Raw genomic sequence first — 60,948 nt, 5'->3', positions numbered from 1 at the left:
CCCCCAGTCGTTTCACATGACTTAAGCAAGAACAGATTATGAAATGGTTTGTGCAAAATTTGAGAACTTAAGGATTTTGACTCCAACACAGGAAACAAAGAGGGAGGGGCTGGGCAGGGGACATAATTACTATTCGTGCAAGAATGAATCATCTGACCTGAAATGTTTTGTACGATACATTGCCCAGAATAAGAACGCACTGAAGGTCTTACAGTAGCTATTCACACAGTAGGCTAGAGACAGGTTTGTGTGTAATGTGTAGAGAGGGGCCCAAGTGAAACATGGTTCATGTGTTACATTTTCATTTTAAAACACTATGAGTTTGAGCTTTAATTTCTGTAGCTTCTCTGAGTAGAGGAGCTTGAAAACTTCACACTTGAGCCACTGCCACCTCCACGGCTCACTCCACTGCCAAGGGTTCTTCCACTCCCAGAACTGAATCCGCCTCCAACGCTACGTCCGCTTCCAAGGCCAACGCCACAGACTCCGACGCCAAGACCGCTGCCTCCTCCCAGGCTGAGACTGCTTCCGCCTCCATAGCCAAGACCGCTTCCGCTGCCATAGCAAAGGCTGCTACCAGCAGATCCTCCCCGTGTGACGGTGGAAGAGACGACCGCTATGAATAGAAAACAGCACACGCTCAAGACTGGTGGAGGATTTGCGCACTAGTCGGCCCAAGTAAGTGAAGTGTGACGTATTCCTTGGCCTACTGAGCCAGCCAAAAGAGGCTCCGCTGCAAGAGCCTTTCAGCCAGTGCAGCTTCATCAGCCACGGCACTGTATGGGTGCAGGAAACCACCCAGGATGTTGAATCAGTGCGGAACCTGTGCAGCTGCATTGCCGCAAATGCAGCACATGTGGTTTTACCTTAGAAAAATACAGGCAAAGAAGGGAGCAGCCTTCATATACAGAAGCTCAAAGAACCCCTCCAGTACCAGTGCAAAGCTCTGGTCCCCAAACATGAAGAAATGTTCTTCCACAGATACTTACAGACATTCACTGGACCCACTCCATCGCCAGACAGCCTGTCAGGAAACAAACCAGGAGAGGTGAGAATTCAAGAACTGTCTGAGCATCCGGAGCTAGTTGAAAAGGGGCAGATTTCTTTACAAACAACCTAAGGGCAGGTATTTGCGTGCAGCCCTGGCTTCTGGTAAGACCGGTGACTTCCCCTTCGATATGATGCTATGCTGCACACTCTTTGCTGGGACCTTTTAGGAAATTTTGTCTCTGCACAGTAGACTCATGAAGAATTCAGGAGAATATAAAGCATCCAAAATAACCTGAGGTGAGCCACTTGCTGGAGCAGCACACCCAAGTGTCAAGGAGGGACAGTGTTTTCTCTCCTTTGGGAATTTTCCCCAAAAAGATTGTAAGGGGGCCCAGGTCTTGAGAGTCAGCCAACACTGGCTACCTGGAACTGCTGAATGCAAGAAGAGAGGCATGACCTCAAGATGACGGATAGCTAAGGGGGGAAAAACTCAAAAGAGCCTGATCCTGGCATACCAGTCTTGGGGGAAAGCATGCAAGAGTTCTGCACCCAGGTGGCCCGGTAATGGCCAATTGTGGCATTAGGCATCACAGACTCAGACAGTTGCAGATCTCTTGCAGTTGGCCAAAGCAACAATCGATTGTTCTCCTGCCAGTCTGGACAAATGAACCGCTGGAGGTCTTTGACTGCATATCAAGTCCAAGAAGCACCAAGGAGGAGGAAGGAAGAGAAGGAGAAATGCTTTCTCCATCTTTTCACCCCTGCAAACCAGAATATGTGCTATAATGCCATTTCCTGCATGGTGTGGAGACGCCGTCTCAGTGCTTCATTGTTGATCATGGACAGACCCTCCCCGATTTAGGTTCAGTGGGCAAATTACACAAGGCTCCCCTTAACACTGTGTACAGAAGACAAAGCTAATAGTTATTCTAGGTTAATAAACAAGGAGCATAAGGACATGAGTTTGGACTAAATGCTGGGATTGTCTCTCACTGACCAGTATTCCTCTCCTTCCAGAAGCTTACTGAAGGTGGCAATCTCAATATCTAGGGCTATCGTGACAATCATTAGGTCCTGGTACTCCTTCAGCTGCCGGGCCATGTCTTGCTTGGCTTTCTGCAGAGCATCCTCCAGCTCAGCCAGTTTCTGCCTGGCGTCTTTCAGAGCCAGCTCACCACGTTCTTCTGCCTCAGCAATAGCTGCCTGCAGATTGGCACACTAAGGGAAAAAAAGAGAAGGATTAATGTAGGTTGTAAGTTCCTTTGAATGGCGCAGGACACCATGTACATTGATAGAAATATATATGCATAGCAATAACCAGAGGTTCCACATGTACCTATAGTGAGAGAACACTGGACAACCTTTCTCCCTCCCCCATCATGCTACTGTACTGTATCATACAGCGGAATAGGAAAAAAAGTCCTTCTTGATTATCACATCAGTAATACTGGTGGTGAGTGTCATTGGACTATGGCAGTTAAAATGACATTGATATGGAAACTCATGCTCATGTTGATGGTGATAACAAAGTACTACTGAGATAAGTGAAGAAATGGGCACATGGAGGGAAACCAAAATACAGGTAACAGGATGGCTGATAAAGAGTGGAATTGGAACATTAGACCATAACGGATGTTCCTTACTCCTTCCAGCCAGGACAGACACTCTGTGAGACCTGGTGATAATATTGGGCAAGTAATCTATCCTCTTGCCTGCCCTTCCCTGAGAAGCAACAGCTGGTTGTTGGGCATTTGTTTTCAGAAGTTGTTTCCATTTCTAAGAGTGCAGCATCCAGTGAGATATCGCAGGGCAAAGAACCCAGTCTTATCTTGTGGGAATCCTTGCTCTCCATGGTTCCTGACTGAGCAATGTTGGCGGAAGGCAAGTCTCTCTGAAAGAACCCCAGATGCATTTTGCAGCTGCCTGTTCAACAATAACCTACCTGCTTTTTCACATTGTCAATTTCAGCCCTCAGTCTCTGGATTTGTCGGGTGAGATCTGAAATCTCTTGCTTGGTGTTGCGGAGGTCATCCCCATGTCTTCCAGCTGTTGCTTGGAGTTCTTCATACTACAGCACAAAGAAAGAAAGCACGCACGGCAACATAGTGTTTAGTCTGAAGCAATAACCTATTTTGACCATATCATCTCTTTGTGTGGATATTCTATCAATTTAAAACAATCTTGGTCTTGGTTTACTGACCAAGCTAGAGCTTGGTTTACTGCAGATGGAAAACAAAAACGCCACATCATTCCACAACATAGCATGTATATTTGGTATATTTTAACAGCAGAATGAACTATAAAAAGTTCATAGCATTTACAATTACTGTATTTGAAATAAGTGGATCTCATTTGATTTCTAAACACAAGACCTCATTAGCAGTGGCTTATTAGTAAGAGTGCTGCACATGCTAATTATGTGCTCTGCACAGATGGCCCAAATGTGAAACAGTCAAGAAATGGGACTTGTGGGGTAATGAGGGCCAGTAGGTAGGGATGGAGATTTGGGACTGGGCTCCGCTGAGCAGACCTGCACAGACAGTGACTCACTAAGCCAAACAGTCTGATAAAAATAGGTGATGGGCCACTAAGCTCTTTGATATACCTCCTGGTTTTGCTGCCTGCATTTGGTTTGGTGGGTGCTGAGTTGTGGTAGCCTGCGATAAGGACAGACATTGAACCATTTCATATTCTGGCCACTGAAAGCATCTCTTAGATTCCGTCCAGCCTCAGATCCTTTCCGAGGTAGTACCTCTTCAGATAATACCTTTACTTCCATTCAGTGGAGCTTTGCATTTTTGAGGTTTCCAAAAAGTGATGTTGCTTTCATCTTTTTAAATTTGACTTTTGTGATTCTCAGGAAAAGTGATTTTTTTTTTTTTTTTTGCTGGACCATACCAAAGCAATGCTATAGGATTCAAGCTCGGATCAATTGTTCTAACTTGAGTTTCCTTCATTGGACAGAAAGGTGGGATATAAATTTCTAAAATTTCTAAAATAAAATAAGTGTCTCTTGCTGTATCTCTTTAGAACTGAGCTGTAGCATTCCTTTGTGGTTTTGTTATCATGATTTACCTTGCTTTGGCACCAAGATTCAGCCTCAGTCCTGCTCCTGTTTGCAATGTCTTCATACTGAGCTTTGACTTCAGCAATGATGCTGTCCAGGTCCAGGCTGCGATTGTTGTCCATAGAGAGAACCACGGACATGTCAGATATTTGAGTATGCATCTGTGACAGCTCCTGCAAACGATACAACCATATCCTATTCAGAAAACAAGCATTACATACAGAACTCAGGAAATTCCCAAATCAATTATTTTCCATGCAAATCCAGTTTCTCCAGTCATAAACAATTGTGCCAGTTTGCATACAATATACATAATTTAAACCACAATCCTAGGCATGTCAGCAGTAAGTCCTATTGTATTCAGGTGGCTTACTCCTAGGAAAGTGTAAATAGTACTACAGCCTTAATCTGCTTTTAGGTTCCTGTTTCAAAAAATGTGGGATTTGGAAAGTCCCAGAGCAATAAATGAAGATATGTGGGAAGCAGATATTAGACTTCTGGGTAGTGCCGGCTTGCTACCAATTTGTTGGCCGCGTCACACCCCAGAATGCCTTGTGGCACTACAGCCAGTGCTTGCCTGTGACCCACCAAAAATCGGCTTGTGATTCGCTTTCTCACCCATGGAAATCCAGCTTAGTCAGCTGCTGACATTTCATGATATCCTGCCAATATATTTCCAGGTTTACTGATTCTATCAGTAAGAGCTAAGAACTTGAATAATTAGATCCTCAGGACACTCCCCAACCAGATACTTCTGGCTCTGCCACAAAATAGGCAAAATCTGATGACATTTCTAATTGGGAGACAACAACCACCAATGGATCACTTTGTACCTACTCTGTAGCTTTTGGTATCTTTGGCAGTCCATGTATGTGAATGAAGAAGCACAGAACATTTCGGTTTCAGAGAACAGGAAGAATACTTACTTCATTGTACAGGCCTTTTATGAATTCAATTTCATCCCTCAGGGAATCTACCTTAGCATCAAGCTCCACTTTCTTAATGTAGGCAGCATCCACGTCCTAAAAGAAAGGTAAGATATTGTTGAAGTAGCTGGTCAGAAGCAGAGGCAGTATGGTAGGACAATGCAATCCAGCTCGTGCATTGGGTATTCATTATGTACTAATCCTATGTCGAATCTGGTTGCATAAATGTCATGGGCACTTATTGTTTAGTGCAGGGGTGTCAAACCAAGGCCTGGGGACCAGATGAAGGCTGCAGAAGTTCTTTATTCAGCCCCCAGGCTCCCTCAGCACCACCATCAGCTGCTCTCAGCTGCTGAGCTGAGCTCAGGAGTCACTGCTGACAGGGTGGCCCACATGATAATTGGGCTGTCCCTTATCTTGAAAATATGGTCAAGATGTGCATGTTTTCTCTTCTGTCATTTGCAGTTGATGAGTTCCTAAGTGAAGAAAATGCTTTTTTCTGGTCATGACTTGCTTAATGATGTCTTTTCTTGCTTAATGACATCACTTCCAGCCCTCAGCAGGCATCATGAATGCTGTTTCGGCCCTCTAGTTGAAATGAGTTTGCACCCCTAAGCTAGTGCACCCCTAAGCACCCCTAAGCTAGTGCTTTTGACAGCAGTACTGACAAGTGCCACCCCCTCCATTTTGTGAACATTTTGAAACGATATTGACCAGGAATGTCAAACATAAGGCCTGCAGACCGAATGTTACCCCTGGAAGCAATTTATGGGGCCTCTGTTATAACTGGGCTTTCTCCACTTGGTAATTGGGCTCTCTCATATCTTGAAAACACGGTCAAGATTTACACATTTTCTCTCCTGTCATTTGCCCTTAATGAGTTTCTAAGTGAGAGCAAAGTGCTTATTTCTGGTCATCATCTGATTAATGATGTCACTTCCTGCTTAATGATGTCACTTCCAGCCTTCAGTAGGCACTGAGAATGCTAACCGGCCCTCTGTATGAAACAAGTCTGACGTCCCTGATGTAGGCTCCCACAGTTCCTTAAAAAACAGAGCAGGCTGGTATGGCTACCTGCTTCTGACAACAGAATTCCCAATGTGTTGAGAATGTTTAGCTTTCTTTATAGAGAGATATGTTAAATTTAGTTGTTTACAAGGTATGTGCTCCCACCCTCCAACACTCTTGCAAAAGGCTATGACCCACAATAGTAAACTGAGAGGCCAATCTTATCCACATTTTCTTGGGAGTAAGCCCCATTGACTCTAGTGGGACTTACTTCTGAGAAGACATGCATAGGGTTGGGTTCTGATTCTCTTCTGCAATATGATTGGGCTGTCCAGAGACACTCACCTTCTTGAGAGTGACAAATTCATTCTCTGCACTTGCGCGCTTGTTGATCTCGTCTTTGTATCTGTTAAGGCAGGGCAGAGAGAGAGAGAGAGAGAGAGAGAGAGAGAGAGAGAGAGAGAGAGAGAGAGAGAGAGAGAGATGTTGTTTTGTTAGCCAAATAAGTGAGAGGTGGCTGCAACACTCCAAGGATTTGTGAATGGTCTTGATGATGCCCAAGATCATTTTAACTCATAAGTGGCCAACCTGCAGCACAAGTGGGGCTGGTGGTATTCTAGTCAAGGAGTTGGAACTTGAAGCCCCATAGACTTGGCTACCTCATGCAACTAGGCCTACATTCCAGCTAGTGCTGAAACAAAATTTCTCAGAAGTGTTGATAAAATTGGATTTTAGTTTGACATTTATGGAGGCCACTAGTGTGTTGAGAAGTCCAGTGTGACAGATCCACAGGGCAAGAATACTCAAAAATATATAAGGGCTCAATCCTAACTGGCAGTTTTGCCAGTATAGGTGGCCCTGGAGGGTCGAAACATACCATAAAGCACTTTTGTGCCTCCTTAGGCAGGAGCTGTGTCAGCGCATTCAGCTGCGCTGACGTGCGGATGGAGGCAGAAGCCTCTGCTGCAACTCCCGTGCCGCCACTTGTGTCGGCGCACGTAAGCGGCAAAGGTAGGCGTGGGGAGGGGGCGTTACTGGGTGGGGGAAGGCCGGGCCCAGGGGCAGGCGCCTGGGGAGCCGGGGGCGGGGCTGGGACCCAGCGGTTATGCCAGATCCCAACCCCCGTCCCCCGGGCGAGTACAGCGACTCCGAAGGTGGCGCAGGTTCGAGGAGACCCATAGGGGCATGCAGCCCTTACCCACAGGTAAGGGGAAGAGCTTTCCCTTGCCCTTGGTTGAGCTGCTGCTCGCTGCAATCCCACGTTGGATGCAGCGCAAGCCTCCTGGCTTGCCTGCTCCCGCATGGGTTAGGATTGCACCCTAAATAAAATAAATGGCCACAATTTTCCCTGCAGTTGTATTTAAAGCAATACTTGTTTTTGTGATTCCGACTTTGGGAACAGGATAGAAAAGGGGAAAGAGGTGTAGAGAAGAAAATAGAAACAGAGATTTTTACAAGTGAGAGATTTGTACTTGTCCTTGAAGTCCTCGACAAGGTTTTGCGTGTTGTTCAGTTCTCCAGACAGCCGCATTTTTTCGTTCTCCAGGTTGTTCAGCTGTTTCCTCAGATTACTGATGAAATTGTCAAAAACAGGTTCCAAGTTATTTCTCGTGGTTTTCAGGCCTTGTTCCTGAAGCAGAGTCCACTTAGTTTCCAACACCTTATTCTGTTGCTCCAGGAAGCGCACCTGGAAGCAAAAAGATCCAAAACATCAGTTCAAGCATGTTCAAGCAGTTCAAGCATCCAAAACATCATGTTTTAAAGACAAAAGCTCAGTGGAAACCTGACATTGGAAACCTAATTACTGGCTGATATTGCAGTTGATATAAAGAACATATAGATGTCATAGGTAAGTTTCCAGACAATGACCCCTCACACTAATAATACGTAGTGTGAGGTAACAGAAAACATTGAGGGAACAAGATTTCTGTTCCATTGACTCCTCTTCGTACTATTGAGTCATTTCTTTTAAGTGGTGAGGTGGGATATGAAGGCAGTACTTATAATAAATAGTATATTCAATTAGCAGGAATGATATTTGCAGAAATGCATAATCCCACTTCATTGTACCCCTGCTTTAACAATGCCCAGCGCTTTGGGAAACTGCAGGTGGAGTCCATCCAATCTAAAGGCTCTGCGCTTGAGGACCTGGACTGACAAAGACCTTAAGCACTTCTAGATAGATAGGTAGAATGGCATATACGTTGCTCATTACAAAATATCAAACTTCTGTGCTAAAATAACTTGCTCCAACTTATATGCACCTTTGCAGGTTGTAGACCTCTGCTTCTTTATTCTGTTTCTGGGGTGGGGTTAAGGGCTACCGGGGCCCTGAAGGTGTGCCCTTTCTGCCATAGGAGCAACTCCATCTTCAGCTCTCTGCATGGTCCTTAAGCCAATTCCTTATCTTCCCCTGAAGACCCACTTCTTCAATAATATTTTTCTCCATTTTCAATTGGGCTCAACCTAAGAATTGCACTACACATGGCAGACCCCATATGGAGGCGAGCAAAACATTTGAGCAGTGGCTTCATGCTTGGATGTCACGTGCACCATCACTTATCCTCCACATTGCATGGAGAGTCATGATGCCAGCTCCAGTCACTGCCAGGAACCAGTGGCAATGGCATGGAGTTTCTGCCGGTCGCCCAATTCCAGAAGGGTGATCAAGGTTGTTTAGCTGGGTCCCCTCCCCTGTGGGGGGATTGGATGGGGGCTGGAGCTGGGCGGATGCAGAGGTCTCTTAAGGACGCCGCACCAGCCCTCTTCCTCCTTTGCGTGTGGGCACTGTATGGACACCTGCCCGCCCGTATAGAAGTCTGAGCTTTACTGGTCACCATTTGGAGCTGGGTAGGAATTTTTTGCTACCTGCCAAGATTGGCCAATGGCAGGTAGTTTTTTCACTACCCCAGACTGTCATGGGTCCAGGGGTTTGTTCCCCCCTTATAACTATCATTGGTCACTTTATGAGGGCAGGTGGTGCGGGTGGAAGGCGTGAGATGGAGCTGCTTCGCCTACAAATGGGGCGCGGCTTGGAGTCGGGTGCACGTCCAACCTGGGGGACAGATGTGATTCTGGCGACACCCCAGGGGTCCTGCCTCTGCACCACAAGGGGCTTCGCTGCCTCTGCGACTGCAGGTCTCAGCCCGCCTTCTGTACTGAATAAAATGGCCCTTTCTCCCATGTTCGTTGTCTCAAGTGTTCATTGGACAGTGTGCAAACAAAAAGTGAATAATTCATGTGCTGAACAGCTCTATACATTACTATTCTCTCACAGAGAAGCTGAACAATTGGGAACATAAGAACATAAGAACAGCCCCACTGGATCAGGCCATAGGCCCATCTAGTCCAGCTTCCTGTATCTCACAGTGGCCCACCAAATACCCCAGGGAGCACACCAGATAACAAGAGACCTCATCCTGGTGCCCTCCCTTGCATCTGGCCTTCCGACATAACCCTTTTCTAAAATCAGGAGGTGGCACATACACATCATGGCTTGTACCCCATAATGGATTTTTCCTCCAGAAATTGGTCCAATCCCCTTTTAAAGGCGTCCAGGCCAGATGTCGTCACCACATCCTGTGGCAAGGAGTTCCACAGACCAACCACATGCTGAGTAAATAAATATTTTCTCTTGTCTGTTCTAACCCTCCCAACACTCAATTTTAGTGGATGTCTCCTGGTTCTGGTGTTATGTGAGAGTGTAAAGAGCATCTCCCTATCCAATATGTCCATTCCCTGCATAATTTTGTATGTCTCAATCATGTCCCCCCTCAGGCATCTCTTTTCTATGCTCAATAGGCCCAAACGCCGTAGCCTTTCCTCGTAAAGAAAGTGCCCCAGCCCAGTAATCATCTTAGTCACTCTCTTTTGCACCTTTTCCATTTCCACTATGTCTTTTTTGAAATGCGGCGACCAGAACTGGACACAATACTCCAGGTGTGGCCATAGATTTGTACAACGGCATCATAATATTAGCTGTTTTTTTCTCAATACCTTTTCTAATGATCCCAAGAATAGAATTGGCCTTCTTCACTGCCGCCGCACGTTGAGTCGACACTTTCATCGACCTGTCCACCACCACCCCAAGATCTCTCTCCTGATCTGTCACAGACAGCTCAGAACCCATCAGCCTATATCTAAAGTTTTGATTTTTTGCCCCAATGTGCATGACCTTACACTTACTGACATTGAAGCGCATCTGCCATTTTGTTGCCCATTCTGCCAGTCTGGAGAGATCCTTCTCGAGCTCCTCACAATTACTTCTGGTCTTCACCACTTGGAAAAGTTTGGTGTTGTCTGCAAACTTAGCCACCTCACAGCTCACCCCTGTCTCCAGGTCATTTATGAAGAGGTTGAAAAGCACCGGTCCCAGGACAGATCCTTGGGGCACACCGCTTTTCACCTCTCTCCATTGTGAAAATTGCCCATTGACACCCACTCTCTGCTTCCTGGCCATTTTCCAGCAGCTGTTTTTTTTTTCCTGAACATGTCCTGAACATTTTTCAGCAGCTGTTTCATTGGAGGATGTTAGATAGAATGGCCCTAAGAGATTCCTTCCAAGAGCATCTTCTTAAATATTTGTATCAGAAGGTCATACTGTACTTATAGAAGGTATTCCTGAAGTGGATGAAATAAAGATATGGAGCTTCTTGGCAATAAATCATTGAACACTTTACAAATCATTTAGCTTGGCTTTTGGGATTGGGGCAAGCCAATACAGCACCAGAGTTTGTTTTCCTATTTTTTTTAGGCTCTTTTAATTTATTTATCTTTTAATCAGGCTTCCCAGACTGCAACCCGAGGCACATTTGTCTAGCTTCTTGACGTGGAGATTCCTTATTCTGAGTCACTTCCTTGGGATTCAGTCCTCAACCTACTTACCTGGGAGTTAGCCCCACTGAACTCAATGAGACGTGCATCTGCATGGACATGCAATAAGGTTATGGTGTCCAGTCTAGTAATGTCTATGTGAACTGGCTCTCCAGGGTTTCAGATGCAGAGGTCTGTCTCAGTTCTTCCTGGAGAAGCCAGTCATTGCCACTGAACACTACAGGCTTTACTTCTAAGTTTCTATGGACAGAATTGGGCTGTTACTTTGAGACGGTTACAAAGCCTTGAGACTTTGGAGTGAAACAAATTATTTTTTTCAATGAATGAATGAATGAACCACTCAAGTCTCATCTTGTGTGCAAAATTAACAGTACAACTTGATTATTCCCTGTCCATCACTATTACGAGTAATCATGACTCACCCCTCTTTACAGCCCTGTCCTGTCTATCAAATATAAAGACCTCTGAGCTGGAGCCACATCATTTTTTGAGTTCCTGACATTCCTGGATCAGCGCTGCCAATTCTTTTCTAGCTGACCCTAGATATACATCTTTAGCAGCAGCATAACACACAATATTAACCAAATGAAGGAGTGTGGGGAAGCCCCTTGAAAAATATTATGCTTTGCAACATCTTTTTTTTTTAATGCCTCTCAGACTGTTCAGTTGCACTGCCTTGGAATTCATTTGAAGCTAACTAGAGACTATTCAATCATTTTATTTCCCTGCAACATTTCTTCATGGCAGGGCTGCTGCTGTAAAAGGCACAGGAGGAGCAGATCCAATCAAAGTTGGCAACCTTGCCCAGAACTTGAGGCAGCAGTTAGAACTGGAGGAGTTTCAGCGAGTGCAATTGCCACTGAAATAACAGGAGCGTATGAAATTTCATTTCTCACCTTATCGATGAAAGAGGCAAACTTGTTGTTGAGCGTCTTGATCTGCTCTCCTTCCTCTTTACGGACTCTCTGTATATTGGGGTCAATCTCCAGGTTGAGAGGGGTCAGCAGGTTCTGATTGATGGTCACTTCTTGGAAGCCACCAGGTGGGCAAACCGGGAAGCCACCCCCAACTAATCCAAAGCCACCACCTGCCCCACTGCCAAGCCCATACCCGCCGCCGACACCACCACCAAGCCCGTATCCACCACCAAAGCCGCTTCCGTAACCGCCTCCATAGGCACCACCAACAGCCGAGATCCTCTTAGATCCAAGATTGTAAAGGCTTTGGCTGCCAAAACCACCACCACTAACCCTACCAAAACTGACGCCACCGCTGCCACAAGCTCCCCCTCTGGATACGGTGTGGGAGCTGAAGCTCGTGCGGCAAGTACTTGGCACAATGGCAGAGGAGTTACTGAAGCCTCTCCTCTGGATCTTTACCCTGGCTTGGTGAGACATTTTAGCTGGAGAGGAGCAAAAGAATGAAGATGCAGACGGAGAGAGAGAGCACACACAGCAGATCAAAGGCAGGCGGACGAACTTGTGTTCTCTAAGACTTCAGGGCTCTTCTTTTTATTTATAATGTCAAGGAAGTGGGATTGGTTGTGACATCACTCTGCCATACACACCCATCCCAAAGCTGAATGGAAGCACCGCAATCTAAGCAGGTACGCTTGTCATTTGGGCATAATGATTACCTTTCCTACGAACAATGGAGATAGGCAGTGTTAATGAGTTCAATTTGTACTCCAGCAGGAGAACATAGTGGCAGGGACCAGAGAAGGTGATATGCCTTTCTCCAAAACCAGTTGCTCAAGCCCATGAAGAATACTGCCTGTTCTTCATTCCCCCCACCCTCGCCTTCTTGTCTCAGAAATAAATGCAGGGATTGCCATTCCTCATGCTCAATTATTCACATAATCTAAAGTGAATGAATCTTCAGGACATAAGCATGAAAAATCCCCAAGGACAAGTCTTTTGCCCGGGCAACATGCATTGTGCTGACCTTGAACCATCAGACCATTGTAAGCTCTGTAGCTGGAGGGGCTGAGGCTGGCAGGAGGCCCATAACTACCAGCATGTTCTTAGCAAGACTCCCAGGGGCAGTTCCACTGCTGCTTCTGCTGGGAAAATTCTGGGCACTGGGAGTCTGGGTGGTGAGTGGGCTTCCAAGACGACCAAAGGGAGAGCTTCTGTTTGAAGTTAGTGTCCTGCTGCAAAGACAGACACACAGTGCCAAGGGGGATGCTGGGTGCAGAGGCAGAATCTGCTCCAGATAGAATCTGCTCCATTCTCCAGATGTCCACAGTGAAAATTTTCATTTCTTTGTTTAACCCCATTTCTGCCCAGCCCACAGGTGCACACATTTGATCCCTGTTGCGTAAATGCAACATTGGGCAGAAGCGGTTTAAAGACCGGCAAAAAGAGCCAGTTTCAGGCACTTAAGCAAACTCGCATATAATATTTAGAGGATGAAACTACTTTGTCCCTCAGAAATCTTCTATATGATTTTTTTAATATAACATCTCCGTATATTTGGCAAATTTTGCCCTTCAACACCAGCATGTGCCAGTTAGTAATTTCTCAGTAACAATCAATATTTGACAGCTTCTGACAGCTGGCACATAGCAGAAGTCAGCATTCCACAGCTGCCTTTCAATCACATTTTGATATACTTCATTACTACGTTCAGGATGCAATCCTAAGAGTGCCCTAGGCTGGCGCAAGTCCCCTGTGCGGCCTCCCGGTGTGGCAAAAGTACCATAAGGCACTTCTGCATCACTGGGTGAGTTGGGTGGCCAGTGCAAGGGACTTAAGCCAGCTCTAGAGACCAAATATGGCCCTAGCAGCACAGGTGGAGGGTAAGTATGTGCCGGCAGCGGGCCACCTGTGCGGGCGTCTGGGGAGGGCAGGGGGAGGTGTTCTGAGGTGGAGGGAGGGCAGGTAGTGGGTGGTGCTGTGGACGGACCGAGCCTGGAAGGGGGATGGAGCAAGGATCCATCACTTAGAACGAATCCTAACCCCCTTCCTGGCAGCCCAGTCTAGAGCTGGCCTGCTTGGATCTGTGCCACCTCTAACCCCTTTCAGGCTGCTGGCGTGTTACCCAGGAGAAGGGGAGTCCATTCCCCTTGCCCCGGGATGTGCTGCAGCCAACCCCAACCCTGCTCTGGATGTAGAGCAAGTCAGCCAGCCTCCTTGTTCCAGCACAGGATAGGATTGGGCGGTTATTCATTCAGCCAGGACATGGCTCCTGAAATTGGTGAAATACCCCCAAAGTAACATTTCAAACTGTTATGTCAGAATTTCGTTCTGAAATTTGAGGACTTGCTTTGAAATTTTCTTTCACATCTATATTGTATCAATTTGCAGTGCAGATTTGGGATTTTGCTGCTGGGATCTGTGTGTATATATACAGACTATGAGCAGTAACTCACCACCTCTGTACACACCTATAAGCTGATGGGAGGTGAAGGATGCTTGTTCTACCATGTGTCAACTGTAATTTAAAGAAATTCAAGAACAGTCCCTTCCTGTCAGACACTCAACCTTCTGGAGAGGCATTTTGTGTGCTTATGTAATACAACCAATCATTGCTGCCTACTCACACAAATCTCACATTCACTGTTGTCTCAGCCCAGTGGCTAGCAGCAGTGAATGAGACCTATTTCTGGAGAAGAAAGGTTCTAAGCGTGTGAGGAGGGAGCCTCCAACCACCAGGTGTTCTTTTCCTTTCTGAGGTGCCATCCTACCAGCTATGCAGAGTTTTAATGTACCAAGTTGTTTGAATGCCCCATTATGTGCCTTTTGTAGGGCTTTCACCTCAACTCTTACTTGTTGACTCATATGAGTCTTAAGAGATAAATCATTCAATTAAACGCATGCAATTTACTCAGAAGTACATCTCATTGCATTCAATGCTGTTTACTCCCAGGATGTGAACAGCTTACATCTGCCTAATGCAGAAAAATAGAAGTTAAAGGGAAGAAAAAGAATATCTTGTTTATGGACAATGCACAGATAGGTGACAATGGTTACAATTTTGGAAAAGCATCCCAGCTTCTCTAAAATAGATGGGGAAATGCCTCTTCTGAAATGATGCTTACCACTTGTAGTTTGGAGAGATTTTTTTAAAATTTATTATCCCCAGTTAAACAGTGAGGCCATATTTTTAATCAATCAAATATTCTTAATCAATTAGTCTAGCCAAATGATGAACCCCAAAGTGCAAATACTCAAAGAGGTCCTTTGTTTCTGAGCACAATCAATATAAGCAGTGTAACCAGGGATCACCCAAGGTGATTGCCACTTGTCTAAAGCTCCTGACCTGCCCTCACTGTGCACCCTCCCCCCAAAAACTGCACGATTCAGCCCTCCCCACCTCCTCATGGGGTCTGTTGCAACAAAACAGAAAGCGTTGGACATACTGGCAGCTCCCAGCTGATTGGTAGTGAGGCAAGAGGGTAGGGAAGTGGATCAGAGAGGCTCTGTCTATGGTGGACTGAAGGGAAGGGGTGTCAGATGGGGAGAAGGGCATCTCTGTCTGTTTGCCACTCCCTGCAACCCACTGCTATACACAAGCTGTATCATCTGCTTCATGGATGGGCCAGCCATGGGCATAGACTTGGATTGCTCTCAGCCTTGAGTGCTGCCTCCTTTACATTTGGATTCTTGGCTGTGTGGAAGCTGAAATAACTAAGGAATAACTAATCCAGCATATGCTGAGTTTATGAGCAGGAGGTATGGTCTAGAGGGTAGAGCCTCCGTTTGCCTGAAGATAACATCCACAGGTCGGCAGTTCGAGGCCACTGGCACCATGAATGGTGAGACCTTGAAGCAGCTGACAGGCCGAGCCCAGTTATTCCACCTGCTCTTTGGTGTGAGCGAAGAAGCGTCTTGGCTGCCCTCCATGTGAGAGATGAAGGAGCTGTTTGTCAGCTTGCATGGGAGGAAACCAGAGGCCAGAATGTGATATCAGATCAGAAAGATCCATCTGAAATGTTGTGGTTCTTGAAAGATAGATCCTTTTTTCAATTGTAAAAGCCTTACGGGGATTTAAAATAGCCTGGCTTTGTAAACTGCCTTGAATAAAGTCTGAGGAGAAATCTGACGACCAAGAAAGGCGGTATAGAAATACCTGTAATATTATTATTATTATTATTATTATTATTATTATTATTATTATTATTATTATTATTATGTTGTCTGTAAAGGGTTGGGAGTCATTTTTAATTTTCGTTTGCTCACAAAGCTCCCCATGTTCCCAGCTTATTCAGAGAAGAGGCGATTCATGCCAGATCTGTTTATACAGGCAGTCTCCTAGGCACCTACTACAGGCCAGCCCATTGTCTGTCTGCAAGTTGCAAGAACGGAATGCCGTGAGAACTTTCTTGTGCTTGGTTGGTGCCATGTAAGTTTGCCATGTGTAGTTCGGTTCTGAGAAGACCTGAGACTGGCTGTCTGTCTAGAATCCCGTTGTGTACCTGCACGTCTTTGTGGTCAAGGGAGCCTGGGCCTTCCCCAGCTAACCAGGGTTTTGGTTTCTGCTTTCCGCCCTCCTGCTAGCCTCTCTCCCACCACACACTTGCCTTTTTGCAAATGCTTTGACAGGCATTGCATAATTACATGTTCTTGAAGTGGGTTCCTTTCTTTGGCTTTTGTGTTTTTTCTCCCATGTGGAGAAACGTAGCCGAAACAACTGCATGCTGGGACTTGTGTGTTCAAAATGACAGATTTTGTGTTTGGTAAAACTGCTTACAGTGTTGACGCTTGTGGTTGAAAGGTGGGTATTTGTGCAAGGAGGGCTATGAATTGGCAGAGGTGGGATTGGCAGTGGTGATAAAATGGGGTGTGTGGAAGCTTTACAAGAGTAGTTGTGCTACATATTAGTTCCTTTTTCTGTTCCCTGCTGGCAACTGTCAGGATCACCATCTGCTCTCCTGTGCTGTTATTCCGCAGCATCCTGGCCTGACGCAAGTCTGTGTACAGGTTACCCCTTGCAGGAGCAATGGTTTTTTTCACATATAACTTGATCCCATCGCTGTTAACTAGCAAAATACCCAACAGATGTGACTGTAGAAAGAGGACTTATGTGTTGCTTTGCAAACCATAGAATCATACAGTTGGAAGGGACCTTGGAGATCATCTAGTGTCACCCTCATCCCTGTCCAGGGCAGGCAACTACAGTATCATAAGAACATAAGCACAGCCCCACTGGATCAGGCCATAGGCTAGTGGTTCTTGAACTTTTCTGGCTCAAGCCTCCCCTGGTCCTTGTAGCCACGACTCCCCATTACAACACCTCACCTCAGTTACCCCCAAAATGGGGATGAAAGTGTTATAATTATACACCAGAAACAAACAAAAAAAGCTGCTAGCACTCTGAGGCTGCAATCCTAAACACACTTACCTGAGAGTAAGCCCCATTTAACAAAATAGGACTTACTTCTGAGTAGACCTGGTTAGGATTGTGCCCTGAGTTTGTTAGCAGCACACCTGGAAGGTTTTGGAAAGGGGAGGGGGAGAGAAGTGATGAATTTGCTGGGGGAGGGGACGACTTTGTTTTGTGTTTATCTGCTAATTGCAGACTGAGACCTAGAGACTGTTTGGCTGGAATCCTAACCCCTCCTTTCCTAGGAGTAAGTCCCATTGAACACCATAGGACTTACTTCTGAGTAGACCTAGCTAGGATTGTGCCTTTTGTCTTACAATAGCTGCCAATAGAGTACCCCCCCCCCCCAAAAGGAGGCAGGAGGAAAAAGGGATGGCTGAAAAGGAATGGGGATTTTTTTATTTTAATCAATTTTTGGAGACAAAGCCATCAAGAGTGGCTTTTTTTTCTTTTTTTGAAGGGGGAGGAAAAAGAGAAAGGTGAGGATCCTGGGTTAAGCTGATACAGACCCCATGCCTATGTAGGTCTAGTCAGAAGTAAGCCCCATTTGATTCAATGGGGCTTACTCCCAGGAAAGTGTGGAAAGGATTGCAGCCACACCCAGCAAGATTACAACTCACCCCAAAGTAGATGGGGGCAACTCATACACATACATCCAACATGCAGATGCCACCCCTGTTCCCCCCAGGCAAGACAGAGGGATGCAGGCTGGGGCATTTGGACACCCCCCCCCCCCACTAGGAGCAGGCTGGCTCCTTCCTTCCCAAGCAGAGGAATGCTCTGCACTGCCTGTACTTCAAAGCCTTCCAGGAGTGCCCCTGTGCTGATGAGATGCAGCACCTCTGCACTCTTCTCTCCTCCAGCCTTGACCAATCCCAGGAGGCCCAGGGTGAGGGGCACACTGGGAAATGTAGTCCTTGGGGCGAGGTTGCACATGGAGAGAGCTCCATGATGAGATGCAGTACCTCTGCCTGCCTGCCTGCCCAGCCAGCCTTCTCTCCCACCTCCCCGCACCATGTTTCACATGCCTTCCCAGCCTCGCACCACAGCTGCAGAAAAGCAGCAAGTCAGCAGGCAGCACATGGAGCAGAGCAGAGCAGCCTCTCCCCCGGAGATGCCTGGCGACGCCCCTGGAGGCTAGCCACTGCTCCCTAGAGAGGCACAGATTGAATGCCTCAGCTATAGGGGAAGGAGCAGGCCAAGAGAGGGAGACACTGCCAAGGGTACGGAAGAGTGGGCCCCATCCAAGTCACGCTGGGGAGAGCCGTGGGGGGCAGCGAGAGAGGGAGGTCAGCTGGGGTGGGTGGGAAGGCGGCCATGGCGGCTCACGCAGCACCACCTTCCCTCGCGCTGCCTCGTCGGGTGGCGTCCCCCTCTCGCCACTGCGGTGTGGAGGGGGCTTCAAAGGCTTTACTGTGCAGCACACGCCACGGGCGGGACACAACTCTGAGGGGCAACGATGCTGAGCAGCGTGTCCCGTCCCTCTCGGCACCCGCGGGGAGCGACCCCGGGACAGGTTGGCCCCTCACGGAGCCGCAGCAGCTGGCTGAAAGAGCCACCTTTGCCGACCCCTGCCCTAGGGGTAGAACTCTGTGCAAGGTCTGTTCACCCAAAGAGCACAGCCACACACACACACACACACACACACACACACACGGTGGGTGGCAGAGTTGCCATGCCCCTTACTTTTCTAGTGACAAGTCTGGGGGGTGGAGTTAACCAGACTCTTTCATCTCCACTCATGATAGCTTCCTCTTTTTCTTATTTATAAGTGTCAGGCAGTATCAAATAAATACCATTGGGGGAAAAATATCTGTTAATTACTTCATATTATCTTTCCAATTTTTATTACCACTAATAAGTGTTAAAGCCACTGTTGAGAACAAGCCCATTATTCATATGAGTTCCTAATTTAAAAGTCTGGAATTTTATTTTGGATTCAGTTTACCCAAGTGAGTGAAGAAGTGAATGGTTCACTTCTAGATGAAGTTAGTTTCCGTTTCTCCCATTAAATAATCTGACACTATCTTATTTCAAGGAAAACAAGGCTACCCATATCCCCAGTAGGGACTACTTTTGGCTTGGTCTAGTTAGTGTGAGCAGCCCAGAGGAGCATTTGATATATGCAGAGCCTCCAGCTGGGACTAGTGCTCCAGGACCAGAGTGACTAGGAATCATCACCACAAATGAGGACAAGGCACCCCAAAATGTAGGATATCCAAGAAAAATGCAGGACATGACAACACCAAAGCTAAAACCACTCATATTTTGATTTCATGTGATTAATTTAAACACTATGTTAATTATTAAATTTAAAACAATGTTACATATAATTTATCAATTATAAGAAGGCGATGCACTGCCTGCGGGGGCCCACTCACAGAGGAAAGGAGGACATTTAAATCCTTTTCCAGGAGGCTAAAAAAAGAGGACATGTCCTGGAAAAAGACGATTTTGGGTCACTCTGTCCAGGACTCATTTACGAGACAACATAGAATAAGCTTGACTTCAAAAATACAAGCTAGACACAGGAAACAGCTTGCCCTTGTGGCTTTTACTGCTGTTCTCCAGACCTCAATTCCTGGGTTAAACCAACAGAACTACTTGCTCCCTAAAGTGCTAAGCTTGTGTTCAACCCACAGGTAGGGCCTACACACTAGAATTCCGATGGCACGTGAATTAACATGCCACTGGTGTTTGCCCTGCCCCCGCACGAGGCACAGGAGGGGCCAGCCTCGCAGCAGATTAGCTGGAGACTAATTGGTGTGAGGCCACGTGCAGGCTGCTCGGAGAAGCCCGCGCAGTTGGGACCAGGCAGCGATCAGGGAAGGACCTCCTTCACGCTCCTCCCCAACTCAGGCCACGTTGCTGTGGCCCCAAGCCCAGCAGACTTGGCTGTGGGCGCCCGCCTGCCCGCCTGCCTTCTTGGTTACCTGTTGGTGGTAGTGCCTGGGTTGGGCTTCTTGGCTGGGTTGCAGGGGGCTGCCTTGCAGGGGGCTGGGTTGCAGGGGGCTGAGCGCCGACCTCCCCACCACCTTCCTCGGGCGGTTTGGGCAGCCAGTGCTTGGGCGCCTGGCGGCTCTGCTTAGGCAGGTCCGTGCCTGAGCCTGCCCTCCGCCCTGCCGGTTGTGTGGGGTGCCTGTGAGGAATGGGTCGCCTGCTTGGTTTGCAGGCGCCCCGTGAGAGTGCTGTTGGGCGTATGCCTGGCTGCGGCTGTTGCCTGCTGTCATTGGGGTCGCTGGAACGCCCCGCCTGGGGCCCCTTGCCGGCTGCTTGTTGAGCCTGCCGGCAGGGGTACCTGGCACTTTCCTCCCCGCGCGCCCTCCTGCCTGTGTTTGGGGCTTGCGGGCAGCGCTGGGCATTCCTCCTCCCCAGCGCACAGCGCGAACGCGTGTTTTCTGTAGTTTGCTTCCTTCGCTTGGCTGAGTGGTGTTGCTGCTCAACCTTGAATGAAGCTAAGCAGAGGTGGCTGTGGTCCTGATTTGGATGGGACACCTCAAATTGAATAGCAGTTTTGCTGTGTCCTTTGCATAATAAAGTTTTTAAATAAAAGGGAAAGATAGCAAGAAGTTGAATGAATAAATGCATAGAAAGGTGGGATAAAAAAATTAAAAAAATTTTTTCTCAATAATTAGTGAAGTTGTAATTAAAATATAAATAAAAAATTTAAATTAAAATTAAATAAAATAGGAGCAAGGGAGGGGGAACGTTAGAGTATTTTAGTGGCAAGTATTGTAGGGGTGATAGGTTAGTTAACAGTGCTCCCCCCCACAGTTGTTCAGCGTCAGAATGCCTAGTGAAACAAGAAATCTGGGGGGGGGAAGGCCCCGAAGCTTGTCCCCCCCAGTCCCGCACCAGCTTCTTCCTCCGATGAGGAGAATGATACAGCTGAGCTGCAGGCCTTGGTTGCAGGCGTGGAGGCGCTTGGGAAGGAGAAAGCAATGCGTGATGCTGGTTTGGGAGATGGTGGTAGCACATCAGGTGCTCCCCCCCCAGTAGGAGGTCTACCAGAAAGGGGCGTGGTGCAAAGCTCATGCAAATCCTCTCCTCCAGGTTAACCGCGTTGGAGAAACCCATTGAGCGGCAGGCTCCACCTGGACCTCCAGTTGTTCAGGTGCGAGCATCAGACCCGGATGAGCAGCAGCATTTGCAAGGGGCATCTTCCCGGGCAGTACCCATGCCTCCAATGGGTCAGAGCGGGCAGATGGATAGTTCAGCCTGGGCTGGTGTACGGGATGAGCATGAAGGTGTGAATTTCCCAGTGTTGGCACCTTCGGCTCCGTTGCCCTATTGGCCGGCTTGGGGTTATTCTCAGGTGCCGCAAGCCTCCCCCCCTTTCCATATTCACCAGGAATATGGCAGCAACCTGGGATCTCCCCAGGGGCGCCGGCATCCCTGGTGGGGCAGACCGTGGCTGCCGCTCTTCCATTTGCGGGGGTTTCCCCGGTCTCCGGTGTCCCTTATGGCCTCGCCCCTTATGCCAATGTTCCATATGGGGTTTTCTCTCAGGGAGCCACGGAAGGGTCATGTGAGCGTCCACGAGTGGCTTATGGGGATGTGGCCCTACCTTTGTGTGGTCACCTTTCCTTGGCAGTTAAAGGAAAAATTTGGTGGGGTGAGATTTCGATGTGTTTAGTTTATTGCATAAGGATCCTGAGCCAGTCTGAAGGCAGGTGACACAGCGCCTGACACCCAAGGGACACGAGGGCGGAAAATTGATAACAATTGGAATACTTGGTTGAGTGGATACATTATTTATGCTGCAGTAGTTATCCAAATGCAGCCAGCACGGGCAACTGCGCTTTTTAAGTACCTGGATATTATCCGCCAATATGCGGGCATGACCTGGCTTGCGTATTTTTGTTTACGTGCTTCGCACGACCCCGCCTTTGACTGGTGGGTTCCACAGTGGGAATTGCGGGTCCAAATTATCCTGCCAGACCGGTCCAATTTAGGTGATTGATCCGATAGCGGGCATTTGATGGCTCAGAGTACAACTGGGCCTGTGGCAGGGATGTCAGGAGTGCGTGGGGTTCACCCCTCCTCCCCGCTCCTCCTATGAGTTTAACTCCACGGGGCGGGGCGGTAAGGTAGGCTGCATTTTTGCATGTCTGCGAGCTGTGCAATGGCCAGCACTCGGTGTCCGTGTGCCCCAAGTTGGCAGGATTTAGGAGGGTTCCCAGGCCCCAAATGGGACAGGCCAGGAGAGGGGGGCGGTCAGCCCCCTCAAGCTGGAAAGGGGGCCCACCCCAATGAGAGTAGAGGTGTGGGTTGCATTGTGAAAGGGTATCTGGAGTTTCAGGATTCTCAACTGTTATTTGAAGGTTTTGACAAGGGATTTCGGGTTTCTGCGCCCCTCCCTCCGGGTCTACCTGGGCCAGGAATCTACCGTCGGTCAGGGGTATGGAGGAGATAGTTCAATCTAAGATAGATAAGGAGTTGGGAGCTGGCCGTCTGGCGGGCCCCCCTTTTAAGTTTCCTCCGTTTCCCAATGTTCAAGTGTCCCCTTTAGGTGTAGTTCCCAAGAAGGTCCCTCGGACCTTCCGTCTCAGTTACCATCTGTCCTATCCTTACGGGGGCTCAGTTTATCATAGGATCCCTGCACACCTTTGTTTAGTAAGATACACTTCTTTGGACCAAGCTATCGGGGTGGTATGGGGCTGTGGCCGTGGCTCTCATGGCCAAAGCGGATATTGAGTCCACATTCAGACTCCTGCCCGTCCACCCCAATGATTTTTGTTTGCTTGGTTTTCAGTTTAATGGTTCCTTATATTGGCATAAAGCGCTACCAATGGGATGCGCAATTTTCTGTGCCCTTTCTGAGGAGTTTTGCTTCTTTTTGGAGTGGGTAGTAGTGAGCAGGGCGCAACTCGCCTCAGTGGTCCATTATCGGACAATTAACTTTTCGTGGGCCCGGGTGGATCTGATAGGTGCCTGCACCTGCTACATAGCTTTGTGGCTGTGTGCAAGGAGCTGGGTGGTCCCCTTATCCACGACAAGACTGAGGGCCCTGCAGCTACCCTTACATTTTTGGGCACTGAATTTTTGGGCATTGAATTGGGCATTGCTATACAGCCCCTGTATAGCAGTGCCGCAGGCTGCCTGGCGATAAGTTGGTTAGGCTGCAGCAGCTATTTCGTGCTGGCCTCCAGGCTCGGACTTTGTCCTTAAGACATTTGCATGTTTTGGTGGGGCATTTTGAACTTTGCCTGTGGGGTAGCTGTCCCCGGCCGAGACTTTTGAGGAGGCTGTGTGATTGCATGGCGGGTATTAAGAAGCCTCGCCACTGCCTGCGGATCACCCAGGACATGAAGGCAGATTTGGTAATCTGGTTACAGTTTTAGGTGTTTTATAATGGTGTATCTTTCTGGCGGCAGGAGTGTTTACTTAAGGCGGAGCAGCAAGTTCACTCTGATGCTGCAGGTGGTTTTGGGTTTGGAGTTTATTTTAGAGGGGCTGGTGTTCTGCCCCTTGGCCGGATGCAAGGGTTTTGGGAGGGGTTATCGCAGACCTGACTTTTCTAGAGCTGTTCCCCCTTGTGGTGGCTGTTCATTTATGGGCAGAGGAATTTGCCAATTCTACCGTGCATTTCTGGTGCGACAACCAAGCTGTTTTGTTTGTCGTTAACCAACAGACGTCCAACCCGATGCCCCTTTGGCTTTGGACCCTTGGCTGTGTAGAGCGCAACATGTAATTTGGTCTGCGCTCGCGCCTTTTACCCATCACAGCCATCACAGTAAGGCAAGGGAATCTGAGGCCTTTCGGGCAGCCCTGGCCTTACCCCAAGTCTGGCCTATTCCTCCGGAGCACCTTGATGTGGTTCCTTTTATATTTGCATGGCATTCATGTATGTTGTAGGTCTTTATCAGTGTATTTGGCAGCATTGGCATTCTGGGCCAAGGCCTCAGGTTTGTTGATGCTATTACGGACGTTAGGGTATGCAAGTTGGTCGAGGGTTTGAAGCGGATATGTCCCCCTAAGCCTGACCGGCTCAAACCCATTACCCCCGGGATTTTGGTCAGGTTGATTGATCGTTTTGAGGTGCTGTGTTTGACTCCTTACGAGTCCTTACTGTTTAGAACCGTCAGCATTGTTGTTTTTTGGTGCCTTCCGCCCCAGTGAGGTTTTATGTGCCTCAGCGGGCGACAAATCTGGAAGGAGCTTACAGCTGCAGGACATAGTTATTAAGGCTGCACGGTCACTATCACCCTCCGTCATTTGAAAACCGACCAGCGGGGGGTGGGTTTTAAAGTGCAACTGGGCCTGGCACAGAACCTAGCCTTATGCCCAGTAAGGACACTTTGGTCTGATTTGGCTGTGCGTCCTACGGTCCGGGGTGCCTTGTTCTGCCATGTGATGCCTCACCTGTGACGTTTTTTCCAGTTTAGGGTCCTTTTTCGCAGGGCAGTGGCGGACCTTGGGTTCCGGGCGGAAGATTACGGCCTGCAGTCTTTCAGGATTGGGGCTGCATCGGCTGCAGCTGATATCGGCCTCCCAGCCCGGGACGTTCGGAGGATTGGCCGTTAGCGCTCCTGCGCATTTAAATATTACGTCAGAGAGCCGAGGAGCACTGAGCAGGCTTGGCTCGGCCATTTCCCCCTCCCCTGGTGGTAGGGGCGAGGGGTGATGCAGATACCACAAAAAATTTCTGGGTGACAGCGGTTCGGCGCTCTTTGTACTGGCATTGCCAGGTGCTATGTAGTTAAGTGATGCATGTTTCTGGAATTGTGATTCCTGTTTCTTCCTGTCCACAGGTTCAGGGCGGGAGCAGTTCGGGTCCTTATATGTGGCCACGCCATCGTTTTCTGGGCAAGGAAGAGGGCAGCCTCCAGTAGCTTTGGCACGCAGTTGCAGCTCGGTTCCTTGGCTACCATGCAATGGCTTGCACGGCGGGGAATGCTGTGGGATCAGCTTCTTCCTGCATTTTATGAGTTTGTGCATGTCCATTCCCCACCTCACATCGGCGTTATACACTTGGGAGAGAACGACTTGGGCCAGAGGACGACTCTGTCCTTGAGGCTTCAGGCCTGCAGCGATATTCTCCACATTAGTCAGCGTTTTCGCGGGACGGTCATCTTATGGTCTGACCTCTTGTCTCGCGGAGTTTGGCGTTATGCCTCTGATGTTAAAAAGATCGAACTGGCTAGGAAGAAGGCAAATTCGTATGTGAGGCGGGCGGTGCTCCTTCACGGAGGCGGTGTCCTTTCTCATCCAGGCATCAGCTATGATGCGCCCCGATTGTTCAGAAGCGATGGAGTACACCTTTTGCTGTTGGGCAATGATGTTTTTCTTCTTGAATTGCAACAGGGCCTGCGGAAATTTATTTCCGTGTGGGGCGGTGGGGCCAAGCGCTAGGCTGACCCCCCGGGTGGCAGGTGTCGTGCGGGGTTTGGGTAGGTAAGGTCATATCGGTGTACACCGCAGGGTGGCAAGGGCCAGGTGGACTCCACGCTTGGTCATGCTGACATTCCCGGCTGGGTGGCGCAGGCTGGATGAACCTTGGCCTGGCCTGGTGGTAAAGGTTCGCTCGGGTGGCCACCCTGCCCCTTCGGGGTGACAATGAAGGGGGCGGCAGGCTTGCACTGACGCTGCCCAGAGTCTGGTGTGGTCGCCCAAATCACTATAGGGGGAAGTAGACGGGCAGCTCCGTTTCCCCCATGTCGAACCCGCATGACTTATTTGTTAGGCCCTGTTGCAATCTGAAGTATATTTAAATAGTTAATAAAGTGGCCCTTTGTACCATATGCCCATGCCTGTGTCTTTATTGAGGGGTGCTGGGTAATACTCTCCTATAGAAGGGGAAAGGAAAAAGGGGGGGGAAAAATCCCTGCACCCAGGAAGCCAGCCTCTCAAAGAGGTGGGTAGGCTAGAACCACTATGCTATCTAGTTCTCTCTGTGGAGGAAATTTCTCTGTATGGAACATTCTGCCTTAAGCAAGTGGGCATCCTGTGGTCTGACATAGCCAAGACACGAGTTTATCCCCTTCATTGGAACGGCGCTTTATCTAGCCTCTGGCAGAGAGGAGGGCGCTCTTAAGCAGGGACTGCCTGATGCGGCCAGGCAGCGTTAACAAGCAGGGCCAGCCCCGCTATGAGGCTGACTAAAGCAGCCGCTTCAAGCAAGAGCAGAGGAGGTGGCAAATGGAAGAGGGGCACCCCTGTTCAGCGTCTGCCCTTTCCTGCTGTTTCAATCAACATGCCAATCTTTTCATTAGCTGTGAGTGACAGCAGTGGGGCAATAGCCACCTTTTCCTCCAGCCACTGTGGCAGCAGTGCAGTAAGAAGCAGCAGCAAGGCAACCTGAGGAATGGAGCACTCCGCCTTCTTGTCCATCCAGCAAGGTGGCCAGGCAAGTGAAGAGGTAGACCACCACTGGTCATCAAGTCTTCCTCTGGACATCCACTGCTTGTCCCATGGGGGGCATAACCAGAAATATGTGCTGGCAGGAACTGCACCAATTCAGGCAGCACGCCCACTTGGACAGCAAAGAGGGCCAATTCGGTTTTTGACTTTTGAGGGGATTTTTGATTTGTGAAATTGGGGCTTTCCAGTACTTCCCTCCCCCATCCTTCATTATTATCTCTGACGCTGTGGGAGCCACAATCTCATCTCTCGAGCTTGGGATCCTTGCAACCTCTCTCTTCACCAACCCATGCTTGGTTCCAACAATAGGGGAAGTTACAGTTTGAGTATAAACCTGAAAAAATACACTCACACCAGTACAAACTAAAATCTAAGACCGCTGCCTACAAACCACGACAAGGTTCCTGCAGGCCAGCTGGCCTTCCCTAGGGTGTTTGGGTCCTCCATGTCCCTGACAGGGACTGTCAGCTTTTGTTTAAATAATCAGAAGGCATACATAGGGCTCACCAGGCCTCTAGGATCATGCTATAGGCTTCTATCAGTTGCTTAGCTCCACTTAGCTACTAAGAGAACTTCTGACATCTCCTTTACCCAGAGACACTAAACATAAGATCCATGGGCCACTCTTTATCCAGTCCATGGCATAATTGGTTTCGCCTACCAACACACCACTTCTGCCAAGGCGCTGTGAGGGACAGAAGGAAGGAGGCTCTGAAGACATGAAACCCTGTAGGGGAGTGGTTCTCGAACTTTTCCAGCTCGCACCTCCCTGATCCTTGAGGCCATTGGCTAAGCCATTGGGAACTTGCACAGAGTTCTACCCCTAGGGCAACCAAAAACTAGTAGGCTTTCACCACGTCTCCAATCCTGTAGCACAGGGTTTCACCCATAGGTCCTACCAAGCTGCAAGTTTTAATATGTAAGGGTTGCCAAACCTACTTCAAACCAAAGTGAACTATCAGCGTAGACTGGAGCACTCCAGTTTAACTGCACAGTTGATGGGAATATGTGCCAACAGAACCAATTTATGGAACATCCCTGCTCTGAAAACCAAGACTATGGTATGTCTTAAGGAACATTGTGTTTGTTATCAAGCCATGTTCAATAAAATACTGGTGCAATGCACCTAGATTCCTGTTTGAGTGTGTTAACCCCTCTGCGTTTCTATGCTTTTTGCACTATGCTATGAGGAGTCATTGGACTAAAACATGCAGGTTAAAGGGTGGCAACTATATAAGTGGTGTAGCATGTTGGCCATGAGTGTGAACTGATAAGTGTTGGGTTCAAATGTCACTCATATTCCTTAGCCATGACATTTTGAACAAATTGCTGGTAATATGAATGTTATAGTGTTCCGTCTTACAGAGTTGTTGCAAAGAGCATGGCCAGGCAAGATGCCTGCCACAGTTCAAATATCCAAAGCAAGTGCTAAGTGTATCTTAAAAACCGCTTCCCACCTCTGTTTTGAGGAGTTATTGAAAAGAACAAAACGAGACAACATTGTAAATTACAAGATGCATTTATTAGACACAACAACAACGCCCAAAGTGAAGGAAGGTTTACATAAGAACATAAGAACAGCCCCACTGGGTCAGGCCATAGGCCCATCTAGTCCAGCTTCCTGTATCTCACAGCGGCCCACCAAATGCCCCAGGGAGCACACCAGATAACAAGAGACCTCATCCTGGTGCCCTCCCTTGCATCTGCCATTCTGACATAACCCATTTCTAAAATCAGGAGGTTGCGCATACACATCATGGCTTGTACCCCATAATGGATTTTTCCTCCAGAAACTTGTCCATTCCACTTTTAAAGGCGTCTAGGGTAGACGCCAGCACCACATCCTGTGGCAAGGAGTTCCACAGACCAACCACACGCTGAGTAAAGAAATATTTTCTTTTGTTTGTCCTAACCGCCCAACACTCAATTTTAGTGGATGTCCCCTGGTTCTGGTGTTATGTGAGAGTGTAAAGAGCATCTCCCTATCCACTCTGTCCGTCCCCTGCATAATTTTGTATGTCTCAATCAGGTCCCCCCTCAGGCGTCTGTTTTCTAGGCTGAAGAGGCCCAAACGCCATAGCCTTTCCTCATAAGGAAGGTGCCCCAGCCCCGTAATCATTTTAGTCACTCTCTTTTGCACCTTTTCCATTTCCACTATGTCTTTTTTGAGATGCGGCAACCAGAACTGGACACAATACTCCAGGTGTGGCCTTACCATAGATTTGTACAATGGCATTATAATATTAGCCGTTTTGTTCTCAATACCTTTCCTAATGATCCCAAGCATAGAATTGGCCTTCTTCACTGCCCCCACACATTGGGTCGACACTTTCATCGACCTGTCCACCACCACCCCAAGATCTCTCTCCTGATCTGTCACAGACAGCTCAGAACCCATCAGCCTATATGTAAAGTTTTGATTTTTTGCCCCAATGTGCATGACTTACTGACATTGAAGCGCATCTGCCATTTTGCTGCCCATTCTGCCAGTCTGGAGAGATCCTTCTGGAGCTCCTCACAATCACTTCTGGTCTTCACCACTCGGAAAAGTTTGGTGTTGTCTGCAAACTTAGCCACCTCACTGCTCAACCCTGTCTCCAGGTCATTTATGAAGAGGTTGAAAAGCACCGGTCCCAGGACAGATCCTTGGGGCACACTGCTTTTCAACTCTCTCCATTGTGAAAATTGTCCATTGACATCCACTCTCTGCTTCCTGGCCTCCAACCAGTTCTCAATCCATGAGAGGACCTGATTTAATTTCTCTGCCATCTCTAAGTCTCCTTTTATCTCCCCTTTCCCTCCCTCACCATCCAGAGGGCCAACCGCTTCTCTGGCGGGTTTCCTGCTTCTAACATATTTGAAGAACCTTTTATTATTCCCCTTAATGTTGCTGGCCATGTGTTCCTCATAGTCTCGCTTAGCCTCCTGTATCACCTTCTTACATTTCTTTTGCCACAGTTTAAGTTCCTTTTTATGTTCCTTTTTATGTTCCTGCACAGTTTAAGTTCCTGCATTCCACCAGGTTTCCGTTATGCCCACTATGTCAGTGTTTTCCCTTGTCACCAGCCATTCCAGTTCTCCCATCTTTGCTCGGAGACTTCGGGCATTCGCATAAAAGCATTTGTACACAGAATGCCCCAGAATGGGCTGCATATTATCTCCTTTGTCCCCGCATCCTCTCACTGTGCCAAACCATCTATCACATCCCATCATGCTACCATTCCCAATTTCTTCTCCTACTCTGCCTTTGTTTTGTTGTTCTCTAACCTCCCCATCCTCATCCCATAGGGATGAGGATTCCCAAACCGGATGTCCCTCGGCTCCTGTCAGCTTTCCCCCAGTCGTTTCACATGACTTAAGCAAGGACAGATTATGAAATGGTTTGTACAAAATTTGAGAACTTAAGGATTTTGACTCCAACACAGGAAACAAAGAGGGAGGGGCTGGGCAGGGGACATAATTACTATTCGTGCAAGAATGAATCATCTGACCTGAAATGTTTTGTACGATACATTGCCCAGAATAAGAACGCACTGAAGGTCTTACAGTAGCTATTCACACAGTAGGCTAGAGACAGGTTTGTGTGTAATGTGTAGAGAGGGGCCCAAGTGAAACATGGTTCATGCGTTACATTTTCATTTTAAAACACTGTGAGTTTGAGCTTTAATTTCTGTAGCTTCTCTGAGTAGAGGAGCTTGAAAACTTCACACTTGAGCCACTACCACCTCCAAGGCTCACTCCACCGCCAAGGGTTCTTCCACTCCCAGAACTGAATCTGCCTCCAACGCTACGTCCGCTTCCAAGGCCAACACCACAGACTCCGACACCAAGACCGCTGCCTCCTCCCAGGCTGAGACTGCTTCCGCCTCCATAGCCAAGACCGCTTCCGCTGCCATAGCAAAGGCTGCTACCAGCAGATCCTCCCCGTGTGACGGTGGAAGAGACGACCGCTATGAATAGAAAACAGCACACGCTCAAGACTGGTGGAGGATTTGCGCACTAGTCGGCCCAAGTAAGCGAAGTGTGACGTATTCCTTGGCCTACTGAGCCAGCCAAAAGAGGCTCCGCTGCAAGAGCCTTTCAGCCAGTGCAGCTTCATCAGCCACGGCACTGTATGGGTGCAGGAAACCACCCAGGATGTTGAATCAGTGCGGAACCTGTGCAGCTGCATTGCCGCAAATGCAGCACATGTGGTTTTACCTTAGAAAAATACAGGCAAAGAAGGGAGCAGCCTTCATATACAGAAGCTCAAAGAACCCCTCCAGTACCAGTGCAAAGCTCTGGTCCCCAAACATGAAGAAATGTTCTTCCACAGATACTTACAGACATTCACTGGACCCACTCCATCGCCAGACAGCCTGTCAGGAAACAAACCAGGAGAGGTGAGAATTCAAGAACTGTCTGAGCATCCGGAGCTAGTTGAAAAGGGGCAGATTTCTTTACAAACAACCTAAGGGCAGGTATTTGCGTGCAGCCCTGGCTTCTGGTAAGACCGGTGACTTCCCCTTCGATATGATGCTATGCTGCACACTCTTTGCTGGGACCTTTTAGGAAATTTTGTCTCTGCACAGTAGACTCATGAAGAATTCAGGAGAATATAAAGCATCCAAAATAACCTGAGGTGAGCCACTTGCTGGAGCAGCACACCCAAGTGTCAAGGAGGGACAGTGTTTTCTCTCCTTTGGGAATTTTCCCCAAAAAGATTGTAAGGGGGCCCAGGTCTTGAGAGTCAGCCAACACTGGCTACCTGGAACTGCTGAATGCAAGAAGAGAGGCATGACCTCAAGATGACGGATAGCTAAGGGGGGAAAAACTCAAAAGAGCCTGATCCTGGCATACCAGTCTTGGGGGAAAGCATGCAAGAGTTCTGCACCCAGGTGGCCCGGTAATGGCCAATTGTGGCATTAGGCATCACAGACTCAGACAGTTGCAGATCTCTTGCAGTTGGCCAAAGCAACAATCGATTGTTCTCCTGCCAGTCTGGACAAATGAACCGCTGGAGGTCTTTGACTGCATATCAAGTCCAAGAAGCACCAAGGAGGAGGAAGGAAGAGAAGGAGAAATGCTTTCTCCATCTTTTCACCCCTGCAAACCAGAGTATGTGCTATAATGCCATTTCCTGCATGGTGTGGAGACGCCGTCTCAGTGCTTCATTGTTGATCATGGACAGACCCTCCCCGATTTAGGTTCAGTGGGCAAATTACACAAGGCTCCCCTTAACACTGTGTACAGAAGACAAAGCTAATCGTTATTCTAGGTTAATAAACAAGGAGCATAAGGACATGAGTTTGGACTAAACGCTGGGATTGTCTCTCACTGACCGCCATTCCTCTCCTTCCAGTAGCTTCCTGTAGGTGGCAATCTCAATATCTAGGGCTAGCTTGACATTCCTCAGGTCCTGGTACTCCTTCAGCTGCCGGGCCATGTCTTGCTTGGCTTTCTGCAGAGCATCCTCCAGCTCAGCCAGTTTCTGCCTGGCGTCTTTCAGAGCCAGCTCACCACGTTCTTCTGCCTCAGCAATAGCTGCCTGCAGATTGGCACACTAAGGGAAAAAAAGAGAAGGATTAATGTAGGTTGTAAGTTCCTTTGAATGGCGCAGGACACCATGTACATTGATAGAAATATATATGCATAGCAATAACCAGAGGTTCCACATGTACCTATAGTGAGAAAACACTGGACAACCTTTCTCCCCCCCCCCATCATGCTACTGTACTGTATCATACAGCGGAATAGGAAAAAAAGTCCTTCTTGATTATCACATCAGTAATACTGGTGGTGAGTGTCATTGGACTATGGCAGTTAAAATGACATTGATATGGAAACTCATGCTCATGTTGATGGTGATAACAAAGTACTACTGAGATAAGTGAAGAAATGGGCACATGGAGGGAAACCAAAATACAGGTAACAGGATGGCTGATAAAGAGTGGAATTGGAACATTAGACCATAACGGATGTTCCTTACTCCTTCCAGCCAGGACAGACACTCTGTGAGACCTGGTGATAATATTGGGCAAGTAATCTATCCTCTTGCCTGCCCTTCCCTGAGAAGCAACAGCCGGTTGTTGGGCATTTGTTTTCAGAAGTCGTTTCCATTTCTAAGAGTGCAGCATCCAGTGAGATATCGCAGGGCAAAGAACCCAGTCTTATCTTGTGGGAATCCTTGCTCTCCATGGTTCCTGACTGAGCAATGTTGGCGGAAGGCAAGTCTCTCTGAAAGGACCCCAGATGCATTTTGCAGCTGCCTGTTCAACAATAACCTACCTGCTTTTTCACATTGTCAATTTCAGCCCTCAGTCTCTGGATTTGTCGGGTAAGATCTGAAATCTCTTGCTTGGTGTTGCGGAGGTCATCCCCATGTCTTCCAGCTGTTGCTTGGAGTTCTTCATACTACAGCACAAAGAAAGCACGCACGGCAACATAGTGTTTAGTCTGAAGCAATAACCTATTTTGACCATATCATCTCTTTGTGTGGATATTCTATCAATTTAAAACAATCTTGGTCTTGGTTTACTGACCAAGCTAGAGCTTGGTTTACGGCAGATGGAAAACAAAAACGCCACATCATTCCACAACATAGCATGTATATTTGGTATATTTTAACAGCAGAATGAACTATAAAAAATTCATAGCATTTACAATTACTGTATTTGAAATAGTGGATCTCATTTGATTTCTAAACACAAGACCTCATTAGCAGTGGCTTATTAGTAAGAGTGCTGCACATGCTAATTATGTGTTCTGTACAGATGGCCCAAATGTGAAACAGTCAAGAAATGGGACTTGTGGGGTAATGAGGGCCAGTAGGTAGGGATGGAGATTTGGGACTGGGCTCCACTGAGCAGACCTGCACAGACAGTGACTCACTAAGCCAAACAGTCTGATAAAAATAGGTGATGGGCCACTAAGCTCTTTGATATACCTCCTGGTTTTGCTGCCTGCATTTGGTTTGGTGGGTGCTGAGTTGTGGTAGCCTGCAATAAGGACAGACATTGAACCATTTCATATTCTGGCCACTGAAAGCATCTCTTAGATTCCGTCCAGCCTCAGATCCTTTCCGAGGTAGTACCTCTTCAGATAATACCTTTACTTCCATTCAGTGGAGCTTTTCATTTTTGAGGTTTCCAAAAAGTGATGTTGCTTTCATCTTTTTAAATTTGACTTTTGTGATTCTCAGGAAAAGTGATTTTTTTTTTTTTTTTTTTGCTGGACCATACCAAAGCAATGCTATAGGATTCAAGCTCGGATCAATTGTTCTAACTTGAGTTTCCTTCATTGGACAGAAAGGTGGGATATAAATTTCTAAAATTTCTAAAATAAAATAAGTGTCTCTTGCTGTATTTCTTTAGAACTGAGCTGTAGCATTCCTTTGTGGTTTTGTTATCATGATTTACCTTGCTTTGGTACCAAGATTCAGCCTCAGTCCTGCTCCTGTTTGCAATGTCTTCATACTGAGCTTTGACTTCAGCAATGATGCTGTCCAGGTCCAGGCTGCGATTGTTGTCCATAGAGAGAACCACGGACATGTCAGATATTTGAGTATGCATCTGTGACAGCTCCTGCAAACGATACAACCATATCCTATTCAGAAAACAAGCATTACATACAGAACTCAGGAAATTCCCAAATCAATTATTTTCCATGCAAATCCAGTTTCTCCAGTCATAAACAATTGTGCCTGTTTGCATACAATATACATAATTTAAACCACAGTCCTAGGCATGTCAGCAGTAAGTCCTATTGTAGTCAGGTGGCTTACTCCTAGGAAAGTGTAAATAGTACTGCAGCCTTAATCTACTTTTAGGTTCCTGTTTCAAAAAATGTGGGATTTGGAAAGTCCCAGAGCAATAAATGAAGATATGTGGGAAGCTGATATTAGACTTCTGGGTAGTGCCGGCTTGCTACCAATTTGTTGGCCGTGTCACACCCCAGAATGCCTTGTGGCACTACAGCCAGTGCTTGCTTGTGACCCACCAAAAATCAGGTTGTGATTCGCTTTCTCACCCATGGAAATCCAGCTTAGTCAGCTGCTGACATTTCATGATATCCTGCCAATATATTTCCAGGTTTACTGGTTCTATCAGTAAGAGCTAAGAACTTGAATAATTAGATCCTCAGGACACTCCCCAACCAGATACTTCTGGCTCTGCCACAAAATAGGCAAAATCTGATGACCTTTCTAATTGGGAGACAAAAAACACCAATGGATCACTTTGTACCTACTCTGTAGCTTTTGGTATCTTTGGCGGTCCATGTATGTGAATGAAGAAACACAGAACATTTCCGTTTCAGAGAACAGGAAGAATACTTACTTCATTGTACAGGGCTTTTAAGAATTCAATTTCATCCCTCAGGGAATCTGCCTTAGCATCAAGCTCCACTTTCTTAATGTAGGCAGCATCCACGTCCTAAAAGAAAGGTAAGATATTGTTGAAGTAGATGGTCAGAAGCAGAGGCAGTATTGTAGGACAAAGCAATCCAGCTCATTGGGTATTCATTGGGTATTCATTATGTGCTAATCCTATGTCGAATCTGGTTGCATAAATGTCATGGGCACTTATTGTTTAGTGCAGGGGTGTCAAACCAAGGCCTGGGGACCAGATGAAGGCTGCAGAAGTTCTTTATTCAGCCCCCAGGCTCCCTCAGCACCACCATCAGCTGCTCTCAGCTGCTGAGCTGAGCTCAGGAGTCACTGCTGACAGGGTGGCCCACATGATAATTGGGCTGTCCCTTATCTTGAAAATATGGTCAAGATGTGCATGTTTTCTCTTCTGTCATTTGCAGTTGATGAGTTCCTAAGTGAAGAAAATGCTTTTTTCTGGTCATGACTTGCTTAATGATGTCTTTTCTTGCTTAATGACATCACTTCCAGCCCTCAGCAGGCATCATGAATGCTGTTTCGGCCCTCTAGTTGAAATGAGTTTGCACCCCTAAGCTAGTGCACCCCTAAGCACCCCTAAGCTAGTGCTTTTGACAGCACTACTGACAAGTGCCACCCCTTCCATTTTGTGAACATTTTGAAACGATATTGACCAGGAATGTCAAACATAAGGCCTGCAGACTGAATGTTACCCCTGGAAGCAATTTATTGGGCCTCTGTTATAACTGGGCTTTCTCCACTTGATAATTGGGCTCTCTCATATCTTGAAAACATGGTCAAGATTTACACATTTTCTCTCCTGTCATTTGCCTTTAATGAGTTTCTAAGTGAGAGCAAAGTGCTTATTTCTGGTCATCATCTGATTAATGATGTCACTTCCTGCTTAATGATGTCACTTCCAGCCTTCAGCAGGCACTGAGAATGCTAACCGGCCCTCTGTATGAAACAAGTCTGACGTCCCTGATGTAGGCTCCCACAGTTCCTTAAAAAACAGAGCAGGCTGGTATGGCTACCTGCTTCTGACAACAGAATTCCCAATGTGTTGAGAATGTTTAGCTTTCTTTATAGAGAGATATGTTAAATTTAGTTGTTTGCAAGGTATGTGCTCCCACCCTCCAACACTCTTGCAAAAGGCTATGACCCACAATAGTAAACTGAGAGGCCAATCTTATCCACATTTTCTTGGGAGTAAGCCCCATTGACTCTAGTGGGACTTACTTCTGAGAAGACATGCATAGGGTTGGGTTCTGATTCTCTTCTGCAATATGATTGGGCTGTCCAGAGACACTCACCTTCTTGAGAGTGACAAATTCATTCTCTGCACTTGCGCGCTTGTTGATCTCGTCTTCGTATCTGTTAGGGCAGGGCAGAGAGAGAGAGAGAGAGAGATGGTGTTTTGTTAGCCAAATAAGTGAGAGGTGGCTGCAACACTCCAAGGATTTGTGAATGGTCTTGATGATGCCCAAGATCATTTTAAATCATAAGTGGCCAACCTGCAGCACAAGTGGGGCTGGTGGTATTCTAGTCAAGGAGTTGGAACTTGAAGCCCCATAGACTTGGCTACCTCATGCAACTAGGCCTACATTCCAGCTAGTGCTGAAACAAAATTTCTCAGAAGTGTTGATAAAATTGGATTTTAGTTTGACATTTATGGAGGCCACTAGTGTGTTGAACAGCCCAATGTGACAGATCCACAGGGCAAGAATATTCAAAAATATATAAGGGCTCAATCCTAACTGGCAGTTATGCCAGTATAGGTGGCCTGGAGGGTCGAAACATACCATAAAGCACTTTTGTGCCTCCTTAGGCAGGAGCTGTGTTGGCGCATTCAGCTGCGCTGACGTGCGGATGGAGGCAGAAACTTCTGCTGCAGCTCCCGTGCCGCCACTTGTGTCGGTGCACGTAAGGTTCGAGGAGACCCATAGGGGCATGCAGCCCTTACCCACAGGTAAGGGGAAGAGCTTTCCCTTGCCCTTGGTTGAGCTCCTGCTCGCTGCAATCCCACGTTGGATGCAGCGCAAGCCTCCTGGCTTGCCTGCTCCAGCACGGGTTAGGATTGCACCCTAAATAAAATAAATGGCCACAATTTTCCCTGCAGTTGTATTTAAAGCAATACTTGTTTTTGTGATTCCGACTTTGGGAGCAAGATAGAAAAGGGGAAAGAGGTGTAGAGAAGAAAATAGAAACGGAGATTTTTACAAGTGAGAGATTTTTACTTGTTCTTGAAGTCCTCGACAAGGTTTTGCATGTTGTTCAGTTCTCCAGACAGCCTCATTTTGAGATTCAGCACGCTGTTCAGCTGTTTCCTCAATATATTGATGAAATTGTCAAAAACAGGTTCCAAGTTATTTCTCGTGGTTTTCAGGCCTTGTTCCTGAAGCAGAGTCCACTTAGTTTCCAACACCTTATTCTGTTGTTCCAGGAAGCGCACCTGGAAGCAAAAAGATCCAAAACATAATATTTTAAAGTCAAAAGCTCAGTGGAAACCTGACTTTGGAAGCCTAATTACTGGCTGATATTGCAGTTGCTATAAAGAACATATAGATGTCATAGGTAAGTTTCCAGACAATGACCCCTCACACTAAAAATACGTAGTGTGAGGTAACAGAAAACATTGAGGAAACAAGACTTCTGTTCCATTGACTCCTCTTCGTACTATTGAGTCATTTCTTTTAAGTGGTAAGGTGGGATATGAAGGCAGTACTTATAATAAATAGTATATTCAATTAGCGGGAATGATATTTTCAGAAATGCATAATCCCACTTCATTGTAGCCCTGCTTTAACAATGCCCAGCGCTTTGGGAAACTCCAGGTGGAGTCCATCCAATCTAAAGGCTCTGCACTTGAGGACCTGGACTGACAAAGACCTTAAGCACTTCTAGATAGATAGGTAGAATGGCATATATGTCGCTCATTACAAAATATCAAACTTCTGTGCTAAAATAACTTGCTCCAACTTATATGCACCTTTGCAGGTTGTAGACCTCTGCTTCTTTATTCTGTTTCTGGGGTGGGGTTAAGGGCTATCGGGGCCCTGAAGGTGTGCCCTTTCTGCCATAGGAGCAACTCCATCTTCAGCTCTCTGCATGGTCCTTTAGCCAATTCCTTACCTTCCCCTGAAGACCCACTTCTTCAATAATATTTTTCTCCATTTTCAATTGGGCTCAACCTAAGAATTGCACTACACATGGCAGACCCTATATGGAGGCGAGCAAAACATTTGAGCAGTGGCTTCATGCTTGGATGTCAAGTGCACCATCACTTATCCTCCACATTGCATGGAGAGTCATGATGCCAGCTCCAGTAACTGCCAGGAACCAGTGGCAATGGCATGGAGTTTCTGTCGGTCACCCAATTCCAGCAGGGTGATCGAGGTTGTTAAGCTGGGTCCCCTCCTCTGTGGGGCGATTGGATGAGGGCTGGAGCTGGGCGGATGCAGAGGTCTCTTAAGGTTGCAGCACCAGCCCTCTTTGCATGTGGGCACTGTATGGACACCCACCTGCCCATATAGCAGTCTGAGCTTTACTGGTTGCCGTTTGGGGCCGGGTAGGAATTTTTTGCTACCTGCCAAGATTGGCCAATGGCAGGTAGTTTTTTCACTACCCCAGACTGTCATGGGTCCAGGGGTTTGTTCTCCCCTTATAACTATCATCGGTCACTTTATGAGGGCAGGTGGTGCGGGTGGAAGGCGTGAGACGGAGCTGCGTCGCCTACAAATGGGGCGCGGCTTGGAGTCGAGTGCACGTCCAACCTGGGGGACAGATGTGATTCTGGCGACGCCCCAGGGGTCCTGCCTCTGCACCACAAGGGGCTTCGCTGCCTCTGCGATTGCAGGTCTCGGCCCCCCTTCTGTACTGAATAAAATGGCCCTTTCTCCCATGTTCGTTGTCTCAAGTGTTCATTGGACAGTGTGCAAACAAAAAGTGAATAATTCATGTGCTGAACAGCTCTATACATTACTATTCTCTCACAGAGAAGCTGAACAATTGGGAACATAAGAACAGCCCCACTGGATCAGGCCTTAGGCCCATCTAGTCCAGCTTCCTGTATCTCACAGCGGCCCACCAAATGCTCCAGGGAGCACACCAGATAACAAGAGACCTCATTCTGGTGCCCTCCCTTGCATCTGGCTTTCAGTCATAGCTCATTTCTAAAATCAGGAGGTTGCGCATACACATCATGGCTTGTACGCCGTAATGGATTTTTCATCCAGAAACTTGTCCAAATCCCTTTAAAAGGCGTCCAGGCCAGATGCCGTCACCACATTCTGTGGCAAGGAGTTCCACAGACGAACCACACGCTGATTACAGAAATATTTTCTCTTGTCTGTTCTAACCCTCTCAACACTCAATTTTAGTCGATGTCCCCTGGTTCTGGTGTTCTGTGAGAGTGTAAAGAGCATCTCCCTATCCACTCTGTCCATCCCCTGCATAATTTTGTAGGTCTCAATCATGTCCCCCCTCAGGCATCTCTTTTCTAGACTGAAGAGGCCCAAACGCCATAGCCTTTCCTCGTAAAGAAGGTGCCCCAGCACAGTAATCATCTTAGTCGCTTTCTTTTGCACCTTTTCCATTTCCACTATGTCTTTTTTGAAATGCGGCGACCAGAACTGGACACAATACTCCAGGTGTGGCCATAGATTTGTACAACGGCATCATAATATTAGCTGTTTTTTTCTCAATACCTTTTCTAATGATCCCAAGAATAGAATTGGCCTTCTTCACTGCCGCCGCACGTTGAGTCGACACTTTCATCGACCTGTCCACCACCACCCCAAGATCTCTCTCCTGATCTGTCACAGACAGCTCAGAACCCATCAGCCTATATCTAAAGTTTTGATTTTTTGCCCCAATGTGCATGACCTTACACTTACTGACATTGAAGCGCATCTGCCATTTTGTTGCCCATTCTGCCAGTCTGGAGAGATCCTTCTCGAGCTCCTCACAATTACTTCTGGTCTTCACCACTTGGAAAAGTTTGGTGTTGTCTGCAAACTTAGCCACCTCACAGCTCACCCCTGTCTCCAGGTCATTTATGAAGAGGTTGAAAAGCACCGGTCCCAGGACAGATCCTTGGGGCACACCGCTTTTCACCTCTCTCCATTGTGAAAATTGCCCATTGACACCCACTCTCTGCTTCCTGGCCATTTTTCAGCAGCTGTTTTTTTGTCCTGAACATGTCCTGAAAATTTTTCAGCAGCTGTTTCATTGGAGGATGTTAGATAGAATGGCCCTAAGAGATTCCTTCCAAGAGCCTCTTCTTAAATATTTGTATCAGAAGGTCATACTGTATTTATAGAAGGTATTCCCGAAGTGGATGAAATAAAGATATGGAGCTTCTTCGCAATAAATCACTGAACACTTTTTACAAATCATTTAGCCTGGCTTTTGGGGTTGGGGCAAGCCAATACAGCACCAGAGTTTGTTTTCCTATTTTTTTTTTAGGCTCTTTTAATTTATTTATCTTTTAATCAGGCTTCCCAGACTGCAGCCCGAGGCACATTTGTCTAGCTTCTTGACATCAATCAATCAATCAATCAACAGTATTTATATACCGCTTTTCAACTAAAAGTTCACAAAGCGGTTTACAGAGAAAAATCAAATAACGTAAATGGCTCCCTGTCCCAAAAGGGCTCACAATCTAAAAAGATGCAAATGAATACCAGCAGACAGCCACTAGAACAGACAGTGCTGGGGTGAGGTGGGCCAATTACTCTCCCCCTGCTAAAAAAAGGAGCACCCACTTGAAAGAGTGCCTCTTACCCAATTAGCAGGGGTAAATGTGGAGATTCCTTATTCTGAGTCCCATCCTTGGGATTCAGTCCTGAACCTACTTACCTGGGAGTTAGCCCCACTGAACTCAATGGGACGTGCATCTGCATGGACATGCAATAAGGTTATGGTGTCCAGTCTAGTAATGTCTACGTGAACTGGCTCTCCAGGGTTTCAGATGCAGGGGTCTGTCTCAGTTCTTCCTGGAGAAGCCAGTCATTGCCACTGAACACTACAGGCTTTACTTCTAAGTTTCTATGGACAGAATTGGGCTGTTACTTTGAGACTGTTTCAAAGCCTTGAGACTTTGGAGTGAAACAAACTATTTTTTTCAATGAATGAATGAATGAACCACTCAAGTCTCATCTTGCGTGCAAAATTAACAGTACAACTTGATTATTCCCTGTCCATCACTATTACGAGTAATCATGACTCACCCCTCTTTACAGCCCCGTCCTGTCTATCAAATATAAAGACCTCTGAGCTGGAGCCACATCATTTTTTGAGTTCCTGACATTCCTGGATCAGCGCTGCCAATTCTTTTCTAGCTGACCCTGGATATACATCTTTAGCAGCAGCATAACACACAATATTAACCAAATGAAGGAGTGTGGGGAAGCCCCTTGAAAAATATTATGCTTTGCAACATCTTTTTTTTTAATGCCTCTCAGACTGTTCAGGTGCACTGCCTTGGAATTCATTTGAAGCTATTCCAATCATTTTATTTCCCTGCAACATTTCTTCATGGCAGGGCTGCTTCTGTAAAAGGCACAGGAGGAGCAGATCCAATCAAAGTTGGCAACCTTGCCCAGAACCAGCGCAAGACCAGCTAACTTGAGGCAGCAGTTAGAACTGGAGGAGTTTCAGCGAGTGCAATTGCCACTGAAATAACAGGAGCGTATGAAATTTCATTTCTCACCTTATCGATGAAAGAGGCAAACTTGTTGTTGAGCGTCTTGATCTGCTCTCCTTCCTCTTTACGGACTCTCTGTATATTGGGGTCAATCTCCAGGTTGAGAGGGGTCAGCAGGTTCTGATTGATGGTCACTTCTTGGAAGCCACCAGGTGGGCAAACCGGGAAGCCACCCCCAACTAATCCAAAGCCACCACCTGCCCCACTGCCAAGCCCATACCCGCCGCCGACACCACCACCAAGCCCGTATCCACCGCCAAAGCCGCTTCCGTAACCGCCTCCATAGGCACCACCAACAGCCGAGATCCTCTTAGATCCAAGATTGTAAAGGCTTCGGCTGCCAAAGCCGCCACCACTACCACCACCACTAACCCTACCAAAACTGACGCCACCGCTGCCACAGGCTCCCCCTCTGGATACGGTGTGGGAGCTGAAGCTCGTGCGGCAAGTACTCGGCACAATGGCAGAGGAGTTACTGAAGCCTCTCCTCTGGATCTTTACCCTGGCTTGGTGAGACATTTTAGCTGGAGAGGAGCAAAAGAATGAAGATGCAGACGGAGAGAGAGAGCGCACACAGCGGATCAAAGGGAGGCGGACGAACTTGTTTTCTCTAAGACTTCAGCGCTCTTCTTTTTATTTATAATGTCAAGGAAGTGGGATTGGTTGTGACATCACTCTGCCATACACACCCATCCCAAAGCTGAATGGAAGCACCGCAATCTAAGCAGGTACGCTTGTCATTTGGGCATGATGATTACCTTTCCTACGAACAATGGAGATAGGCAGTGTTAATGAGTTCAATTTGTACTCCAGCAGGAGAACATAGTGGCAGGGACCAGAGAAGGTGATATGCCTTTCTCCAAAACCAGTTGCTCAAGCCCATGAAGAATACTGCCTGTTCTTCATTCCCCCCACCCTCGCCTTCTTGTCTCAGAAATAAATGCAGGGATTGCCATTCCTCATGCTCAATTATTCACATAATCTAAAGTGAATGAATCTTCAGGACATAAGCATGAAAAATCCCCAAGGACAAGTCTTTTGCCCGGGCAACATGCATTGTGCTGACCTTGAACCATCAGACCATTGTAAGCTCTGTAGCTGGAGGGGCTGAGGCTGGCAGGAGGCCCATAACTACCAGCATGTTCTTAGCAAGACTCCCAGGGGCAGTTCCACTGCTGCTTCTGCTGGGAAAATTCTGGGCACTGGGAGTCTGGGTGGTGAGTGGGCTTCCAAGACGACCAAAGGGAGAGCTTCTGTTTGAAGTTAGTGTCCTGCTGCAAAGACACACACACAGTGCCAAGGGGGATGCTGGGTGCAGAGGCAGAATCTGCTCCAGATAGAATCTGCTCCATTCTCCAGATGTCCACAGTGAAAATTTTCATTTCTTTGTTTAACCCCATTTCTGCCCAGCCCACAGGTGCACACATTTGATCCCTGTTGCGTAAATGCAACATTGGGCAGAAGCGGTTTAAAGACCGGCAAAAAGAGCCAGTTTCAGGCACTTAAGCAAACTCGCATATAATATTTAGAGGATGAAACTACTTTGTTCCTCAGAAATCTTCTATATGATTTTTTTAATATAACATCTCCGTATATTTGGCAAATTTTGCCCTTCAACACCAGCATGTGCCAGTTAGTAATTTCTCAGTAACAATCAATATTTGACAGCTTCTGACAGCTGGCACATAGCAGAAGTCAGCATTCCACAGCTGCCTTTCAATCACATTTTGATATACTTCATTACTACGTTCAGGATGCAATCCAAAGAGTGCCCTAGGCTGGCACAAGTCCCCTGTGCGGCCTCCCGGTGTGGCAAGAGTGCCATAAGGCACTTCTGCATCACTGGGTGAGTTGGGTGGCCAGTGCAAGGGTCTTAAGCCAGCTCTAGAGACCAAATATGGCCCTTGCAGCACAGGTGGAGGGTAAGTATGTGCCGGCAGCGGGCCACCTGTGCGGGCGTCTGGGGAGGGCAGGGGGAGGTGTTCTGAGGTGGAGGGAGGGCAGGTAGTGGGTGGTGCTGTGGACGGACCGAGCCTGGAAGGGGGATGGAGCAAGGATCCATCACTTAGAACGAATCCTAACCCCCTTCCTGGCAGCCCAGTCTAGAGCTGGCCTGCTTGGATCTGTGCCACCTCTAACCCCTTTCAGGCTGCTGGCGTGTTACCCAGGAGAAGGGGAGTCCATTCCCCTTGCCCCGGGATGTGCTGCAGCCAACCCCAACCCTGCTCTGGATGTAGAGCAAGTCAGCCAGCCTCCTTGTTCCAGCACAGGATAGGATTGGGCGGTTATTCATTCAGCCAGGACATGGCTCCTGAAATTGGTGAAATACCCCCAAAGTAACATTTCAAACTGTTATGTCAGAATTTCGTTCTGAAATTTGAGGACTTGCTTTGAAATTTTCTTTCACATCTATATTGTATCAATTTGCAGTGCAGATTTGGGTTTTTGCTGCTGGGATCTGTGTGTATATATACAGACTATGAGCAGTAACTCACCACCTCTGTACACACCTATAAGCTGATGGGAGGTGAAGGATGCTTGTTCTACCATGTGTCAACTGTAATTTAAAGAAATTCAAGAACAGTCCCTTCCTGTCAGACACTCAACCTTCTGGAGAGGCATTTTGTGTGCTTATGTAATACAACCAATCATTGCTGCCTACTCACACAAATCTCACATTCACTGTTGTCTCAGCCCAGTGGCTAGCAGCAGTGAATGAGACCTATTTCTGGAGAAGAAAGGTTCTAAGCGTGTGAGGAGGGAGCCTCCAACCACCAGGTGTTCTTTTCCTTTCTGAGGTGCCATCCTACCAGCTATGCAGAGTTTTAATGTACCAAGTTGTTTGAATGCCCCATTATGTGCCTTTTGTAGGGCTTTCACCTCAACTCTTACTTGTTGACTCATATGAGTCTTAAGAGATAAATCATTCAATTAAACGCATGCAATTTACTCAGAAGTACATCTCATTGCATTCAATGCTGTTTACTCCCAGGATGTGAACAGCTTACATCTGCCTAATGCAGAAAAATAGAAGTTAAAGGGAAGAAAAAGAATATCTTGTTTATGGACAATGCACAGATAGGTGACAATGGTTACAATTTTGGAAAAGCATCCCAGCTTCTCTAAAATAGATGGGGAAATGCCTCTTCTGAAATGATGCTTACCACTTGTAGTTTGGAGAGATTTTTTTAAAATTTATTATCCCCAGTTAAACAGTGAGGCCATATTTTTAATCAATCAAATATTCTTAATCAATTAGTCTAGCCAAATGATGAACCCCAAAGTGCAAATACTCAAAGAGGTCCTTTGTTTCTGAGCACAATCAATATAAGCAGTGTAACCAGGGATCACCCAAGGTGATTGCCACTTGTCTAAAGCTCCTGACCTGCCCTCACTGTGCACCCTCCCCCCAAAAACTGCACGATTCAGCCCTCCCCACCTCCTCATGGGGTCTGTTGCAACAAAACAGAAAGCGTTGGACATACTGGCAGCTCCCAGCTGATTGGTAGTGAGGCAAGAGGGTAGGGAAGTGGATCAGAGAGGCTCTGTCTATGGTGGACTGAAGGGAAGGGGTGTCAGATGGGGAGAAGGGCATCTCTGTCTGTTTGCCACTCCCTGCAACCCACTGCTATACACAAGCTGTATCATCTGCTTCATGGATGGGCCAGCCATGGGCATAGACTTGGATTGCTCTCAGCCTTGAGTGCTGCCTCCTTTACATTTGGATTCTTGGCTGTGTGGAAGCTGAAATAACTAAGGAATAACTAATCCAGCATATGCTGAGTTTATGAGCAGGAGGTATGGTCTAGAGGGTAGAGCCTCCGTTTGCCTGAAGATAACATCCACAGGTCGGCAGTTCGAGGCCACTGGCACCATGAATGGTGAGACCTTGAAGCAGCTGACAGGCCGAGCCCAGTTATTCCACCTGCTCTTTGGTGTGAGCGAAGAAGCGTCTTGGCTGCCCTCCATGTGAGAGATGAAGGAGCTGTTTGTCAGCTTGCATGGGAGGAAACCAGAGGCCAGAATGTGATATCAGATCAGAAAGATCCATCTGAAATGTTGTGGTTCTTGAAAGATAGATCCTTTTTTCAATTGTAAAAGCCTTACGGGGATTTAGAATAGCCTGGCTTTGTAAACTGCCTTGAATAAAGTCTGAGGAGAAATCTGACGACCAAGAAAGGCGGTATAGAAATACCTGTATTATTATTATTATTATTATTATTATTATTATTATTATTATTATTATTATTATTATTATTATGCTCACAAAGCTCCCCATGTTCCCGGCTTATTCAGAGAAGAGGCGATTCATGCCAGATCTGTTTATACAGGCAGTCTCCTAGGCACCTACTACAGGCCAGCCCATTGTCTGTCTGCAAGTTGCAAGAACGGAATGCCGTGAGAACTTTCTTGTGCTTGGTTGGTGCCATGTAAGTTTGCCATGTGTAGTTCGGTTCTGAGAAGACCTGAGACTGGCTGTCTGTCTAGAATCCCGTTGTGTACCTGCACGTCTTTGTGGTCAAGGGAGCCTGGGCCTTCCCCAGCTAACCAGGGTTTTGGTTTCTGCTTTCCGCCCTCCTGCTAGCCTCTCTCCCACCACACACTTGCCTTTTTGCAAATGCTTTGACAGGCATTGCATAATTACATGTTCTTGAAGTGGGTTCCTTTCTTTGGCTTTTGTGTTTTTTCTCCCATGTGGAGAAACGTAGCCGAAACAACTGCATGCTGGGACTTGTGTGTTCAAAATGACAGATTTTGTGTTTGGTAAAACTGCTTACAGTGTTGACGCTTGTGGTTGAAAGGTGGGTATTTGTGCAAGGAGGGCTATGAATTGGCAGAGGTGGGATTGGCAGTGGTGATAAAATGGGGTGTGTGGAAACTTTACAAGAGTAGTTGTGCTACATATTAGTTCCTTTTTCTGTTCCCTGCTGGCAACTGTCAGGATCACCATCTGCTCTCCTGTGCTGTTATTCCGCAGCATCCTGGCCTGATGCAAGTCTGTGTACAGGTTACCCCTTGCAGGAGCAATGGTTTTTTTCACATATAACTTGATCCCATCGCTGTTAACTAGCAAAATACCCAACAGATGTGACTGTAGAAAGAGGACTTATGTGTTGCTTTGCAAACCATAGAATCATACAGTTGGAAGGGACCTTGGAGATCATGTAGTCTCACCCTCATCCCTGTCCAGGGCAGGCAACTACAGTATCATAAGAACATAAGCACAGCCCCACTGGATCAGGCCATAGGCTAGTGGTTCTTGAACTTTTCTGGCTCAAGCCTCCCCTGGTCCTTGTAGCCACGACTCCCCATTACAACACCTCACCTCAGTTACCCCCAAAATGGGGATGAAAGTGTTATAATTATACACCAGAAACAAACAAAAAAAGCTGCTAGCACTCTGAGGCTGCAATCCTAAACACACTTACCTGAGAGTAAGCCCCATTTAACAAAATAGGACTTACTTCTGAGTAGACCTGGTTAGGATTGTGCCCTGAGTTTGTTAGCAGCACACCTGGAAGGTTTTGGAAAGGGGAGGGGGAGAGAAGTGATGAATTTGCTGGGGGAGGGGACGACTTTGTTTTGTGTTTATCTGCTAATTGCAGACTGAGACCTAGAGACTGTTTGGCTGGAATCCTAACCCCTCCTTTCCTAGGAGTAAGTCCCATTGAACACCATAGGACTTACTTCTGAGTAGACCTAGCTAGGATTGTGCCTTTTGTCTTACAATAGCTGCCAATAGAGTACCCCCCCCCCCCAAAAGGAGGCAGGAGGAAAAAGGGATGGCTGAAAAGGAATGGGGATTTTTTTATTTTAATCAATTTTTGGAGACAAAGCCATCTTGGAGACAAAGTGGCTTTTTTTTCTTTTTTGAAGGGGGAGGAAAAAGAGAAAGGTGAGGATCCTGGGTTAAGCTGATACAGACCCCATGCCTATGTAGGTCTACTCAGAAGTAAGCCCCATTTGAGTCAATGGGGCTGACTCCCAGGAAAGTGTGGAAAGGATTGCAGCCACACCCAGCAAGATTACAACTCACCCCAAAGTAGATGGCAGCTCATACACATACACCCAACATGCAGATGCCACCCCTGTTCCCCCCAGGCAAGACAGAGGGATGCAGGCTGGGGCATTTGGACACCCCCCCCCCCCACTAGGAGCAGGCTGGCTCCTTCCTTCCCAAGCAGAGGAATGCTCTGCACTGCCTGTACTTCAAAGCCTTCCAGGAGTGCCCCTGTGCTGATGAGATGCAGCACCTCTGCACTCTTCTCTCCTCCAGCCTTGACCAATCCCAGGATGCCCAGGGTGAGGGGCACACTGGGAAATGTAGTCCTTGGGGCGAGGTTGCACATGGAGAGAGCTCCATGATGAGATGCAGTACCTCTGCCTGCCTGCCTGCCCAGCCAGCCTTCTCTCCCACCTCCCCACACCATGTTTCCCACGCCCTCCCAGCCTCCCACCACAGCTGCAGAAAAGCAGCAAGTCAGCAGGCAGCACATGGAGCAGAGCAGAGCAGAGCAGCCTCTCCCCCGGAGATGCCTGGCGACGCCCCTGGAGGCTAGCCATTGCTCCCTAGGGAGGCACAGATTGAATGCCTCAGCTATAGGGGAAGGAGCAGGCCAAGAGAGGGAGACACTGCCAAGGGTACGGAAGAGTGGGCCCCATCCAAGTCACACTGGGGAGAGCCGTGGGGGGCAGCGAGAGAGGGAGGTCAGCTGGGGTGGGTGGGAAGGCGGCCATGGCGACTCACGCAGCACCACCTTCCCTCGCGCTGCCTCGTCGGGTGGCGTCCCCCTCTCGCCACTGCAGTGCGGAGGGGGCTTCAAAGGCTTTACTGTGCAGCACACGCCACGGGCGGGACACGACTCTGAGGGGCAACGAGGCTGAGCAGTGTGTCCCGTCCCTCTCGGCACCTGCGAGGAGCGGCCCCGGGATGGGTTGGCCCCGCACAGAGCCACAGCAGTTGGCTGAAAGAGCCACCTTTGCCGACCCCTGCCCTAGGGGTAGAACTCTGTGCAAGGTCTATTCACCCAAAGAGCACAGCCACACACACACACACGCACGGTGGGTGGCAGAGTTGCCCTGCCCCTTGCTTTTCTAGTGACAAGTCTGGGGGAGTTAACCAGACTCTTTCATCGCCACTCATGATAGCTTCCTCTTTTTCTTATTTATAAGTGTCAGGCAGTATCAAATAGATACAATTGGGGAAAAAAATCTGCTAATTCATATTATCTTTCCAATTTTTATTACCACTAATAAGTGTTAAAGCCACTGTTGAGAACAAGCCCATTATTCATATGAGTTCCTAATTTAAAAGTCTGGAATTTTATTTTGGATTCAGTTTACCCAAGTGAGTGAAGAAGTGAGTGATTCACTTCTAGATGAAGTTAGTTTCCGTTTCTCCCATTAAATAATCCGACACTATCTTATTTCAAGGAAAACAAGGCTACACATATCCCCAGTAGGGACTACTTTTGGCTTGTCTAGTTAGTGTGAGCAGCCCAGAGGAGCATTTGATATATGCAGAGCCTCCAGCTGGTATATGATATATATGATATATGCAGAGCCTCCAGCTGTATTCAAAAATACAAGCTAGACACAGGAAACAGCTTGCCCTTGTGGCTTTTACTGCTGTTCTCCAGACCTCAATTCCTGGGTTAAACCAACAGAACTACTTGCTCCCTAAAGTGCTAAGCTTGTGTTCAACCCACAGGTAGGGCCTACACACTAGAATTCCGATGGCACGTGAATTAACATGCCACTGGTGTTTGCCCTGCCCCCGCACGAGGCACAGGAGGGGCCAGCCTCGCAGCAGATTAGCTGGAGACTAATTGGTGTGAGGCCACGTGCAGGCTGCTCGGAGGAGCCCGCGCAGTTGGGACCAGGCAGCGATCAGGGAAGGACCTCCTTCGTGCTCCTCCCCAACTCAGGCCACGTTGCTGTGGCCCCAAGCCCAGCAGACTTGGCTGTGGGCGCCCGCCTGCCCGCCTGCCCTCTTGGTTACCTGTTGGCGGTAGTGCCTGGGTTGGGCTTCTTGGCTGGGTTGCAGGGGGCTGCCTTGCAGGGGGCTGGGTTGCAGGGGGCTGAGCGCCGACCTCCCCACCACCTTCCTCGGGCGGTTTGGGCAGCCAGCGCTTGGGCGCCTGGCGGCTCTGCTTAGGCAGGTCCGTGCCTGAGCCTGCCCTCCGCCCTGCCGGTTGTGTGGGGTGCCTGTGAGGAATGGGTCGCCTGCTTGGTTTGCAGGTGCCCCGTGAGAGTGCTGTTGGGCGTATGCCTGGCTGCGGCTGTTGCCTGCTGTCATTGGGGTCGCTGGAACGCCCCGCCTGGGGCCCCTTGCTGGCTGCTTGCTGAGCCTGCCGGCAGGGGTACCTGGCACTTTCCTCCCCGTGCAACCTCCTGCCTGTGTTTGGGGCTTGCGGGCAGCGCTGGGCATTCCTCCTCCCCAGCGCACATCGCGAACGCGTGTTTTCTGTAGTTTGCTTCCTTCACTTGGCTGAGTGGTGTTGATGCTCAACCTTGAATGAAGCTAAGCAGAGTTGGCTGTGGTCCTGATTTGGATGGGACACCTCAAATTGAATAGCAGTTTTGCTGTGTCCTTTGCATAATAAAGCTTAAAAAAAAAAGGGAAAGATAGCAAGAAGTTGAATGAATAAATGCATAGAAAGGTGGGATAAAAAAATAAAAAAAAATTTTCTCAATAATTAGTGAAGTTGTAATTAAAATATAAATAAAAAATTTAAATTAAAATTAAATAAAACAGGAGCAAGGGAGGGGGAACGTTAGAGTATTTTAGTGGCAAGTATTGTAGGGGTGATAGGTTAGTTAACAGTGCTCCCCCCCACAGTTGTTCAGCGTCAGAATGCCTAGTGAAACAAGAAATCCGGGGGGGGAAGGCCCCGAAGCTTGTCCCCCCCAGTCCCGCACCAGCTTCTTCCTCCGATGAGGAGAATGATACAGCTGAGCTGCAGGCCTTGGTTGCAGGCGTGGAGGCGCTTGGGAAGGAGAAAGCAATGCGTGATGCTGGTTTGGGAGATGGTGGTAGCACATCAGGTGCTTCCCCCCCAGTAGGAGGTCTACCAGAAAGGGGCGTGGTGCAAAGCTCATGCAAATCCTCTTTTCCAGGTTAACCGCGTTGGAGAAACCCATTGAGCGGCAGGCTCCACCTGGACCTCCAGTTGTTCAGGTGCGAGCATCAGACCCGGATGAGCAGCAGCATTTGCAAGGGGCATCTTCCCGGGCAGTACCCATGCCTCCAATGGGTCAGAGCGGGCAGATGGATAGTTCAGCCTGGGCTGGTGTACGGGATGAGCATGAAGGTGTGAATTTCCCAGTGTTGGCACCTTCGGCTCCGTTGCCCTATTGGCCGGCTTGGGGTTATTCTCAGGTGCCGCAAGCCTCCCCCCCTTTCCATATTCACCAGGAATATGGCAGCAACCTGGGATCTCCCCAGGGGCGCCGGCATCCCTGGTGGGGCAGACCGTGGCTGCCGCTCTTCCATTTGCGGGGGTTTCCCCGGTCTCCGGTGTCCCTTATAGCCTCGCCCATTATGCCAATGTCCCATATGGGGTTTTCACTCAGGGAGCCACGGAAGGGTCAGGTGAGCGTCCACGAGTGGCTTATGGGGATGTGGCCCTACCTTTGTGTGGTCATCTTGCCTTGGCAGTTAAAGGAAAAATTTGGCGGGGTGAGTTTTCGATGTGTTTAGATTATTGCATAAGGAACCTGAGCCAGCCTGAAGGCGGGTGACCCAGCGCCTGACACCCAAGGGGCACGAGGGCGGAAAATTGATAACAATTGGAATACTTGGTTGAGTGGATACATTATTTATGCTGCAGTAGTTATCCAAATGCAGCCAGCACGGGCAACTGCGCTTTTTAAGTACCTGGATATTATCCGCCAATATGCGGGCATGACCTGGCTTGGTATTTTTGTTTACGTGCTTCGCACGACCTCGCCTTTGACTGGTGGGTTCCACAGTGGGAATTGCGGGTCCAAATTATCCTGCCAGACCGGTCCAATTTAGGTGATCGATCCGATAGCGGGCATTTGATGGCTCAGAGTACAACTGGGCCTGTGGCAAGGATGTCAGGAGTGCGTGGGGTTCACCCCCCCTCCCCGCTCCTCCTATGAGTTTAACTCCACGGGGCGGGGCGGCAAGGTAGGCTGCATTTTTGCATGTCTGCGAGCTGTGCAATGGCCAGCACTCGGTGTCCGTGTGCCCCAAGTTGGCAGGATTTAGGAGGGGTCCCAGGCCCCAAATGGGGCCCAATGTTCAAGTGTCCCCTTTAGGTGTAGTTCCCAAGAAGGTCCCTCGGACCTTCCGTCTCAGTTACCATCTGTCCTATCCTTACGGGGGCTCAGTTTATCATAGGATCCCTGCACACCTTTGTTTAGTAAGATACACTTCTTTGGACCAAGCTATCGGGGTGGTATGGGGCTGTGGCCGTGGCTCTCATGGCCAAAGCGGATATTGAGTCCGCATTCAGACTCCTGCCCGTCCACCCCAATGATTTTTGTTTGCTTGGTTTTCAGTTTAATGGTTCCTTATATTGGCATAAAGCGCTACCAATGGGATGCGCAATTTTCTGTGCCCTTTCTGAGGAGTTTTGCTTCTTTTTGGAGTCGGTAGTAGTGAGCAGGGCGCAACTCGCCTCAGTGGTCCATTATTGGACAATTAACTTTTTGTGGGCACAGGTGGATCTGATAGGTGCCTGCACCTGCTACATAGCTTTGTGGCTGTGTGCAAGGAGCTGGGTGGTCCCCTTATCTACGACAAGACTGAGGGCCCTGCAGCTACCCTTACGTTTTTGGGCATTGAATTTTTGGGCATTGAATTGGGCATTGCTATACAGCCCCTGTATAGCAGTGCCGCAGGCTGCCTGGCGATAAGTTGGTTAGGCTGCAGCAGCTATTTCGTGCTGGCCTCCAGGCTCGGACTTTGTCCTTAAGACATTTGCATGTTTTGGTGGGGCATTTTGAACTTTGCCTGTGGGGTAGCTGTCCCCGGCCGAGACTTTTGAGGAGGCTGTGTGATTGCATGGCGGGTATTAAGAAGCCTCGCCACTGCCTGCGGATCACCCAGGACATGAAGGCAGATTTGGTAATCTGGTTACAGTTTTAGGTGTTTTATAATGGTGTATCTTTCTGGCGGCAGGAGTGTTTACTTAAGGCGGAGCAGCAAGTTCACTCTGATGCTGCAGGTGGTTTTGGGTTTGGAGTTTATTTTAGAGGGGCTGGTGTTCTGCCCCTTGGCCGGATGCAAGGGTTTCGGGAGGGGTTATCGCAGACCTGACTTTTCTAGAGCTGTTCCCCCTTGTGGTGGCTGTTCATTTATGGGCAGAGGAATTTGCCAATTCTACCGTGCATTTCTGGTGCGACAACCAAGCTGTTTTGTTTGTCGTTAACCAACAGACGTCCAACCCGATGCCCCTTTGGCTTTGGACCCTTGGCTGTGTAGAGCGCAACATGTAATTTGGTCTGCGCTCGCGCCTTTTACCCATCACAGCCATCACAGTAAGGCAAGGGAATCTGAGGCCTTTCGGGCAGCCCTGGCCTTACCCCAAGTCTGGCCTATTCCTCCGGAGCACCTTGATGTGGTTCCTTTTATATTTGCATGGCATTCATGTATGTTGTAGGTCTTTATCAGTGTATTTGGCAGCATTGGCATTCTGGGCCAAGGCCTCAGGTTTGTTGATGCTATTACGGACGTTAGGGTATGCAAGTTGGTCGAGGGTTTGAAGCGGATATGTCCCCCTAAGCCTGACCGGCTCAAACGCATTACCCCCGGGATTTTGGTCAGGTTGATTGATCGTTTTGAGGTGCTGTGTTTGACTCCTTACGAGTCCTTACTGTTTAGAACCGTCAGCATTGTTGTTTTTTGGTGCCTTCCGCCCCAGTGAGGTTTTATGTGCCTCAGCGGGCGACAAATCTGGAAGGAGCTTACAGCTGCAGGACATAGTTATTAAGGCTGCACGGTCACTATCACCCTCCGTCATTTGAAAACCGACCAGCGGGGGGTTGGTTTTAAAGTGCAGCTGGGCCTGGCACAGAACCTAGCCTTATGCCCAGTAAGGACACTTTGGTCTGATTTGGCTGTGCGTCCTACGGTCCGGGGTGCCTTGTTCTGCCATGTGATGCCTCACCTGTGACGTTTTTTCCAGTTTAGGGTCCTTTTTCGCAGGGCAGTGGCGGACCCTGGGTTCCGGGAGGAAGATTACGGCCTGCAGTCTTTCAGGATTGGGGCTGCATCGGCTGCAGCTGATATCGGCCTCCCAGCCCGGGACGTTCGGAGGATTGGCCGTTAGCGCTCCTGCGCATTTAAATATTACGTCAGAGAGCCGAGGAGCGCTGAGCAGGCTTGGCTCGGCCATTTCCCCCTCCCCTGGTGGTAGGGGCGAGGGGTGATGCAGATACCACAAAAAATTTCTGGGTGGCAGCGGTTGGGCGCTCTTTGTACTGGCATTGCCAGGTGCTATGTAGTTAAGTGATGCATGTTTCTGGAATTGTGATTCCTGTTTCTTCCTGTCCACAGGTTCAGGGCGGGAGCAGTTCGGGTCCTGATCTGCGGCCACGCCATCGTTTTCTGGGCAAGGAAGAGGGCAGCCTCCAGTAGCTTTGGCACGCAGTTGCAGCTCGGTTCCTTGGCACGGCAGGGAATGCTGTGGGATCAGCTTCTTCCTGCATTTTATGAGTTTGTGCATGTCCATTCCCCACCTCACATCGGCGTTATACACTTGGGAGAGAACGACTTGGGCCAGAGGATGACTCTGAGGCTTCAGGCCTGCAGCGATATTCTCCACATTAGTCAGCGTTTTCGCGGGACGGTCATCTTATGGTCTGACCTCTTGTCTCGCGGAGTTTGGCGTTATGCCTCTGATGGTAAAAAGATCGAACTGGCTAGGAAGAAGGCAAATTCGTATGTGAGCGGGCAGTGCTCCTTCACGGAGGCGGTGTCCTTTCTCACCCAGGCATCAGCTATGATGCGGCCCGATTGTTCAGAAGCGATGGAGTACACCTTTTGCTGTTGGGCAATGATGTTTTTCTTCTTGAATTGCAACAGGGCCTGCGGAAATTTATTTCCGTGTGGGGCGGTGGGGCCAAGCGCTAGGCTGACCCCCCGGGTGGCAGGTGTCGTGCGGGTTTTGGGTAGGTAAGGTCATATCGGTGTACACCGCAGGGTGGCAAGGGCCAGGTGGACTCCACGCTTGGTCATGCTGACATTCCCGGCTGGGTGGCGCAGGCTGGATGAACCTCGGCCTGGTGGTAAAGGTTCGCTCGGGTGGCCTGAGCTAGCCTGCCACCCTGCCCCTTCGGGGTGACAATGAAGGGGGCAGCAGGCTTGCACTGACGCTGCCCAGAGTCTGGTGTGGTCGCCCAAATCACTATAGGGGGAAGTAGACGGGCAGCTCCGTTTCCCCCATGTCGAACCCGCATGACTTATTTGTTAGGTCCTGTTGCAATCTGAAGTATATTTAAATAGTTAATAAAGTGGCCCTTTGTACCATATGCCCGTGCCTGTGTCTTTATTGAGGGGTGCTGGGTAATACTCTCCTATAAAAGGGAAAAGGAAAAAGGGGGGGAAAAATCCCTGCACCCAGGAAGCCAGCCTCTCAAAGAGGAGGGTAGGCTAGAACCACTATGCTATCTAGTTCTCTCTGTGGAGGAAATTTCTCTGTATGGAACATTCTGCCTTAAGCAAGTGGGCACCCTGTGGTCTGACATAGCCAAGACACGAGTTTATCCCCTTCATTGGAACGGCGCTTTATCTAGCCTCTGGCAGAGAGGAGGGCGCTCTTAAGCAGGGACCGCCTGATGCGGCCAGGCAGCGGTAACAAGCAGGGCCAGCCCCGCTATGAGGCTGACTAAAGCAGCCGCTTCAAGCAAGAGCAGAGGAGGTGGCAAATGGAAGAGGGGCACCCCTGTTCAGCGTCTGCCCCTTCCTGCTGTTTCAATCAACATGCCAATCTTTTCATTAGCTGTGAGTGACAGCAGTGGGGCAATAGCCACCTTTTCCTCCAGCCACTGTGGCAGCAGTGCAGTAAGAAGCAGCAGCAAGGCAACCTGAGGAATGGAGCACTCCGCCTTCTTGTCCATCCAGCAAGGTGGCCAGGCAAGTGAAGAGGTAGACCACCACTGGTCATCAAGTCTTCCTCTGGACATCCACTGCTTGTCCCATGGGGGGCATAACCAGAAATATGTGCTGGCAGGAACTGCACCAATTCAGGCAGCACGCCCACTTGGACAGCAAAGAGGGCCAATTCGGTTTTTGACTTTTGAGGGGATTTTTGATTTGTGAAATTTGGGGCTTTCCAGTCCTGCTCTCCCCCATCCTTCATTATTATCTCTGACGCTGTGGGAGCCACAATCTCATCTCTCGAGCTTGGGATCCTTGCAATCTCTCTCTTCACCAACCCATGCTTGGTTCCAACAATAGGAGAAGTTACAGTTTGAGTATAAACCTGAAAAAATACACTCACACCAGTACAAACTAAAATCTAAGACCGCTGCATACAAACCACAACAAGGTTCCTGCAGGCCGGCTGGCCTTCCCTAGGGTGTCTGGGTCCTCCTTGTCCCTGACAGGGACTGTCAACTTTTGTTTAAAGCAATCAGAAGGCATACATAGGGCTCACCAGGCCTCTAGGATCATGCTATAGGCTTCTATCAGTTGCTTAGCTCCACTTAGCTACTAAGAGAGCTTCTGACATCTCCTTTACCCAGAGACACTAAACATAAGATCCATGGGCCACTCTTTATCCAGTCCATGGCATAATTGGTTTCGCCTAGCAACACACACACAGCCAAGGCGCTGTGAGGGACAGAAGGAAGGAGGCTCTGAAGACATGAAACCCTGTAGGGCAGTGGTTCTCGAACTTTTCCAGCTCGCACCTCCCTGATCCTTGTAGCCATTGGCTAAGCCATTGGGAACTTGCACAGAGTTCTACCCCTAGGGCAACCAAAAACTAGTAGGCTTTCACCACGTCTCCAACCCTGTAGCACAGGGTTTCACCCATAGGTCCTACCAAGCTGCAAGTTTTAATATGTAAGGGTTGCCAAACCTACTTCAAACCAAAGTGAACTATCAGCGTAGACTGGAGCACTCCAGTTTAACTGCACAGTTGATGGGAATATGTGCCAACAGAACCAATTTATGGAACATCCCTGCTCTGAAAACCAAGACTATGGTATGTCTTAAGGGACATCGTGTTTGTTATCAAGCCATGTTCAATAAATTACTGGTGCAATGCACCTAGATTCCTGTGTGAGTGTGTTAACCCCTCTGTGTTTCTATGCTTTTTGCGCCGTGCTATGAGGAGTCATTGGACTAAAATTCTTATCCCCTGGGGGCTGGGGATAAGAATAGGCCCTCAGTTTGGCTGTACTTGTCGTAAGAGGTGACTAAACAGCCACCGGGTAGATGGGACTCGTCAGCCTGGGAAGGCAGCTCATCTGAGAGAAGGAAAACTCTGATCCCAAACCTCCACTGCCTTGTGGCTACATCCGGTTATGGAAAAGGCTTCAGGAGTCAACCTCGAGGCAAAATCCGGAGCCGGAGTCCCTGAGGCAGTTCATGGCATCTCCCTATCCAATATGTCCATCCCCTGCATAAATTTGTATGTCTCAATCATGTCCCCCCTCAGGCATCTCTTTTCTATGCTCAAGAGGCCCAAACGCCGTAGCCTTTCCTCATAAGGAAAGTGCCCTAGCCCAGTAATCTTCTTAGTCACTCTCTTTTGCACCTTTTCCATTTCCACTATGTCTTTTTTGAGATGCAACGACCAGAACTGGACACAATACTCCAGGTGTGGCCTTACCATAGATTTGTACAACGGCATTATAATAAGAACATAAGAACATAAGAACAGCCCCACTGGATCAGGCCATAGGCCCATCTAGTCCAGCTTCCTGTATCTCACAGCGGCCCACCAAATGCCCCAGGGAGCACACCAGATAACAAGAGACCTCATCCTGGTGTCCTCCCTTGCATCTGGCATTCTGACATAACCCATTTCTAAAATCAGGAGGTTGCGCATACACATCATGGCTTGTACCCCGTAATGGATTTTTCCTCCAGAAACTTGTCCAATCCCCTTTTAAAGGCGTCTAGGGTAGACGCCAGCACCACATCCTGTGGCAAGGAGTTCCACAGACCAACCACATGCTGAGTAAAGAAATATTTTCTTTTGTTTGTCCTAACCCGCCCAACACTCAATTTTAGTGGATGTCCCCTGGTTCTGGTGTTATGTGAGAGTGTAAAGAGCATCTCCCTATCCACTCTGTCCGTCCCCTGCATAATTTTGTATGTCTCAATCATGTCCCCCCTCAGGCGTCTCTTTTCTAGGCTGAAGAGGCCCAAATGCCATAGCCTTTCCTCATAAGGAAGGTGCCCCAGCCCCGTAATCATCTTAGTCGCTCTCTTTTGCACCTTTTCCATTTCCACTATGTCTTTTTTGAGATGCGGTGACCAGAACTGGACACAATACTCCAGGTGTGGCCTTACCATAGATTTGTACAACGGCATTATAATACTAACCGTTTTGTTCTCAATACCTTTCCTAATGATTCCAAGAATAGAATTGGCCTTCTTCACTGCTGCCACACATTGGGTCGACACTTTCATCGACCTGTCCACCACCACCCCAAGATCTCTCTCCTGATCTGTCACAGACAGCTCAGAACCCATCAGCCTATATCTAAAGTTTTGATTTTTTGCCCCAGTGTGCATGACTTTACACTTACTGACATTGAAGCGCATCTGCCATTTTGCTGCCCATTCTGCCAGTCTGGAGAGATCCTTCTGGAGCTCCTCACAATCACTTCTGGTCTTCACCACTCGGAAAAGTTTGGTGTCGTCTGCAAACTTAGCCACCTCACTGCTCAACCCTGTCTCCAGGTCATTTATGAAGAGGTTGAAAAGCACCGGTCCCAGGACAGATCCTTGGGGCACCACTGCTTTTCACCTCTCTCCATTGTGAAAATTGTCCATTGACATCCACTCTCTGCTTCCTGGTCTTCAACCAGTTCTCAATCCATGAGAGGACCTGTCCTCTAATTCCCTGACTGTGGAGTTTTTTCAGTAGCCTTTGGTGAGGGACCGTGTCAAACGCCTTCTGAAAGTCCAGATATGTAATGTTCACGGGTTCTCCCAAATCCACATGCCTAGTGACCTTTTCAAAGAATTCTATAAGGTTCGTGAGGCAAGACTTACCCTTACAGAAGCCATGTTGACTCTCCCTCAGCAAGGCCTGTTCATCTATGTTTTGAGATCCTATCTTTGATGAGGCATTCCACCATCTTACCCGGTATGGATGTTAGGCTGACCGGCCTATAGTTTCCCAGGTCCCCCCTCTTTCCCTTTTTAAAGATAGGCGTGACATTTGCTATCCTCCAATCTTCTGGCACTGTGGCCGTTTTGAGGGACAAGTTGCATACCTTAGTCAAGAGATCTGCAACTTCATTCTTCAATTCCTTAATAACTCTTGGGTGGATGCCATCAGGGCCCGGCAACTTATTGATCTTTAATTTATCAATGAGGTCTGAAACATCTTCTCTTTTAACCTCTATCTGACTTAACTCCTCGGTCAGGAAGGGCCGTTCAGGCAGCAGTATCTGCCCGAGGTCTTCTGCCGTGAAGACAGATGCAAAGAACTCATTTAATTTCTCTGCCATCTCTAAGTCTCCTTTTATCTCCCCTTTCCCTCCCTCACCATCCAGAGGGCCAACCGCTTCTCTGGCGGGTTTCCTGCTTCTAACATAATTGAAGAACCTTTTATTATTCCCCTTAATGTTGCTGGCCATGTGTTCCTCATAGTCTCGCTTGGCCTCCTGTATCACCTTCTTACATTTCTTTTGCCACAGTTTATGTTCCTTTTTATTCTCCTCATTAGGGCAAGACTTCCATTTATGGAAGGAAGCTTCCTTGCCCTTTACAGCCTCTCTAACTTGGCTCGTAAGCCATGCGGGCACCCTCCTGGATTTAGAGGAACCCTTCTTTCTTTGCAGTATACACCTCTGCTGGGCCACTATTACTGTTGTTTTAAGCAGCCTCCATGCACTCTGGAGAGATTGGACTCTTTTTACCCTCCCTTTCAACCTCCTTCTACCCAGCCTCCTCATTTGAGGGAAGTCTGCCCGTCGGAAGTCAAGGATTTTTGTGAGAGATTTGGCTGGTATTCTTCCCCCGACATGCATGTTGAAACGGATCGCAGCACGATCACTGTTCCCCAATGGCTCCGTAACATTGACATCGCTAACCAGGTCCTGAGTACCGCACAATATTAAATCCAGAGTCACCTGTCCTCTGGTGGGCTCCATGACTAGCTGCTCTAAGGCACAGTCATTTAGTATGTCAAGGAATCCTGGTCTCCTTTTCGTGACCGGAACACAAATTGACCCTGTCAATATGAGGATAATTGAAGTCCCCCATGATTACAACCCTGTCCCTCCTTGTCACCTCCCTGATCTGTTTCCTCATTTCAAGGTCCGCTTCCGATTTCTGGTCTGGAGGACAATAGTATACCCCCAGTATTACATCACTCCACAGGCCTGGTAATTTAACCCACAGAGATTCTACGGTGGAGTCGGACCCACCTTCAATCTCTACTTTGCTGGATTCTATCCCTTCCTTAACATAAAGGGCCACCCCACCTCCAACACGCCCCTGCCTGTCCCTCCTGTAGAGTTTATAGCCCGGGATTGCGGTATCCCACTGATTCTCTGCATTCCACCAGGTTTCCGTTATGCCCACTATGTCAGTGTTTTCCCTTGTCACCAGACGTTCCAGTTCTCCCATCTTTGCTCGGAGACTTCAGGCATTCGCATAAAAGCATTTGTACACGGAATGCCCCAGGATGGGCTGCTTATTAGCTCCTTTGTCCCCACATTCTCTCACTGTGCCAAACCATCTATCACATCCCATCATGCTACCATTCCCAATTTCTTCTCCTACTCTGCCTTTGTTTTGTTGTTCTCTAACCTCCCCATCCTCATCCCATAGGGATGAGGATTCCCAAACCGGATGTCCCTCGGCTCCTGTCAGCTTTCCCCCAGTCGTTTCACATGACTTAAGCAAGGACAGATTATGAAATGGTTTGTACAAAATTTGAGAACTTAAGGATTTTGACTCCAACACAGGAAACAAAGAGGGAGGGGCTGGGCAGGGGACATAATTACTATTCGTGCAAGAATGAATCATCTGACCTGAAATGTTTTGTACGATACATTGCCCAGAATAAGAACGCAATGAAGGTCTTACAGTAGCTATTCACACAGTAGGCTAGAGACAGGTTTGTGTGTAATGTGTAGAGAGGGGCCCAGGTGAAACATGGTTCATGCGTTACATTTTCATTTTAAAATACTGTGAGTTTGA

At 48.2% G+C, this 60,948-nt stretch overlaps 2 protein-coding genes across 4 annotated transcripts; both read right to left on the bottom strand.

Annotated features, from left to right (window-relative positions):
- Window positions 1-329: 329 nt before the first annotated feature.
- LOC136640880 (keratin, type II cytoskeletal 5-like) lies at window positions 330-12,221 on the bottom strand. 2 transcript variants are annotated; one of them, XM_066616267.1, is made up of 9 exons: window positions 11,721-12,221; window positions 7,464-7,678; window positions 6,337-6,397; window positions 4,984-5,079; window positions 4,066-4,230; window positions 2,933-3,058; window positions 1,988-2,208; window positions 986-1,024; window positions 330-573 (listed from the first exon to the last, which is right to left on the bottom strand). In XM_066616267.1, exons 1-9 carry the CDS (start codon window positions 12,219-12,221, stop codon window positions 330-332), a joined length of 1,668 nt encoding a protein of 555 aa, XP_066472364.1. The 2 variants fall into 2 exon arrangements, with proteins under 2 accessions (XP_066472364.1, XP_066472363.1); XM_066616266.1 differs by having other exon boundaries at window positions 330-616; window positions 990-1,024.
- A 17,956-nt stretch (window positions 12,222-30,177) lies between these two features.
- On the bottom strand, window positions 30,178-42,101 carry LOC136640777 (keratin, type II cytoskeletal 5-like). Of its 2 annotated transcripts, none has more exons than XM_066616093.1 (9): window positions 41,589-42,101; window positions 37,114-37,328; window positions 36,190-36,250; window positions 34,830-34,925; window positions 33,912-34,076; window positions 32,782-32,907; window positions 31,836-32,056; window positions 30,834-30,872; window positions 30,178-30,421 (listed from the first exon to the last, which is right to left on the bottom strand). In XM_066616093.1, the coding sequence occupies exons 1-9, from the start codon at window positions 42,099-42,101 to the stop codon at window positions 30,178-30,180; spliced, it is 1,680 nt and encodes a 559-aa protein (XP_066472190.1). The 2 variants fall into 2 exon arrangements, with proteins under 2 accessions (XP_066472190.1, XP_066472189.1); XM_066616092.1 differs by having other exon boundaries at window positions 30,178-30,464; window positions 30,838-30,872.
- Between the last annotated feature and the right edge of the window lie 18,847 nt (window positions 42,102-60,948).

Source organism: Tiliqua scincoides, chromosome 2, assembly GCF_035046505.1.
Source record: "Tiliqua scincoides isolate rTilSci1 chromosome 2, rTilSci1.hap2, whole genome shotgun sequence".
In the NCBI taxonomy this organism is placed as follows: domain Eukaryota; kingdom Metazoa; phylum Chordata; class Lepidosauria; order Squamata; family Scincidae; genus Tiliqua; species Tiliqua scincoides.
The sequence above is the reverse complement of the archived record's forward strand: the minus strand, read 5'-3'. Positions and strand labels throughout refer to the sequence as shown.

Bases quoted from the DNA above. Each gene is read 5' to 3' on its own strand.
- LOC136640777 (XM_066616092.1), bottom strand. From the start codon at position 42,101: ATGTCTCACCAAGCCAGGGTAAAGATCCAGAGGAGAGGCTTCAGTAAC. The intron at 36,251-37,113 runs GTAAAAATCTCT...CTGCCCTAACAG, and splicing joins GTCGAGGACTTCAAGAACAA to ATACGAAGACGAGATCAACA. The intron at 30,873-31,835 runs GTCAGTGAGAGA...GTTTCCTGACAG, and splicing joins CTGGAAGGAGAGGAATGGCG to GCTGTCTGGCGATGGAGTGG.
- LOC136640880 (XM_066616266.1), bottom strand. From the start codon at position 12,221: ATGTCTCACCAAGCCAGGGTAAAGATCCAGAGGAGAGGCTTCAGTAAC. The intron at 7,679-11,720 runs GTGAGAAATGAA...TTTTGCTTCCAG, and splicing joins TTGCCTCTTTCATCGATAAG to GTGCGCTTCCTGGAGCAACA. The intron at 3,059-4,065 runs GTAAATCATGAT...TTTGTGCTGTAG, and splicing joins AATCTTGGTGCCAAAGCAAG to TATGAAGAACTCCAAGCAAC.